Source organism: Vicugna pacos, unplaced genomic scaffold, assembly GCF_048564905.1.
Source record: "Vicugna pacos unplaced genomic scaffold, VicPac4 scaffold_215, whole genome shotgun sequence".
Taxonomy (NCBI): domain Eukaryota; kingdom Metazoa; phylum Chordata; class Mammalia; order Artiodactyla; family Camelidae; genus Vicugna; species Vicugna pacos.
Genome location: NW_027328894.1, coordinates 63,002 through 134,843, shown reverse-complemented (window position 1 = coordinate 134,843; position 71,842 = coordinate 63,002). Strand labels below are relative to the sequence as shown.

The window sequence follows — 71,842 nt, the reverse complement described above, 5'->3', positions numbered from 1 at the left end:
GGCATTAACTAAAGCTTAGAGATTCATAACTTGCTTAGGATGGCATTTCTCCAACAGGCAGTTCCATTGTATATACCTGGATTTTCAGGGAAAATATTCACTCTACAGAAAACAAGTTTTTCCATTCAGTGTTCATTGTCTATGAGCTCAGACCTTGCGAAGTGACAAAGAATGGTGCTAGAGATTTACAGAATTTGCAGCCTGGTTGGGGAGGTGAGAGAGACCTGAGCCAATATGGCGCATTCGTACAAATAATGGAATGTCATGCAACTGTAAAGGGGAGTGAGGTAAACTTGCATGAACTGTTATGGAAAGATGGCCATGATATAGCAGTGGAAGAAAACTGCTGATTGCAGTGGCGTTTGGTGATATATATAGTATGATCTCTTCTGTCTTTAAAAAACAAAGTGCATTCACACACATATTTTTGTATGCATAGAACACATCTAGACAAGTACACACAAACTTAACAGTGGCTGCTCAATAGAGTGGAATTTTAAGACGGGGAAATAACTTTTAAAAAAAATTTATTGAAGGGTAGTTTTTTTTTCCTTTTTTCACTCACCTACTTCTAGTTTTAAAATACAATCATATATAACTGGTTTCCCCATCATACATTTTGAATAATTATAGTATCCACCAGAGAGGAATTGTGGCAATTAAATGAGTTGCTATGAATAAAATGCTTAGAATGCTCTGCCAGGCACATACTCAGAGCTCAATAAACATTAGCTGTTATGATGCTGCTGCTGCTGCTGCTGATGGTGGTGGTGATGATGTTGACGATGTGGATGATGAGTGTTCACATGATGCTGCTGGGCATGTACATTTGTACAAGTTATTTACAAATCAATTTGACCAGATATGGATATATACATATATACATATATATATATATACACATATATGCCAAAAGGCCTTTAAAATTTGAAAACATTTTGACCCAGTAGTTCCAATTTCAGAAATGTCTTCTATGGAAAAAATTGAATGAGTATATAAGAAATATGCACAAAGATGAATAAAGAGCAAAATGTTGGCAACAAGCTAAATGTTCAAAAACAGGAGTAGTTTAATAACTTATGGTACATCTTTACAATGGAATAGTATACATTCATGGTACAAGTGAATTCATTAATGTGGTAGTATGTTAATGATATAATATTAAGTGAAAAAAGGCAAATTTCCAAGTAGCATCTACAATATGATTCCATTATGGTACAAAAAGTATAATGTACATATGTCTGTTTAAAAGAACATGCACTTGAATTTCTTTTTTTTAGTTTTTCCTTTAATTTTGTTTTTGGTTTTTTGTTTCATTTTTCACTTTTATTAGGTAGAATTGTTATAATTTGACTGCACATATACAATGTATTGCATGTAAATCTATATACACAATATACTGCACATTTAAAAAAATTTACATATATGTACTGTTCATTGTTTCTAGGACCATTTAGAGCTTTAGCTTTTTAAACTTACATAGTTATCAAAGGAATAAAGCCAAGCACAAAATAAAAATTAATTCAAAAAGATACATACACCCCACTTTTAACAGCAACATCCTTTATAATTGCCAAGATATGGAAGCATCCTAAGCGCACATCAGTAGATGAATGGATAAAGAAGATGCAGCACATATATGTAATGCAATAAAATTCACCCATAAGAAAGAAGGATATTTTGCTATTTGTGGCCCTTCATTCACTTTTTTTTTCACTTCAAAACCCAGAGTTTTATAACTGGCATAAACATTTCTATACATGCACTTGAATATTAACAGTATTGAACCCTGGGCAATTGCAAAAACTTTCTTCTTTTTCACTTAGATACAGTCTTCAATTGTTTCTACAATGACTATCTATTACCTTTACAAGTATTTAAAAGAAAGGCAAAAGGCCTTTGGGAGAGCATTTCACCTGCAGCCTCCACGCCAACAGACTGGCGCGGGGCTACCTCTGGCTGGGAGCCCGAGGAGATGCAATGCTTCCAGGTTCCAAGGATCCAGTGGGCAAGTTTTTTCAGTGTCTACTGCAGACTCAGCAGACAAAGGACTAGTGTCTGGCCTGACTCAGGAGACGGATTTTGAATGTTGACTAAATGCCAAGAAGAAGGAAATAGGTGAGCAAAATCAGGTCAAGCTACTGCAATCAGCAAACTCAGATTCTTATGATAAGCATTCTTCTCATTTTGCGTGGTGCAGTCCCAGTGGGCCTCTGGTCTCAGCACAATTATGAATAACAAACACCCCTTTCATTCTTATTCTCCCTACCCACTTGGAGTTCGCTCACTTGTTTCATTGTTCGCTTGTTTCAAATTTGTTCTTCCAGCTGCTGCATTTCCTATATGTTGAAGTTGGTTAAAGGCTTGATTCACGTTCAACTTCTTTTTTGGCAAGAATCCTTCATAGATGGTTCTGGGTGCTGTATGTTGCCTCGTGTAGGGAGGTACACAGTGTCTGGGTGCCCTGCTTTCAGTAATACACACATTGACAAGTGGATTCATGTGGTGTCCACATGACTGAGTCATTGTAAAGTTTCTCATCCATTCATTCAACCATTTCATGGTTTCATCCATGAATGAATGGTTGCATTAGAAGCTAGAAAATAGGTCTAATTACACTATTCCTTCCAAATTTATTGACTGGAATCCTTTTGTAGAGAAAAATGATCCTTATCAATTAGGACTTACTCTCTAGGATAGTAAGGGCTGAATAAACACTTGTCTCTTTCCCTTTAATGGTCAATTTTCAGAGTAAGGAGTTGAAACCCTAGTTGTTTCCAGTGAGGTCTACAGTTTCTATTTTGTTTTTTTGTTTTGGCTTTTTGAAGTTTTTTGTTTGCTGTTTTTCGGTGGGAAGATTTCTACTTCCTTTTTGAAAGTCTGGTACCATGCTGAATTCATTGGGTCTTCCTTTAATTTAAATGCATTTATAAAACAAATTATCCTCACAAATTAGGAATTGTCCACAGTAGTCAGGGTTCTCCAGAGAAACAGAACCAGAACCAGTAGGATGTGTGTGGATAGAGAGAGAGAGAGAAAGAGAGAGATTTATTCTAAGAAGTTTGCTCATACCACTGTGGGCCCAGCAAGTTTAAAATCTGCAGGGCAGGCAGGCTGACTGGAGACCCAGAGAACAGCTGACGCTGAAGCTCAAGGCCAAGGCTTCTGGAGTCAAGACCTCCTCTTCTTCGGGGAACCTCTGTCTTCTTTTCTTATGGCCTTCAATTGACTGGGTAAATCCCACGCACGTTAAGAAAGGTAATATACGCTTTACCCAAGGCCAACTGATTTAAATGTTAATCTCATCTAAAAAATACATACCGTGACAGCAATATGTAGACTGATGTTTGACTAAACATCTGGGTACCATGGCCTAGCCAAGTTGACATATCATATTAACCATCACATTATCTCCATATTTAAAAACAAAACAAAACAAAACAAAAAACTGGCAATACAAGTTAGGAAACGTAAAATGGGTGATAAGGTCAGGGCTTACTGGAGGTATTCAAAGACGCAAAAGGACGCTGGGACTGAACCAAACAAGAAAGGTCTGAATTCGTTATTTCTGTGTGTTCTACTGGCTTGAGCACCAGACCGAGAGGGGGCAAAAATGGCCCTCGTTCTGACACTTCTCACATGGAATTTATACTGGGTCACTGAGTTTCAGAATCTTCACCTGAAAATCCAGGCTACTAACTACTGTCCTACCTGCCATCATACTTTGTTATGACAGCCAAGAGCAATTGCATATATTAAAGTATTTTGAAAACTCCAAATTTGTTATGCAAGAATCAGGTGTCATTAGACTGCTTTTGTCAGACAACCAACGAACCACAGAGTGTCAAGCAAATGTGCTTTGAAGATACAGTAAGTGCAAAGCCACATCATGATGTTCAATGACTTTCTCTTCATTTGAGAGAAGCCACCAGTCTTCAGACCCACTTTTTAAGAAGAGGGACTGTTGTTACTCTCCTAAGGGGAAAGGAATCAGAGCACACATTTTCTATATTAATGCCTTTCTCTATAAATTCGTGTTTCCCTTAGAATTCCTATTTCTGTGTGTCAACCAGGGAGCATTGACAAGTGCAAAGGATAGATTTCTGACTGGCTTGATTCATTCATTTACTTATTCAATAGGTTTTTATCAAACACCTATTATACGTGAGACAGCACGACAGGTGCTGTTGAAGACACAGATATGAATCAAGTCTAGATTCTGTCCTTGAGCAATTTACAGATTCTTTAGAGGAAGATGCCATAATTAAAAAAAAAAAAACCCTGTAATGTAATGTAGAGATTGAAATGTACCATGAGAGAGAGCAGTAACATCCCACGGAAATTCAGGGAAGGCGAGATCAGTTTCAGCTGAAGGCTCCAGACAGCTTCCTGGAGGAGGTGGCGCTGCTAGACTGAAGAATAGAGAGAGATTTGGGCCGGTGAGGCGGGACAGGGTGGAGCAGATAGAATCCGGACAGGATGCTGTCAATGCGGTGGAGAATACCAGGTACTTACAGGGAAGAAATAAGAAGGCTGTTTGAACATGTGCTATTGTGTTGCAATTTATAAATTCTCTCCTTTACCTCTAACTTCCTTCTCTATGCTTTTGGAGAAGATCCTAAGATTTATCTAACACTGAGATGGCAAAAAGACTTCCTCTGTCTGGGTGACCAGCTTCAATGCATGAGTAGCAGAAGGTCACATCAGGTCGGTCAGCTCAACGGAGCAGGTCATTGTCTGAGAGCTACTTAATCTGTTATAATTTTATTGTACTTGGGGTGCCTTTCAATTCTAAAACTACGATTCTAATGATTCTCAGAAATCAATGCTCGTCTGAAGGTTCTTTGTCATTTTAGATATAAACCTTTCTTAGCTAGAGGACCCAATGTCCATAGTTCATAAACAGAAAACACAGAACTTAATTTAGCCTCCTTGATGATGCGGGGTCACCCTCAAAACAGAAGGGATCAGACTGTGCTGTAGCACAGTATTGCTGGGGTCCACAGAGGCACAAAGGGTAATATGTCCCCAGACTCAGTGGCTCTGGATTGCTCTGTGATAATCATTTTCTTTCTTCTTTTTCTGCTTGCTGTTGAACTGTTGAACATTCAATGCTCAGATTTTGATGCTGTCAGCATATCTACCCATTTTATCTCATTTTTGTTCTGTTTGCTGCTTTTATTCTCCATGAGTCTTGGGAGTCAGATCCCCAAGTTCTGTTAGAATTACATGTAAAGTAAGAGCAAATCAGCTCTGAATAAGGATCTAAGATTACTGCCATGGCCTGTTTCTTGAGACTTAGTGCAATGTGGTCTGCTGTTTAATTAAAGGTGTGTATGTCAGAGAGAGAGAAACACACACACACACAGAGTGTATGTTTGCATGTGTGTGGATATATAAATGTGCTTTTCCTTTCTGGTGTTTTAACTGTGATTGTGTGAAGTCAAGCTCAGGATAAGTAAAACGTGACAGCCTATAATTTGCCTAAAGAAATTGAGAAGCATAGAAAAATCTAAGATTAGAAGAAATTCTGTAACATTGCATACAAGAGATAATCCTGGTTGCCCCTGAGATTACACAAACACTTTGTGAGGATTATAAAGTAGGATAAGGAGCAATCGTTATCTCTGAGAAACAGCAGTTACATGATTAGTCCAAATTCCCATGGGAAATTGAAAGAAATTGATGATCAGACTTGAGGTCTCAGACTCCCAAACTGGAGTTCCTTCAGTTACTACGAAATGCTGCCCACATGATAATCATTATTCAAAATCAAAAGAAATCCTGTGCCTCTGAACTTCTACACCACATTGGGAGGGCACATAACCAAGCATGCGGGTTTGGAGTAGGTACCATGGGTCCCCCTAATCAACCACCGAGTGTGCTAAACAGAATCACCTGAAGGGGTTGTGAAAAACGTGGATGCTCAGGTCCCATTATTAAGAGTCTATTTTAGCAGATCTGGGATTGGGACCAGAAGTCTGGGAGAGATTTTCACCCTTAACTACTTAAGCATCCAACTCCATTGTAACTATAATACCGTTATCCCTCCAGGTTTGGATTTTATGAGAAACGTAAATTGCCTTTGTGTCCCCAGTCATTTAGTGTTCAGGCTGGGGCTTTAGATAGCCAGAAGGTCATTGTTTTACTTTGTTTTGTTTTGTTTTTTCACAGCACATCCTTCTTCCTGCTGTGGCCTTTCCTGTCCGTCTCACTGTGTACTTCTCAGCTGCTTTGCCCACGCCTGTGCCAAGATAACAGAGTACCTAGGCATGCATGAGATCCCACCCAGTTTCTTTCTGTTCTCCCTCGACTTGTGATACTCAGCTGGAAGTGGTGACGAGGTTACTACAGGACGTTCTAACTGGCCGGGCCCTGCCTCACGGGATGGTTGAGGCTTTTTCAGCAATGATCATGTTTTTGAAAGAAGGGTCAAGTGGTTGAAGGTAATGTTAATAGTAAAAATGGTGACAGTGATTCAGCTGGGAACTCAAAGTATCTGACGGGGTTGAAGGCACACCTGCCAGATGCTACCCCAGCAGCAATAGGGGAGCTTAGTGAGAGTAGACACCAGAACAGGTGTTTTTAAACACATTACCTCATTTGAAACTCATGACAGTCCTAAGATGGGAATACGATTGTTCCTTTTTTATATATAATGAAACTAAAGTAGAGAAGCAATTGATCCAAGTTTGTACAGCTAGAAAGATGCAAAGACAGGTTGAAAATCAGTGTGGCAGGTGTAGGGTTTTACTTTTGGCCACTGGCCTACATTGGCACACAACCAGATTTGTGCCAGACTATGATCTGAATACACATTCAGATGTTGCAAGGATCTGAATGCTTGCCTGTGATCCTAAGCAATGCTATGGAGAAGGCTGGTTCCCTCTGTATACCTTGGGGGCATTGTAGGAAAACTGAACCATGTAGGTTCTAGAAGCTTTGTACCAAAAGGCCAAGAAATCTTCTGTACCCTGAAGTCAGTATCAGGGTCTGCGACTGATTCAATGCCTGGGGGAAACATGGCGGTCTCACTGAACACAGGGAGCCCTCTCCATCAGGGAGCCCTGTAGAATTCCGAAGAATTCACAGAGAAGGAGGCTGCCCACAGGTCTGCAGGACCTTGAGAGCTGGCCTGTGGGCTCCCTGCTGCTTTAGAGAGGTTCCAGTCTCCTTCCTCATACTTAAAATCAGATGTCAACATGATGGAGCTGGGTTGGAAATAGCATTGTCACCAATGAACGCTGAACCCGGTGGTCTCTGAACACCTGGGTGGCTGAGTCGCTAAGGACCCTGCAAACGAATAGGGTAAACACATGAGGCCTGGGTCTCCCAGCCAACCCTGTTCCAACCAGAATAGCTCAGCTGAAATATATTTTATATATTGAGCTTCTCTGTAAACTTCTATTTGAAGAAGGTATTCCATGTTAAGAAACATGCTTGAAAATAACTGTTTCTATCCTCCTGAATTCATCTATTATTTTTCCTAAACCCTCCTGGGCAGTTGGGGATCTGAAGTCTAGTCTCTGAGGCTGAACAAAGTCTGAGGAATAACCTCTCCCTGCCGTAAGCTCCCAACTTATCTGGTTGGTCTCTGTCTTAGCCCTTTATTGAGATGGAAAAGGGACCAATGTATCAAGTGCCCTTGATGGCAAAATTGTATCCTTGTCTGAGGAAAGGACAACTCTTCAATTAAACCTGATACTTCAGGTCACAAAGGGATGAAGGGACTACCACTCAGGTCCCTGTATATCACTGTGGAAAGAACATCACTTCTACCACTGTCCACCCTTAGTCAACTCATACCTGAGTGTCTATTGTACAAAATATCCAGAGAAAGCCTGAGTTCCCTTGGGCAGGGAAGAGTGTCTGGCTATCTAGCTCCAGCAGACGCCATTGATTGCCTGCTTGGTGATTATTTCCCACCCATACCCACCTCTTCTCTGCTGTGTTGACCTAAAACAAATAGATGGCGAGATATTTCTCCAGTAAAGATGGGTTTACTCAGGATCAGCAGAGGACTGCAATTTGGGGTCTGGAACCATGTGAGCCATGTGCAGGTCCCCGCAGGGCAAGGGAAAGAGAAGGCTTTTGCAGAGAAGAAAAGGAAGTGGGGAAGGCTACAGTAAACAGTGTCCATGGCTTTTCACTGGCTGAGTCCTGTCCTCACCAGGAAAGAAGAGGGGTCCTCCTTCTTCCTGTTGGGCTCTGATGTTCTGATGTCATCACAGGGCATGAGAATATCCTTTTCTGGTCTCCCAGCCCTAATATTTAATTGAGGTTTCAGGGTATTAATTTTTTTTTTTTTTTTACAGCTGGCAGGGCCCATCTCCCATTGTTGAGACTGACAATATCAGATGTTCACTTTCAGCCTCTCGTATTGTGGACATGGGAACAGAACCCAGCTCTTTAGCGGGCTTCTGGAAAGGATTTTCTCTGTCTCAAAAGCAGTGATATATCAAGGGGGCCGGAAGGGAGGGTGTAAGCTCAGGGGTAGAGCATGTGTTTAGCATGCACACTGTCCTGGGTTCAGTCCCCAGATAACAGCCCAGTTTGGTGACTGGGGACTGTCAGGAGGAGGTGAGGACCATCATGCTTATGAAGACACTTCCTCATCAGGACAGTCCTGTGGCAGGAGTAGTGGGGCAGAAATAGGGAAGAATGAACCGCACCCCCGTGCCCAAAGCAGGCTGCTGGGCATGACAGCTCGGAGAGAGGCATTCCTTTAATCTGTGGCCAGAAAGTGACTAAGGTTGAACTCATGGGACTCCCCTTGGTTTCCCTCCCTCCTCCTCTTCCTCCCTTCCCGTTTTCTTCCTATAAAATTCTTTTCAAAAATCCTTTCCGGGCAAGTAGTAGTGTTTGTACTTTGATGACACGGTAGAGGGCCCTGGAGTTGAGAGCACCTTATTAGCACTTGCTGTCGCTGTGCTGAGACCTTGCTCGGCTGGCACCCCCTCAGCTGGCAGGTCATAGGATGCTTGACTGCAGTGCTTGACCAAATTCAGTAGCTTAGACCCATATGTTGTTATTTTAAAAATCAAACTCAAATGTTTCATTTATAGATATTGTCTGAAATAACTATTCCAAACACTGTAATTTAGGGAGTCAATCAGATTATATATGGATTCGAAACGAATGGATGACTTCAGGTCTGTTTTAAACAAGGAGTGGGGAGGTATTCAGGGGAGACTTCTGTGTGTGCTGAGAGATGTGTTCCTTCTAATTTTCTCTCTCTCAATAATAATAATAACAACAACAGCAACAACATGGTAGCAAATTCCTCAGGAGAGCCTGGGGCTCCGGCTGCAGCGGCCCCTCCCCCCCCTCCGGGTCACCCGTCAGGGTCCCGCTGAGACTCAGGTGCTGGGCGCGGGCTGCTGCCCTCGGGTCTCGGCCTGTGTCTGGGGCAGCGCCGTTCGCGGGCGGCCCGAGGGGCAGGCCTGCTGGCCGTGGCCGGAGCGCCCGTCACTGCGCCGCGGTGACGGCGATGCCCCCGGACACACGAGCCACGCGGGGAGCAGGCTGAACCGCTGCTGCTGCGCCCCGAGCGCGCCCCGGCCTGCCCCGTGTGCCGCGTGGTGCGCGTGTCCTGCAGTGGGGAGCGGTGGGCCCCGCCCCGGACCTGCGCCCCGAGTCCGGGCGGGGTCACCCAGGCCGAGAACCGCTGACTCGCAAGGTGCTCTCAGGGCTCACTTTGTTCAGGGGGACGTGTTAGGAAAGAACTCCTTCTTGGGTCTGAACAGCTGTTCGCTGTGGGAGAAGCGTGCTGGGGCGCAGAGAGGAGGTGACGGCGGCGCGCCGCTTCGCGCTGCCCCTCCGCCTGCGGCCGGCGCTGGGCGGGCGGTTTCTTGTTGGGTTTCCGAACTAGGGAAGGAGTGCAAGTGAGGAAAAAGACAAGCAGAACAGCAGCTCACTGTCGCATTTCTTTTTCTTATGAAACACTGGGGAAAAAAGTTTACTGTGGGGAACACGAAGCAGTGCCGCTTCTAGGAAGAAGCAAGTGCCGCCCCGCCGCGCGCCCCTTTGCGCTGGCGTCGGGCGGAGAGGGGCGGTGTGGCGGTGTGAGGGCCTAGGAAGGGACATGTGTTACTATCTTAGTTTTCAAGTGTAGAATTTTCGGCTTGCTACAACAAACCAGAAAATTACCCCCCGTAATATTTTTAAAGACATCCGCTTTTTGGCACTTTTGAGTTCTAATAACATGGCTTTTGCAGTTTAAGTTAAAAAAACGTAACTTTAGTCTCAGAGTTAAATAATAATACAGAATGAGAACCTTAGATCACAGACAGTTTGTATTAATTGATTCCCTGGGAAGCGAGTTACAGTGAAGCCACAGCACCGATTTCGGGAAGTGATCAGTTGGCTGACATGTGCTCATTTAGTATTTGCATCGTTGGTCCCTTCATGTGCTACAACCTTTGGTGTCTAAGATGCTTACATCTTACAGGTCGATGTATGTTAAGGAGGAAGGTAAAACTGAGCCAGCAGATGTCAGCAAGAGCCATAATAAAAACATTGGTCCTGATTATATCAACCTTTATTTTGTTACTTTTCAGTGATGATGCTGTAACATTGAGCAACCTTAGAATGGTGTTTCCGTGGACACTTGCCTGTGTTCTTGCAGACGTTTTAGGGAACATGTCTGAAGTACAGCAACGGCTCTAAAAAGGTTTAGTTCAAAGAAAGATCTTTGCCAAGTGCTGTGAACTTTTCCTCACTCCAGTCTCTTGCAAAAATTCCACATAAATTATTTTTTATCAAAAAGTTTATATTTAACAGTTTAAATATTTCTCTGGTCATCTGTATTCTACTTCCTTCGCTTTTCCACCCCTGTTGCCTAGTCAGGAACTATATGCATCTTATAGGAATCGGAGTAGGGATTCCTAAACAGCTGTCCTCATGGAGGACTTAACTGTCCAGGGAAAATATGGCACTTGCATTTTTTTCAGCATCTGGTTATCTGTTTTGTTTCAGACAATTCTAGTTCATTGAGCAGCCAGAGGATGGTAATGTCTGTCTTTCCACAAAATTGAAAGGTTCACTAATTTCTGGACTAGGGGCTTAACAAAAATTCAAATCCTGTAGGCATACATGATACCCATTCCTTTGTGATGACCTTATTAGAGTAAACAGAGTGAGGGCGGAGAACCTGAGACCACAAGGAGCAAGTATGAGAAGTGGGATGGCTTGAGGTGCTTTTCGCTTTCTCATTTCTTATCGTAGCAAACGAAGACCTTCTATTTTAAATGCATCCTTCACTTATTAAAATCTAACATGACCCGAGCAGTCCCATTCCTACATACCCATGCGAGGTGAAACTGAGGTGTGAGCCTGTGTGCAGGTGTTTGTAGTGGCCTTATTTGTAGTAGTCCTAAGTGGAAGCAACGCAGATGTCCCTCAGCTGGAGGATGGCGCGTCAGTGAACACGCTGCACGCGGCAACATGGGTGAGTCTCAGGTGCGCCCTGATGCGTGAAGGAGGCCACGCTTAGAAGGCTGCAGTCTGTGCGGCTCCGTTTGTATCATCTCCTGGAGAGGGAACTAACGGGACAAAGGGCAGAGCGGGATTGCCAGGCATTGGGGGAGGACTTGACTATAATGGGACACGGGGCATGGTATGGGCCGATGGAACTGGTGGTAGTTACAAGGCTAAATTTGTCAAAATGTATAGAAATTGCACAGGAATAATGGCAATTTTTCTGTATATAAAATTTACCATAAGAAGTGCTGAATGAATTTTATAAAAGATAACGTAGACTAGAAAAACAAAGAGCGCGCTAGTTTGTACTTTTTCTTTTCCCAGACGTTCAATAGGAGCCTTAAACGGCTTTAATTCCATTTACCCTTCTCCTTGTATATTGGTTTTCGTGTGTTCAACTGTAGATTCATTTTTAATTTTACAATCAGTTTTATCTCTTATATATTTGAATGGCCCTGTTGCCTTTTTTTATGATTCCTTCCTGCGTCTTTAGCCTTCTGTCTGAGAGCATTTTTATTCTGTCTGTTCCCTCTGCTGATTTTTGTTCATGTGTCCTTATTTGCTAGAGTGTCTAGTTTTTTATTATGTGCTGGAGATGATATGTGCAGAATTGCATGTAGAAATAATTTGAAGCCGAAGCTGTTCTCTTTCTTCAGAATGTATTTTTACTTGTTTTTGCCAGGAGCTTGGGATGTTAGCTATCAGAGATGACCTCAATCCAGTTTCAAGATTTCAAATGATTTAATGCTGAGATTTGTCAACCAGGGCTGAGGCTTTCAAGGTCTTAACGGAAATTGTGAGGGTGTTCACCACAACCCTTTGTGGAGCTGTGGACTGTAGTTTGTGTCTCTCGCCCCAAGCAGGTGACAGTACTGTATAGCCTCTCAGCATCGTGGCTGTGCCCTCGCAGCCAGTGCCACACTTCGTGGAAAAAGAGGCCTGGACGTTAGAGCCACTTCTCCTAGGCTTCCCTCCTTCCTCAGATACTGGTGCCTTAAGTCTTTGATATTTCCATATCTCTGTGTTGCATTAAAGCAGAGTGAAAAATATTTCTTTTGTGTTATTAATTGTCCTTGGAGGAGAGGATTGGTCTGAATTATTCTTTGCCATTATGGAAGCAGAGGCTGCCCATACTATTTTTAATTCCCATACATGTATACAAATGTGCTTTTCTTAAAAACTGATGTGTTAAGACATTTTTATTCTATTATGCAACTTGCTGTTTTTGATTTAGTATATGATGAATTCATATTACAATCATAGGTGACTATGTGTTTGTTGTATGTTTAACTCTGTGCCAGGCACTGTGGGAGTGCAGTGATGTATAAAACAGATAATTTCCTACCCTTATTTGGCTGATACTTTGGCAAGATAGTTACCTTAAACAAACAACGACACAATTATCTAACCGACAGGGATAAGATAAGAGCAGTGTCCTTTGAGTACAAATAACATGGAAGTTTGTCTCTGCATCTTGCCTTTTTCACTTCACATTATACTGGGTACATCTTTAAATATCATTAAAATTTTTAATAAACATTGGGTCAGTCTAGTGTTCCATTTTGTGTACTTACTGTAATTTATTTAGACATTTTTATATTGTTGGACCTTTATGTTGTTTCTAGTTTTCCTTTATGATAAATGGTTTTTAATATACATTCTTGTATGTAATCCAACATTCAGTCACTGATTTATTTCTATAGGATGGAGTTGTGGGATTAAGAGTCGTGAGTAAAAGTGTATGAATAATTATTAATGTTCATTGTCACATTGCTTTCTAGAAAGGTTATTAATACATATCATAAGCGTTGCATATAATTTAAAAGTATGTGTCATTTTGAAAGGCTATCAGTTATGTAATATTTCTTTGTTGCTTAGATTTGTGTTTCTTAATCAGTGATACTCAACATGTTTTGTATTTATTCCTGATGTCCATTTCTTTGTGCCTTTAAGACTGTTTATAAAATTAAGACAGAACCCTCTGCTTTATGAATGAAACTGCAGGACTAGTTTTAAACTAGAATTAGATCTTCTACTACTTCTTTTTCAGTGCTGCAGTTTTATTATTTTATACTTGGATTTCCATTTTTAACTTGTTCCTTTGCTGAGAATACTTTAAAAAAGTTATTGTAATGAGTAGCAGGAAATAGCTTGCTGTTAAAGTAAATTGCTGTTATTTGTAAGTGAATTAGTATGTGTTTCTCAGTTTTAATTTCTAATATGGGAAATATTGATAGCCAGGACCCACTGAACAAAAGGGCTTTGGGGTTCTCAGATAAAGAGATCCTGAGACCCCAAAATGGGAATTTTGGGCTGGACCAACTGAGTAGATGGAGATACATGTAATGAGATAAAAATGATTAGAGGAGAAGTTGTTTTTTTTTTTTTTAATTTTTTTGGAGGAATGGGAGATGGAGTCTTCTATTGAAGAATTCTGAAGACATCAGGTGGTCATTTGGATATTGGTGTTTGTGGCTCAGAGCTCAGAACAGGTGCCTCTAGTGGAGTGGTAAGTTTGAGAGGAATCATATATGGCTAGTGATCAAAGTCCTGGGACCAAATGGGATAATTTAAGAGAACGAAGGTTTTTAAAAAAAAGTGAAGAAACATGTCTTAGAGCACTCCAGCTTACACGTTCAATAGAAAAAGTGGCTGCAGTGTGGGAGAAAGGCCAGGGGAACTTCTAGAAGGGGAGACGGTTGTGCTGAAAGCTGGTTGAGGTCAAGTAGAGGCCCGGGGAGGGTGGGGGAGGATTGTCATCTCTTGTCTGGACTGTTGCAGTAGCTTCTTGACTGGTCTTGCTTGTGGCTGTGAGCACCTCTCCTCTGTCACATGGCAGGAAAGGTTGTATTTGAAAAATAGTGAACTTCTGTCTTAGCTGCTTGAAACCCAACATAAGCTCTTTGATACCAACTGCATAAGTAAATATCATAAAAGTTTTTTCATGAGCTGACACCTGCCTGTGTTGTTAGCCTAACCTTCTCATATTAACTCCCCACGTCCTCTCTCTCACCGCATGCCAGCTTCAATTTTAAATTACTTATAAGATGTTGAGCTCCGCTTTTGAGTATTTCAGTGTGTTCCTTCCTTTTCCCAGATTCCCTCTCCTCCTTGCCTCTTCTGGACCTTGTGAGTGTGTCTTTCTTATTTAAAAGCCAATTCGGGCAGCTCCATCTTTGGGAAGCCTTTATGGATTGAAGATTGGGTGCCAAATTTATTTAATTTGATCATAATTGTACTCATGATTGACTTTAGGCTTACTAAACTGTAGCAGTAATTATTTGATGCTTTTATGACAGAGATACATGCATTCGTTCATTAAATAAATATTCGCTCAGCACCCATTTTGTGCCAAGCATTGACCTAAGCCCTGGGGGTGCAGCTGTGGATGACACAGGTAGGTCCCTGCAACGTGGAGTTTATGATCTGGAAGACTGAATGCATAGTTAACATATTTATATATTAAAATGTGTTTTAATTTTATTTATGAGGTGATTAGTGGGAAAATATTACATATAAATATCTTTGACCTTTAGAAATATGATAAATAATGGTTTTAAATCAGTATACAAACATTCTGTAAAAGCATTAAGACTCCGGTGACACAAGGAGTCATGTTAGATATTATGTAAAGACAAATTTCTTTTTGTTCATTGTGTTACTAAGCTTACATGCACAGTGAGGGAGTCGCACAGACCTGTGTCTTCTGAGCAGGGGGCCTTTGACCTCTGTCTGGGACACTGTAGAAGGGGCTTTCCTGTCAGGCGGATCGTTAGATTAAATCACTTCTAAGATTTCTTTGATTTTTATGTTTCCTTTTCTTTTTTCTTAAACTTTGGCTTCTTTTCTTCATTGTTTTATCTGCTTAGACGTTATCTCATATCAGCAGGCATGGTGGAGCCCTCCTTGCTGTAACCCAGCACACGGCTTCTCATAGTCGCTTCTTAGGGTAGTCAGGCTGGGGGATATTAAAATCTGTTATACAAAGAAAGCATTTTGTGATTAAATGAGTTAGATGTAAGTAAAGTTTTTTTTAAAAAAACTGCTGGGCTGCTTCAGTGCTTTAGTTTGTTGATGTTGACCATGACTTTCTGAGAGAGACTGATACAGCAAGTAGTACTCCACAGAGGTCTTTGACCAGGAAGCCCTTTTTTTCATGGAGTGTCTTGTGAAAACTGTCTGAGGGACACTAGAGGTGAAGTGTTGATGCTAATGATTTATATTTCACACTGAAAGGTATTCTAATTCATTACTGGGATTCTCTTTCTCCTTGCCTCTCCTCCCTCTCCAAATCCAACACTATATAAATAAAATGGAAATAAAAGCAAAAATTAAAAAATAAGACATAATTAAATTTATAAGCTTTTGCATAGCAAAGGAAACTATAAACAAAACAAAAAGGCAACGTATGGAATGGGAGAAAAACATTTGCAAACGATGCAACTGAGAAGGACTTCATTTCCAGAATATACAAACAGCTCATACAACTCAGTAACAAAAAGGCAAACACCCCAATGGAAAAATGCAAACATTTCTCCAGTGAAGACATACAAATGGCTAATAGCAGATGAAAATGCGCAATATCACTAATTACCAGAACAGTGCAAATCAAAACTACAATGAGGTATCACCTCACACCAGTCAGAATGGCCATCATTAAAAAGTCCATAAACGATAAATGCTGGAGATTGTCGTACTAAGTGGAATAAGCCAGAAAGAGAAAGAAAAATACCATATGATATCACTCATATGTGGAATCTAAAAAAAAAAAAAGACGAATGAGTTTATTTACAAAATAGAAATAGACTCACAGACATAGAAAACAAACTTATGGTTACTGGGGGGAAAAGAAGTGGGGAGGGGTAAATTGGGAGGTTGGGATTAGCAGATACACACTACTATATATAAAATAGATAAACAACAAGGTCCTACTGGGAATTATATTCAATACCTTATACTAACCCATAAAGAAAAAAATATGAAAAGGAATACATATATATATATGTACAACAGAATCACTGTGCTGTGCACCAGCAATTAACATTGTAAATCAACTATACTTCAATTAAAACAAAATGAATCCAACAATGTACAAATATGATTATGTATCATGACTAAGTGGGGTTCATCCCAGAAATGAATACTGGCTTAACATTCACCAAAGTGAATGTTCAAAATTCAACATTTTAACAAAGTAAAAAATATATGGTCAGCTCATATACAGAAGCAGCATTTGACAAAAATCTAACATCTTTATAAAATCTTTCAGCAAAGTAAGAATCTAACATCTTTATAAAATCTTTCAGCCTGATAAATTAGGGCATATGGGGAAAACGTGCATCTTACATTAAATGTAATAGTAAATGACTGAATACTCTTCTCCTGAGGTAAGAACAAAAAGAGGGTGTCTCTACTTCTGTTCATTGTGCTGGAGGTTCTAGCCATTGCAGTAAGGCAAGAATCTGTAAGAAATCTGCTTGACCTAATAAGTGAGTTTAGCACACTTGCAAGATAAAGGGCCAATATATAGAAATTAGTTGTGTTTCTGTACACTATAATAAAATGGAAATAAAAAGCACCCACTATTTATAATAGTATAAAAAATGTAATATACTTAGGAAATAACTTGGAAACAAATGTGAAAGATGAGTACTGAAACTGAAAACCATTATTGAAAGAAGTTAAACCTGAAATAAATGAGATATCCTGTGTCCTGGATTTGAAAACCCAGTATTAAAATGTCAGTTCTTCCCATATTGATCTATAGAGTTGATGTAATCCTAATCAGGATCCCAATAGGCTTTTAAAAAAAAGTAGAAACAGGATGGTTCTAAAATTTATATTAATATCAGATATGATTAAATGTATGTCCATAGCAAAGCTGCGCTATACACCAGTTAATTTAGTGTATGTCTGTGCAGTTGTTTGATGTATATGACAAGGATGATAGAGCAGTGCTGCAGTGGGGTGTGGGGTAAAGGGTCATCTTTTCATCATGTGATCTGAAGGCTACTGGATAGGCATATATGGAAAAAGAAACTAAATATTGACTTCACCATAAAGACAAACATTTAATTCCAGGTCAATTGCAGATCTAAATATGAAAGGCAAAAACAGTAAAGCTTACATTAGAAGATAACACGAGAATTTAGGGTAAAGGAAATAATTCTTAAAGAGTACCCCAAATCATTAATCATAAAGAGAAAGATTGATTAAGTAGGCCATTTATGAATCTCTGTTCATAAGTTAATTAAAAGACGGCATTGGGAAGATTTTTTAAAGAAAGACAAGTCATAGGATAGAAGAAAATATTTGTAATACACATGACCCATGTCTAGAGTATTTTTACTGCTTTTTAAAGAGTATGATGAAGTGAAGATGTGTTTTAGTTTCTCCATCTGTTGATCCTGTTTAAGTGGACCCTAACTTTTTAACCCACAAGATTTTAGTTATAAAATTACTCTTAGGAAGAGCCTAGAGATACTTGGCATTTGTTTCCTTTGTAGTTCGGTCTGTGAGCTTTGTGCAGTACTTGGCACATGACTGGCTTCAGCCTACTGTGTTTGCTGAATTAATGGATGGTGTTTTATAATTACAAACAAAGTGTGCAAAAAAGAGTAAACACTCATATGAGGACCGACCTTTTAAGTTTAAACCTAAGAAATCACAGGAAGCATTGTAGTTGGACATAAAGAACAGAAGTACTAACACTTTCAGAATATAAAGAAGAGGTGCATTTTAGGAATGTGAAGCACGGGCCGTGATTACATGAAGCTGACCACAGCGATGCTCATCTTGTACTGAGGAGGGTGAGGGGAAGCTTTTGTGCTCTGTAAGACATAACGGAGAAGGGAGAATTTCATCTCATGAAGCAGGATTTTCTAAGCGTAAAATGCTACTATTGAGAAGGATTAGTTGGGACAGTGAATATTTGTATTAGCCAAACAGAGCTTGGATTTAGCAGATGGCAGATAAAAGTATGGGATGTCTTACTGGGCACTTTTGAAAGATTAGGTGAAATTAACATTCACAAATATCAGGTGTATGATGAGCAACTCAGATTGTTAATGATTGCATTATTTACATTTCAACTTTACATTTTTTGCAGAGTTCTGAAGTTCCTGTTGCATTAGACACTGGATGAGCAATCACAAGGAATGCAGGGGCCACCTGTACCTCAGTTCCAGCCACAGGTAATTGGTTCTGATGCTGCCGCCATGAGAGAGAGAGAAAGTGTGTGTGTGTGCACGCGTGTGTGTGCGCAGAGAAACAGAGATACAGTGAAGGAGGAAGTAGTGCATTCACAGTTCCTTTAGGAAATGAGGTAGCTGGAAGTGCTAATTATGCACTTACAAGTTTAAATCTGCGTTGTTTATATTTTCAAATACTGTTTTAGAAATGTGGACAGACATGGAAAAAAGGGCAGCTGTAGCTGTAACTTGAAGTGGATGACCTGTAGACTGAGAGTTGACATCAGGCTTAGGGAGGAAAACAGAAACGGGGGCAGTGCCTGCGTGTTTCGTGCCCGCCTCCGCTTTTGCCGGGACGCCTTCCGGTACTGCCCCTTTGCTCGCTCCCTCTGACTAGGGGTGTGTTTCTCCTGTTCTGGAGTTGCTTGTTTTCTGCAACATAAAACGCAGTTAAAGGAATGTGTACACGCACTGTTGAAATTGATTGTTTGGCCTCCAGTGCGCACCGTGGATGCTTGCCACGGAGTCCAGACACGTGGCGTGTCCGAAATGCCGTCCCCGCCACGTGCGGGGCGGCACCTCGGTCTCGTGGTTCCTCATGCCCGCGGCTGTGCGGCCTCCGCGGTGTCTCAGAGTTGCTCTGCGAGCCTTGGCCCAGATTTGCTTGGTAGTGATTCTGGCAATGAGGAATCCATAGGTGTTCTTTCACATGAGCTCTGGAGCAGAGAAGTGTGGGGCCTCGGGTCGAACAGCTGCCCTGTTGCAGCGGCCCTCAGAGCCTCCGCTGTATTACTGTGCGCTGGGAGGTTCCGGGGGCCCTTGCAGGGTGTGGTGTTTTCCAAACTAATTTGACTACAGCACCCTTTTTTAGAGCACATCTGTTGGCTTCTCTCGAATCAGTGTCTGTGAAGCGCAGCTCGGGAAATACTGCCTACAGAGTAAACTATCTTTTCTGCCTCTGTACTTTATTCGTTTTTCACCCTTCACCTCCCTCTCCAATGTTTGAAATCCTGCCCATCCTTCAAGGAGCATCTAAAATGCCACCTCCACTCTGAAGGTTTTTCCGATTTTGTGGACGTAGTATTTTTTTCTTGGAAACTTGATGATACATTCTTCGTATGTCTCTTCTGCTGTTTCTGAGGTCTTGGGGTCATTTCATATGGACATTGTCCTTATCTTTCCTGTTGGGTCAAACTCTCCGTAAGGATTCGGGCTGTGCCCTACCGCGGCTGCCCCGTGGTCCCGCAGCTCTGCGCGTGGAGCCGGGGCTCAGCACGGTTGTGCGATTGAAACCAACCAGCGCTTCTTCACGTGAACGTGTTTAAATTATCCCTTTACTTAATTGCACTTTCAGTTGCTTTGTTATGCCTTTCTGAATTCTCTGTACTGTGTTTGGAAGAGACACCTGTTAGCTTAGAGTAAGGCCAGTATTTTAATTTCAAGATGATTTTTTTTTAAATCTACCATTTATATTTTGTGCTACAATCATAAATTTGTCAAGGTTATAGTAGGCAGCTTCTTTCTGTTAGATACAAACATTATCTTAGTGCTATTTTTACAGACATGCATGGATACTCTTGTTTCATATTCGTTGTCTCCAGTGAAGACAGTGAAAGAAGCAGCTCTCAGATTAGGGAGTTTGTCTTATGATTTTGAAATGTTTGGTTTTGAACAGCCCTAAATTTCAAAGGAAAAAAAGAATGAGCACTGTAATTTCTGCCTCCTACTGACTCACCGATCAGGGAAGGTCAGAGTGGCATTAGGAGGCGAAAATGAGAGTCCTGGTTCCCTGGGACCCACGGGCTACCACGCGGCATAAATGTCAAAATCACACACGTGGTTCTGCGTCTCTTTCACGTGGTTCCATTCCTCTCTTCCTCCTGCCGCTGCTCCCACGTGGAAATCAGCAAGTGTCACCCCAGGTTCTCACTGCCTGTGGCAAGTGTTGGGGGGAGGGAGGGTCTTCTGCCTCTGCATCCAGACTGATGGTGTGAGGTTACCCGACAAGAGTTTACAGGCGTTACTGCCTATTAAGTCTCTGAAAAATGTTCCTGCTCTCAGTAGCATTATTTTAAAAGGCTGGCAAAGGACAGCCTCTGCTCGGGGTTGGCAGCCTGCTTTTGTTTTGTTCCACACCACTGGCCTGAATAATGGGGTGATGCAGCAACATATGGTTAGCTGAGTGACTGCTTCTGCTTTTGAGATGCTAGTGCGTGTCTGGACAGAAGCAGCAAACGGAGGAAGTCAGCTTTCTAGGTGTCAGAGACCAATTCCCTGTGTTATGACAAGTGATGTGTATTCTTGGCATATCTGTCTTTTCCTTGTTCTGAGATGAATACTCTGACCCCATAATGCATAATATGTGGTTTCATTTTTAGTACAGTGTGAGTTCCTTTTTTTTAAGCCTTAGAATGTGAGATTTATGTATCTATTTTTTTGTATTATTGTCATTCTTTTGAACTTAGTTTTTTTTTTTTCCTATCAGCTTCCCTTTCCTTCCCTTTTTCTTTCTTTGATTCCTTTCATTGAAGCCTGGAAAGTACTGAAAGGATTTATTTGACTGGATTTGTGTCCTATATATTCACATTGCTTTTGGACTCTAGTTTGTAGGACAGTGGATTTGGCTAAATTTTTTAAAATGCAAACTGTATAAAAGATGGTGACAGAAATAGTAAAATGTCTGCTTTTTAGTATAAGACAAATTTTAAACAATGGATATTTACAGCTAACAATTTGTGAGTTTTTAATTTCTGGTCATTGAGTGAAGAGAGCTATGATACATTCAATTTTTATCATAAAGATAAATATAAAATGATTACAATCAGCGTGCAGCGTAAAGACTTTGTGGGAGCGACTCAAGGGAGAATTAGTTTTAGTTGGAATAGTCGTCAGGACCTAGGGTATAATTATTATCTGTAGTTTGAAGATGCCCAGTGTGACACTGGCTCCCTGCGAAGGAGGGAAAGCAGCCCAGATCTACAGGCAGGAGAGTTGGTGCTCCTCCTTTTAACGGCTTGGAAGGGATGAGAGTCTCATCTGGGAGTCTTCCAACCCGAGCCTCCCCTCAGGCTGGCCGGCGGCCCGGCCTGCCGCCCCGAGCTCGCGCGCCTCTGGGAGCGAGCGGGGCGGACAGGGGGCCGGCTGGGTTGAGTGGATCACCTCCCCCTCTCTTTAGCCCGTCTTACAGAACTACTTTCTTTGTGAAATAAAGGTCATTGTGTCGTTTGCTTCTTTTGCTAAGTTGAGTTTGCCAAGGTTTTGTCCTATGGCATTGAGCACAGCCTCCGTTTTCAGAAGCCTCTGCAGAAGTTGAGGTGACGTTCTCCGCCTAACAGCCTCATCCAGCCGCTTTATTGCTGCAGGTCTGGGGGATGGAGTGGCGGCTGCTCCGAGGGAAGAGACCTGCTGTAGTTAGAGCTGATGCCCTTGAACCTCCAGTGAGGCTCAGTGCTGCCAGCAGTCCTGTCCTTGGTCCCCGCGCTGCCCACTCCCCAGCGGCGTCTCCTGTCCCCTCTCCTCAGAACCCCCACTCCCTGTCCTCTCTCTCAGCTGCTGTGCCCTTGCTTCCTGTTTCACCGACAGACGGAAGCAGTCAGACGAGGACTTCCCCGGGACCTGCAGCGCGCGGTCGGCCTCATCTGCCCTGTCAGCTGCGCCAGCCCTGCCCGGGCCACCAGAGCCGTGTGCAGCCCCACGCCCGCTGGGCTCTGCGTGGCGCTGTGTGCTGCGAGGTCTCCCATCTAAACGGCGAACCAGAACAAACCCCAACCAGAAAACGGCTTTCAAAGTCCTTCTTTTCTCCAGCCGTTCACCTCTCTCTCTGTTGCCTTTTGCTGCTGAGTCCTTAGCTGTGTAGGTCTGTGTCCTGTTCCCCCTTCGCTCTCTTAGGTGTGCTCGGGGGGGGGGCTTTCTCCCCTCCGTGCCGCCGCGGCTGCTCTCGCCCCGGTCCCCGGGGCCTCCTGTGCTCAGTCCCTGCGCCACCCTTAGACCTTGTCTTCCTTGGTCATCAGCTACACTTGAGAGAGTCGGCCGCATTCTGTTCTTTGAAACCTGTTCATTGCTCTGCTTCCGAGAGCCTTGTTTCCTTCTCGGCTTACTGGTCTGTCCTTTGCTGACTTCCCTCCCCTCCTGGACTCTTCGCAGCGGAGCGCTCTGCGGCCCAGAGCGTCTTGCCCTATGTGCGCTGCTTGGAGATCCCTTCCAGGTTCATGATCCTGAGTATGGTCCGCGTGCTGGTGGCCTCTCTACTTTAGACTGGATCTACCTCCTGATCCCAGACGCGAGCAGCCGGTCACCTACTTGTCATCAAATTTGCGTGTCTCAAACTGGGCACATGTGAAACTGAACTGTGAATGTTCCCACAAACTGTCTGTGTGCAGGCCTCTCTGTCACAGTTGGCGGCATGTCCCTCCTTTGATCTGCCCAGGCCAAAGCTCCTGGAGACCTCCCCGACCCCCCATCTCTCGCATGTCCTGTCTCACCGCTGACAGGTCCCGCAGCGCCCCCTTCTGCATACACTTCGGGTGGGAGTACTTCTTGCCTCATTTGCTGCTGTCACTCTGCTCAGTTATTTTCATTTTCCCTGTAACTTACTGCGGTCACTCCCCAGTTGGTCTCTGTTTCTGTCCTGTCCTCACTTCAGTCTACTGTCAGCATGTAAGTCAGGGCAAAATTATTTAACATTTAAATATAAAATATACAATTTCAGTCAAATCATCTCTCTTTAAAATCTAGTAGTTTCTCATCCTTCCTCATCGTGGCTCCCCCCACTCATCTTCTTCCAGTGTGTGTGCAGACGCCACCTTCCTCGGCCGTCCCATGAAAGCCGACCCTTCACACCCACCCATTAAGCCACTTATCCCTTCTATTTTGCTCACTGTCTTTCCTCTTTCTCCAGAGTATAAACTTCATTCCCAGTCTCCAGAACAGTACCTGGAGCACATGGTAGGCATTCAGTAAACACTTGCTGAAGACAAACGTGGTGTCAAGTCAACCCATTCTCTTTCTTCTCAAGCACCACTTTTTAAATGAATATTAAAATATATCAGTATCTCTAGAATTTTTAGGCACAAGTTCAAGCAGTGGCCCATACCTCGGTGCCCCCATCAGAGGGATGGTAGGAAGCCATTCTTGGCATCGCTTTGTCAGACTAGACGTGAGGAACGAGCCTGCATCGCAGCAAGGAAGAAAGCTGAGAGAGAGAGAGAGAGAGAGAGAGGGAACTTCCTCCAGGAAGAGCTTCCACAGCTCTCTGCGCCCAGGACTCACGTACGTTGTCTGAGATGTCTGAGCTCTTAATGTACCGTTTTACTCTTTTTTTTGGTAAAGCCTGTGTACAAATGTAAATATATATATATAGTAAATGGTTTATTAGAGAAAACCACGTACAGCCTGCACTTCTTACTGACTTTCTTTCCACCTCCTTGCTGTACCCGGAGCGAGCCTCCTCCCCCCGTGGTCGCTGTCCCCCGTCACCTGGCACGTGGGGCGGCTCGCTCTCTGGTCCCCGCGCCGGGAGGGTCAGCGGCAGAGGCTCACCCTCCGCATCCGCAGAGCCTCTTCCAGACCCCACCCGCTCCTTCTTGGGAGGGGGGCTGGTGAGCCCCGCCGCGTGGAGGCTCCGTCTCGGCCTCCCGGTGGCCCCAGGCTCCCTGCCTCGCCGTCACCTGCGTCTCGCCTTCGTCCCGGGCGCAGTGCCGCTGCTGCTTGGTTCTCACAGCGCGGCCGCCCCGCGCCGAGCGGTTTGCATGTCCGTCACCCCCGACACCAGGCCGCCGCGCACACCTCGCACACGGGGAGGCCCGGGCTCGCCCGGCCCAGGTCGCACGCGGCCCTGGGGTGGGGCTGTCGGCGGCTCGCTCGCTTCCCGGCAGGCGCTCCTCACACACTTCCTGGCCAGTCTCACCGCCCCAGTCCTCGTGACCCTTCGTGTTTCCGGGCACCTCCGGCTCCTCGTCTTCGAGGCGTGTTCCGGCCCGGCCTGTCCTCCCTGTGTCGGGTAGCCCTGCCCGCCTGGTTGTCCGGACCGCAGGCAGGCGGGCCTCATGCTTTGCGTTTAGCCAGTTTTCCTGCCCCCTTGATTGGACTCCCTCACTAGCTAGTGAACCTGCTGAGTCTTCACATCCTGACGGTGACCGCTCCCCTTTAGATTACTGCCACCTCTTGTCTAGCTTGTTGCAGAAGCTTCGGATCTGGTCTCTTTACCTCTCGTGTTGCCGTTTCTAGTTCATTCTTTACATTGTAGCAAGAGTCATGTTTCCAAAGTGTACCTTTTGATGCGTTACTTTCTTTGACTTTTGGGATGGATTCTGCATTTTCACGTGTGCCGGGAAGGGTCTTGCATCCCCTGGTCTCCTTTCTCCTCTCCAGCTGCACCTCGTGTCGCTCCCTGCTTTGGACTCGGGTTCAGCCTTGTCTTGCTTACATTGCACTCTCTTTGGGCTCCAGGATCTCGGGTGCCAGGGTGATGGTGTCAGGAGCTGTTCGGGGAGATTTAGTCTCCAGCAGAAGGTAATAAGCATAAGGGCTCATTATAATGTATGTGAACTACATGAAGAGACCCTGAGGAAAGTTCTCTGAGAGGAAATGTGAAATCAAGAAGACAACAAAAAGATGACTCGTTTTTGGGTCATTTCATACACGGGTGTGCTTCTAGTAAATGAGAATACATTCCACCAGGAGTGCAGTGCTCACGAGGTCTGTAGGTCGTGTTTTGTATCAGTGAATAGTAGGTAACGGGTGCTCCATAAATCCATGCTGAATGAATGGATTGATCTCTAAATGAAAGCAAAACAGTAATCAGTCTAACTGTACTATGTTAATATCGTACAGATTTTAGTTACTTTAGAGTTATTTTAGGAAGTGACTATGGGGCCATATAGTATAAGAGATCTGTCAGATGAGAAGTGGTATCAGAATGTTTAGAGCCTGGCTGAGCTCTGGATTTAGATTGATTGTTCATATTTACATATTTAGGGATAAGTGTTTCTCAAATTTTAGAGGAAGTACCTTGAGGGATTTAGATGATTGAAAAAATGGGGCTACAGAAAGGATTCTCTCATCTTCTCTCTTGGAAATTTATTTTTGAATAGTCCATTGAGAGTGGAGTGGGCAAAGATGAGGTCGACATGAATCGAATAGTTTCCAAACTCCACCTGGAACTGCATTCAGAGCCTGACATATAGTTTTAAGAAATACAGTGATGAAAGTAGTTCCATTTTTGAGGGTGAATTTGATATTTGGAGATAATTTAAAAATCCTTTGGAGCCAAACACGTACTTGGTGAAAAAAGTATAATCTTGGTATTCATTCTTCCTTTGAGCAAAATGAGCTGTCTTCTTAAAGGAGGCCAGTGATTTTCATATGGTTCACAAGCTGATGACAGTTCCACAGGAGGGGTTATGAATACATGTTCGGCGTTGGAAGCCTTCCTGGAGTAAGTGCATGTCCACCTCCTCCTCCTCCTCCTCCTCCACCTCCTCCTCCTCCACCTCCTCCTCCACCTCCTCCTCCTCCACCTCCTCCTCCTCCACATCCTCCTCCTCCTCCACCTCCTCCTCCTCCACCTTCACCTCCACCTCCTCTTCCTCCTCCTCCACCTCCTCCTTCTCCTCCTCCTCCACCTCCTCCTCCTCCACCTCCTCCTCCTCATCCACCACCTCCTTCTCCACCTCCACCTCCTCCACATCCTCCTCCTCCTCCACATCCAACTCTTCCTCCTCCACCACCTCCTCCTCATCCACCACCTCTTCCTCCACCTCCACCTCCTCCACCTCCTCCTCCTCCTCCTCCACCTCCTCCACCTCCTCCTCCTCCACCTCCTCCACCTCCTCCTCCTCCGCCTCCTCCTACTCCACCTCTTCCTACTCCACCTCCTCCTACTCCACCTCCTCCTACTCCTCCACATTCCTTTTTAGGTAGAGAAAGGTAGTACTGCTCTTTCTGATCCTAGAAACCAGGAAAGAACTGAGCGTACTTTGAGATTCCATCAAAAGACTGCTTCTGGCTCTTTCATTAGAAGCTAAACGCTGCACCAGTGGTAAATCTACTTCCAGCTTGATTTATCCAGTTAATTCTCCATAATTCAACTCTTGAACTCATTGCAGGCTATCTGGAAGACTGGCAGCAATTACTTTCTTTGTTAACAGTTGCGTATGAAGTAGCTTTAATTAAATATTACTTTGGAAATTAGACAGAATCTTGAGGATTATTTTAATAATCCTCCTCCACCTCCTCCTCCTCCTCCACCTCCTCCTCCTCCTCCTCCACCTCCTCCTCCTCCTCCTCCACCTCCTCCTCCTCCACCTCCTCCTCCACCTCCTCCTCCTCCACCTCCTCCTCCACCTCCTCCTCCACCTCCTCCACATCCTCCTCCTCCTCCACATCCTCCTCCTCCTCCTCCACATTCTCCTCCTCCTCCACATCCTCCTCCTCCTCCACATCCTCCTCCTCCTCCTCCACATCCTCCTCCTCCACATCCTCCTCCTCCACATCCTCCTCCTCCTCCACCACCTCCTCCTCCTCCACCACCTCCTCCTCATCCACCAGCTCCTCCTCATCCACCACCTCCTCCTCCACCTCCTCCACCACCTCCTCCTCATCCACCACCTCCTTCTCCACCTCCACCTCCTCCACCTCCTCCTCCTCCACATCCTCCTCCTCCTCCAAATGCTCCTCCTCCTACTCCACCACCTCCTCCTCATCCACCACCTCCTTCTCCACCTCCACCTCCTCCACCTCCTCCACATCCTCCTCCTCCTCCACATCCTCCTTTTCCTCCTCCACCACCTCCTCCTCATCCACCACCTCTTCCTCCACCTCCACCTCCTCCACCTCCTCCTTCTCCACCTCCTCCTCCTCCACCTCCTCCTCCACCTCCTCCTCCTCCTCCACCTCCTCCTCCACCTCCTCCTCCTCCACCTCCAACTCCTCCACCTCCACCTCCAACTCCTCCACCTCCACATCCTCCTCCTCCTCCTCATCCTCCTCCTCCTCCACCTCATCCTCCTCCTCCTCCACATCCTCCTCCTCAACATCCTCCTCCTCCTCCTCCACATCCTCCTCCTCCTCCAAATCCTCCTCCTCCTCCTCCACCACCTCCTCCTCATCCACCACCTCCTTCTCCACCTCCACCTCCTCCACCTCCTCCTCCTCCACCTCCTCCTCCTCCACATCCTCCTCCTCCTCCACATCCTCCTCCTCCTCCTCCACCACCTCCTCCTCATCCACCACCTCCTTCTCCACCTCCACCTCCTCCTCCTCCACATCCTCCTCCTCCTCCACATCCTACTCTTCCTCCTCCACCACCTCCTCCTCATCCACCACCTCTTCCTCCACCTCCACCTCCTCCACCTCCATTCTGCCTCAGTAATCATTTAGCCTGGCATTTGCAGAAAGGATCTGACTTTACATATTCTGCCCAATGTCCTGATAACTCACTAAAACAACCTGAATATCTCAAGACTTTAGACACAGAAACATGTTTCGAGATTGTTTCTCCAGCCCCGGAAGGGGCATAGCATATTTCTTGTTAGGTTACAACCCCTAATGTGGAGTTGGGGAAGCTTCATACCAAGAAAGTGTGTGGTCATCAAAATATAACGACAGCCTCAAAGATTTTTCTGTTGGCAGTTTGAACATCCAGGGCTACAGATCAACTGGGGAAGGAAATGGATTGAGGAGTAAAATCACCTGAGTTACTGCTGTCACGGCCAGTGACCACCATTTGCTCTGTTCCCGGGCTGGTCCCCTACTGAAAACTGGTCCTGGTTCCACACTGCCTGTCACTGTTCTCCAAGTGCAGGCCCCAGGCAAGCAGCACTGGTATCACCTGGGAACTTGTTAGAAATGTAAATTCTAACTGAATCCCTGGGGGAGAGCCCCAGCCCTCGTAACCCTGACGCCTGCTGACACTTGACAAGCAGCTGCCTATGGAAGTTCCGCATTCTTTACCCTGGACGCCATCTGGCTGCCTCTCTGCTCCATCCCCGGCTGCTCTCCCACTCCAAGCCTAGGTGCTAGCCCGACTCTCTCACTGACTGGATGTTGCCTAGAATGCCAGCTCCACCCTTTCTTTTGGGCCATCATCATCCACTGTACTCACCTGCCTAGGATCTGCCGCCTTCCTCATCCCGCTCTCCCAGTGCCACTCAAGTCCTCCGTTTTCTTGGAAAGGGAACCCAGACTGAGCTCCCCCAGGGCTTCTCTCAGGGCTTCTCCACCAGCCCGGGAGCCGCGGGGCTCTCCTGCTTGGCTGGGAGTGCCCTCCCACTGCAACAGAGCTGGCAGTCTTTCCCCAGGGCAAGGCAAGCCACCTGAGATGACTCAATTAAGGCAACTTGGGCAGAGTAAGTAGCTGCAAAGTAATTTTCTCAACTTTATGCTTTCAATACGTAATACTTTCTCCTAAACCTTTGTTGCCTGCTCCTTACTATTCCACTTGGACGCTGGCTAGCTAACGACAGAACAGGCGAACAACCTGGTGTTCTGCAAAGAGCACTGTGACATCCTACACTGTCTGCGGCACACGTCCCAAAGCCCACTGCTGGTACCATGCACCTGGCAGTTAACACAGTGTGGGCGAAGCACGTCGCCTGTCGTATCAGTAAACAAAGGATGTTGTGGCCATCAGCCACTGCGGCCGACCTGGAGGAAAGCAGGACGCTGGCCCTAGATAGTTAAGCTGCATGCCAAAGGAGTGATTTCAGTGAGCCCAGACGCATGCATTTTCCCATACACAGAAGAGTGCTACATTCACTAACTTGAGATGTCTGTTTTTTCTTTAATTTGCAGTATCTTTTGATATTTCAAGTACTTGGGGTTTTTTTTTCTTTTCTTTTTGCAAAAACTCCTATATATCCCGGCTCCTTCCTTACCTCTTTGGAACAGTCCCTCAGAGCTATCTGAGAGGCTGCCTCCCGGACTTAGGTCCTCAGTATGCTGAATAAAATATAATTCTCAACTTTTAGGTTGTGCTTTTTTTTTTCAGTTGACAACATCTTCTGTACTAAAATAGAGTTTTTCCTTATATATCCTACCCTAATCATAACTGCTAGTATTTTATATAAGTATGCACACAGACGTTTACACACACGCTCTCTGACTGCAGCATGTCCAGTTTCCTCTGACCAATGTCATTCTGCCACCCTGCCACTCCCCTCCCAGGCCCTCAGTGCTCAGAGACACGATCACTCAGCTGTATGTGGCTCTGGTGGCTTGGACTTACCCTTGGGGGTCTTCCCACCTGCATGAATCTTTTTTTTTTTCAATTGAGGTGAAATTCACAGAATATACAATGAGCCATTTAAAGTCCACAATTCAGTGGCATTCAGTACATTCACAATGTTGCACACCATCACCTCTGTCTAGCTCTAAAACAGCCCATCATCCCCAAAGGAGACCCCACACCCAGCAAGCACCCAATTTCTGTTTTCCCCTCCCTCTCTCCCTCCCTCTAGCCCCTGGCCACCACTAATCTGCCTTCTGTCTCTACAGATATTTCACATAAATGTAATCATATAATATGTAACCTTTTGTGTCTGGTTTCTTTCACTCAGCAGAATGTTTTTGTGGTTCATCCACATTGTAGCATGTGTCAAGACTTCATTCTTTTTTTGTGGCTGAATAATTTTCCATTGTATACACAGACCACACTGTTCATCCATTTATCCATTAATGGACATCTGGGTTGTTTCCTCCTCTCTGGCTCTTATGTGAATCATGTTATAAACTTTGGTTTTTAAGATTCTGTTTGATTTCCTGCTTTCAATTCTTTGGGGAACATACCCAGTAGTGGAATTGCTGGGTTGTAAGGTAATGCTGTTTATTGTTTTGAGATACCTGCATGAGTTTCTTAATCTAGATCTGCTCTGTTTCCCCCCACGGGTATGTGTGGACAGGAACAACACTTTAGACTCCTTCATGTTCTACCCAGGCCTGTCACATAGTAGGTAGGCATTACCACATAGTAGGTAAGCATTACAATGAATGATAACACGGAGGGCTTACTATGTGCCAAGCGTTTTGCTAACTTTACGTGCATTAACTAATTTCATGCTTAAAGTGACCCTGTGGGGTAGGTACTATTACTATCCCCACTTTTCAGATGAATCAACTGAGATGCAGGGAAATTAGGAAACTTGCTCAAAGCCGCATGGCCAGGAAGCGGCAGAGCCAGGATTAGAACTCAGGCAGTCTGACTTCAAAGCATGGGCTCTTAAACCACTACGCCATCAGCCTCCCTCCTGCTTACGTTCCCTCAACTTCTTAAAGACAGACACTAGTTGGGGGTGGGGGGTGAGGTTCCTCATACCTGGGGCTCAAAACACAAAGTCAGATCCAACACAGTACAGTGGAAAACCAGCAGAATGGTTTGCAGAATGGAAAACATCTAGCCTCCTTAGCAACTATTATCATATTATATTCTTCCATTTTTTTTTGAATGGCTACTATGGGTCGAGTATCCCACAGGAGCCCTGATCCCCACAAAAATCCTGTACGACAGGTATAATTACCCCATTTTATGGATTGGAAAAGTGAGGCTTTTTAGCCATCCAATGCCAACTCCTCAGACTTGTCCATCGGGGCCATCTGGGCCAGGACACCTCCTCCACACCTCGTCTGCTACATTCAACATAAAGTAATAAATGACATCCGTGCAGATGACCTGAGTCATGAAGAAAAAGCTAGATTATGTTTGGAGAGCTCTGTTTGAGAAGGCAGATGAGTATAAAATGCATTCCAGAAAGACTGTTATTCAAGATGATTAAGATGAAATGGAAAGCATTGCCCTTAAAAGGGCCGTGTGTAACTTTCTGGAAAATGTTCTTATGCGGGGCCTCTTAAGCCCGATCGTGGCAGGCTGGCCCCCAGCCTACACTGCTGGTCAACAACTCCGCCTACCCGCCTGCTTGATGGCTTTGTGGAGATGTTTTGTAAACTGCAGTCAGCAGATGAACTATAAAAATAAGGAAGGAACAGCAAGCCAAGCATTATGGAATGGAAAATACCCAAGAAATCAATACAGGCAGGGAGGTGAAGGAAGGGGCTTAGTTAAGCAGAGTGAGAACGGGGCACCCAGAGAGAGGCGGGCAGGTCACACAACTGCCCCTGGAAAGCAGACAGAAGGAGGAGCAAAAAGCAAGCAAGACTGTGATAACCCTGGGACAGCAAAAGGAAGCAGACTCGAGGGTCGCCAGGGATCTGTGTACAATCAGCCAGCCACGTCAAACTGAGGACTCAGTGATAAAATTATTCAAGCCAACATACTCAAGCGCCTGTTGTTTACACGGGAAATTCGGTGAGGTCAAAAATAAATGGTTGTGTAAATCGGCCCCAGGCCTGTCTTTACAAACGGCATCCCCCAGGGCCCCTGGCGTCCCTTAGTCCTTTGGGAGCTGGGGGATGACAAGGCTGACGGGGCAGGAATGAGGACGGTGCACTCCCACCCCGCCTTCATAACACCTCCTTCAACCAGAGCAGCTCAACTTTTACAAGGTTTCCCCACAAGATTTTGTATAAAGAAAGAATCCTGAGGCTAAAAAACATTTGCTCAGCAGGAGGGACAAGAAGCCGAAGCCTATAATGTCACAGAAGGGCTTGGCCTCGCCCCCAGTGGGTGGACACAGCAAGCTCACTCCACAGGGAAGTGCTCTGAGTCCAGTTACTCCATCCTTGATCCTGGACTGGCCCCAAATCTGAGCAGTTCTTCCTCAAAAGACCGACATGTCTTCTTTCCCATCCCCTCCGCTGCTAACCCAGGCAAGGCTGCCCCCTCCCAGATCCCACAACAGCCTTCCTGCTGCCAGCTCTCTGGGTGGCCCGTCCACCCTCTGCACAGCTCACCTGCCTGGAGCATGTTTTCCTCATGTCACAAGTGACCCAAAGGGCCTAAGTGTCATCACTGACCTCAGAGAGGGTCTCAGGGCACTTGGACTAAGCTAGTTCATGAGCGTGGTCCAGCCGAGAAGAGGGGCGTTCCGAGAATTCCCACATCTCAGAGAGCAGAGCATCTTCTCCCTCTCCGGTGCCCCATCACTGAAACTGATAAAGGCCAGTGAAGAGAACATGTCCAAGTTACATCTTGGGGCTCCACAAAGTGACCTAAGCCCCTTCCAAGTGGCCAGTGCGGGTGCACCGCGGGGACAGGGGGTGGCTGATAGAAACAGGAGCTGAGGTATGAACAGACAGATGGATGGAGAGGAAGGCTGGCCTCCTCCGTGGGTGGGATCATCCTGCTCCTCACTTTTAGCAAAAGAATTCTCCATCAAAGCTTGATGACTGGAGCCCCAAGTTCAAGCCCTGGAGGCTCTGGCCCCAAGAAGCTGCTTCTCATGGGTAGAAATCCTATTTCTGGACTCTGAGCAGAGCCTTGGCATGCTGGGTTAAACGCTCGGCCGTTTCAAACTCCATGACCACAGGCAGGTTCCCAGCGAGCTGGCCTCACGCATCCTCTGGACGGTGTCCCAAGCCACGAGAATGCCCTTCCTTGGCCCCAGGCATCACTCGCCACCCAACACTCTTCACCTCAAGCTGAGATGCCCCTGGCTCAGAGCCATCAATTGTCCAGTCAAAGTCCCTTTCCTGTTTCTCCTTTGCCCCCATCTCTACCAGCAGCCAGACGGGTCAGCCACGCATTCATGCACAGCCTAACTGAAACCCACCAAGAGCTTCCCTTGGTCCTCAGAATAAAATTCACACTTCTGACCACAAAGCCCATCCTGATGGCGGCCCTCCTGCCTGCCTCTCCACTGCCTCTCCACCCCCCCAACCCACCTTCCCCGCTTCCTACCCACTGGCCTTTTCTCTGTTCCTCACACGTAGCAAGTTCCTTCCTGTATCTTGTTCTCTTGACCTGGAATAGTCTGACCTCCCATCTCTGCAAGGCTGCCTCCTTCTTTCACTCAGGTCTCAGCTCAAATGCATGCTCAGGGAGACCTTCCCTGGCTCCCTGTCTAACGCCGCCCTCCACGCATTTCCCGCCATGATCCCCCAACACTGACTTCTTTACCGTCTGCCTCCCCCACAGAACATCTGCTTCATGAGAGCGGAGATCCTGCTTGTCCACGGTGGTGTCTGCAGCAGTGAGGACTGCCTGGACGTGGCGCATGTCCTGCAACTAACTCTCAGCCGAATGAAGGAATGGATGAGAAAATGAGTAAGTGAATGAACCTGTGCATGAATGCGTGGCTGGTGGCATGTACACAGCGAGGTAGGGACCAGGGCCTCAGATCAGACGGCACCCACCTGATGGTCCTCTGCCCCAACGGGCTGCCCTTTGCCGGCAGGGGGCTGACTCCAACCCAGCAAACTGGGGTCCAGCCTCTGCCGAGGTGCTTTGGTACTCACTTAACCCAGCCAAGATGCTGCCAAGAAGACATGTGCGATGGATGCTGCTTTTGCAGAACCCAGATCAAACTTTTACACTGTCCATTTAAGCCCCCATTGTTTGGTCCTCCCCGAAGGAAACTTCAAAACTAAAATTTCTTTCTCTCCTCATTTTGCCCCTTTGTGGAGGCCGAAATGCTCCATTTAGCATTCCTAAAGGGTCATTAGCATCCCAAAGCTCTTGTTGTGTTTCCCGGCTGGAGGCTGATCCCGGTGGAGGGGCTGTGACCGGCCGCTTCGGGGCCAGGCCAGCGGCTTGGGCTGAAACGCCACTCCCCAGCCCCCTGCCACTCCCCAGCCCGCTGCCGCTTGGCAGAATCCCCCTCCTCCCTCGCCGACTCCGCCCGTCCTATCATTTCAGGTATTTAGCGTGCACGCTCGTCCTGAAGAGTTTCTCTCTCTCTCTCTCCCCCTTTCTTTCTGCCTGACGAGGGCACCTTTTGATAAACTTGTTCATTCCAGTGAAAGACCCTCCTCACGAGGGGAGACGAACATCCCCACTACAGAACAAACAGGGTGGGGCTTAATCCTTTTCTCGCCGCCCCCCCCCACGCCCACCAATCCAGTTCAGAGAGAAAGCAGAAGCCATCTCCCCGCGGGCAGGCTGGACAAACCTGGGCGGGCACACCCTGCAGCATCTCCAGGCTTCCCACAGGCCTGAGTAAGTGATTGCTCCCAAAGCGGACACATCCGCTTGTCAGGGACGTCCCTCAGGCACACTGTTCTAGATAACCACCCTGCTGCTGAAAGTAGCCTAGGAATCAGACAAAAACCCTTCCAAACGCTAGCCCAGTTGTTAGGTTCTCCTGGTCGCTCTCGGCCCCTTAGTTACCACCCGATGGGATTCCCTTTTCTCACCCATTTCCTATACCCGGCCTAAAAAATCGTCTGTCAGGTACCCGACCGGGATCCCTGCCAAAGCAAGAAGGTGGCCACCACTCCCAGGGACAAGCGCCACGGCGGCCGTGAAGAACACGATGGTACATGTGTCCTGGACCTGGGGGGCAGGCGGTGCGCAGCTTCAAAGCAGGCCGGGCCTGCTTCTGCCTTCATCCGCTCCCGGGGAAGGGAAGCGAAACACTTTTTATTCACCCAGGAAGCGCACGAGCCCCGTGTCCTTGCCCTTCATACAGCTGGTCATTTCACTTAGGTGAACAGATCTCCTTAATTTCTGGCAAATGTGCTCTCGACAGGCTGCCCCAGGGGCAAGACACTGAAGAGGACTCTATTTTTTTTCAGTACTTTTCACTGATGTATTTATCCATTGGGTATTTATTAAGTACCTGCTACCTGCCAGCATCCTGCAGGGCACTGAGGACACAAGATAACGGCCAAAGGACTGTCCTTGGGAGAGTCAAAGTCAGCTTGTGGTGGGGAGGGCGGCACTACTTAGGAAGCAGTGCATTTCACTGCCCGCCCAGGCTGATGCCGGACGGGGTGGTGCTGCAGGGCTGTGTGTGCTGGAGAGGCGAGGGGGTGCGATGACGTTCGCAATGATTAATTTATAATAAAGCATCCATTAGTCCAGACTTTTACAAACAGCTCTTCCAAATCCCACTGAGTTACATCGCCAGTTCCTTTCACTATCCCCCAGGTCCTGGAAGACATGGGGCTGGTCTGGGAGAAGGGTTTAGGATAAGGGTCAACAAACTTTTTTTCTGAGAAAGGGCCAGATAATGACTGTTTGAGGCTTGGCGGGCCACAGGGGCTCTGTTGTTGTACCAAAAGCAGCCACAGATAACCATAAACAACTGGCGTGGCTGTGTTCCAACAGGAGTTTATTTACAAAACAGGCCATAGGCAGAATTTGGCTCACAGGCTGTTCCTTGCCAACTGCATTGTCCAGTTCAGCACTGAGAAAGAATCAAATCCGGGCCTGGTCCTTCAGGCATTTAATAAGTTAAATTAATAGTCCACATAACAACAACAATCTCAGCTAAGTCACAAACTTCCTGAAGCCAATGTTATTCCAGAAGCAGTCACTGAGGCTTACAGCGCATCAGAGCTATGACAGGGCTAGAGAGGAGAGAAGTGGTACCTCTGCTCAGGGGAGCATCAGTGACGGATGAGGCTGGATCTTGCTGTGATGCAGTACCATACTGCGCATCCTGGAGCCCCATCCCTGGGCACACACACACATTTATGATTTCACCTGCAGCATTATATTCTAGGGTGTGAACAGATCAGTTCATTTAGCCATTTCCTTACTGGCAGACATTTAGGCTGTGTTCTCTCTGTCTCTCCTTTTGTGTGTATGTAGATATAGACACAGATATATACATAAAGATACATAAACGCGGATATATTATATGGAGAATAGATCCATGCAATAGATATACAGAGAGATTAAATAATGAAGTTAGTAGAGATAGATAGATAGATTTAGATCTAGATAAACCTGAGGCAAACACTTGCAAGCATCTTTTCGTGCATCTGTGTGTTTCTCTAGAGGGGACGCAGAGAGGCAGAAATGCCAGGTCACAGGAAAGACACACTTAAAATGCACTCAGTTCTTCCAATGTTCTACGATTGTGCCTTTAACTCTGGCTCATCCTCTTGTGTCCCTCCGGTCATGTGGGGGAACCAGGTGGCAGAAAACAGAGGGGCCTATGTAAAAACAGGCCCAGAAAAACCACCTAAAGTACCTGACCCGACGGGAAGCTAACACGACCTGCTTCATGTCATTTAAAAATCACCCGTTAGGGAAGCCCCGCCAGCATACCCTCCCACGAGCCGCAGAGTGGGGAGAGACCACAGTGGCGGCAGCGGAGGGAGCGCTACCTTGGGCCTGTGGCCTGGTCTCAGCTGTCAGCCGAATAAGTGCCTGGAGGGAACTGGCTCTTAACTCTAATTAATTTGGACCCGGGGTCAAGGATGGGATCAGCCCAGGAGGAGAGCTCTCCGGAAAGTTCTTGGCATTCCTGGAGAAGGGGCAGAGTGACCAGGATGGTCTGGCCTGTCTGTGAGCTCCGAGGACTTGGATTTCTGAATTCAAATGCCAAGCCAGGCCTGGCACCGGCCAGGTTGAGCCTTCCTTTGTGTCTGAAAACCCTTTTTGTTTGAAGTTGGTGCAACTTTAAGCAGCCTGCCAAGGAGAGCCTGTGAGAAAGCTCCCCAGGCCAGACACTCCCCAGCCCAACCTCGGTCAAACCCCCGCCTTCTCCCGTGATGCACCTTTTCTCAGCTGCTCCGCCAGGGTGCTCAGACGGCTCCCTGCCGGGTCCAAACAGCCCAGCCCAGAGGAACAAGTCTCTCCCTCCAAGGCCAGAGAGGGACTTGTGGGAGAGTAACTCCAAACCTTGATGGGATGGGCTGGTACTTCCTGAGCACTTGATAAAAGCAGGCCCTGTACTTAGCATTCTGTAGATATCCTTTCATTTAACCCTCCAACAATCCTAGGACACAGAGTGATTAATCCCATTTCTCAGGTGATGAACTGAGGCTGTGCGGCCCAAGATGTAGATGGCAGGCGATGGAGCCAGGTGTTCAGCTGGGGCCTGTCTGATTCCAAAGCCAGAATTCTTCCTGCTGCACCAACGGCTTTCAAACAGGGAATCATGATTCTCTAGGATGGCAACTCCTTGTTAATTTTCAATTTGAAATAACTTTAGACTTACAAAAAAGTTGCAAAACAGCGCAAAAGGTTCCTGTGTCCCCTCTACCCGGCTTCCCCAAACGTTAAGGTCTTACACACCCAACCCACAATGATCAAAACCAGGAAACTGAAATCTAATCTGAAGACCTTATTCAAACTTCACCAGTGATCCCACTAATGCCCTTTTCTGGTCCAGGATGGATCCGATCAAGAATCTGACATTGCATTGTCTCATTTTCCCTCTCCAGGCCATGAAAGTCCCTTGGTGTTTCTTTGTCCTTAATGACCTTGGTACTGTTGAAGAGTACCGGCCAGTTATTTTGTAGACTGTCTCCCGTTGGGGGTCATCTGACATTTCTTCGTGATGAAATTCAGGTCATTATTTTTAGCGAGATCCCACGGAAGCAACATGGTCCCCCTCTCAGTGCCTCTCCCATCACACATGATGTCTGGATGTCCCATTACTGCTTCTCTTAGTTCTGAGCACTTGGTTAAGGGGACATCTACCTGGTGTCCACACTGTAAAGGTACTATTTTTTCTTTCAAAATTGTGCAGAGATGTTTTGGCCCTATGTAAAACTTCCATTTCTCATCATACTTTCATTTACTAACTTTAGCAGACATGGTGATTCTTTACAACAACTATTACTGGGATTTCTTTTCCAAATAGTGATTTTCTATTTCCATCACTCTTTTCACATGTATTACTGGGAATTCTACTAAAAGAACAAGTGGGCAGTAAGTCTTAAACCTCTCTGCACTGGTTTCATCTAAAGTATTGCAGATTTCTCAGTCATGTCCCCAGAGACGTGACTTCATTAAGCCAGGGGAATGCTGAGAAATACACATTTGAATAGTATTGAAGTATTTCCCACTCCCTGTAAGTTTTTTAATAATTAAAGTATAATTTCTATACCAATTTAACCTTTGAAAGTGTACAATTCCACGATTTTTAGTACATTCACAAGGTCCATCACCACTAATTCTAGAACATTTTCATCACTCCAACAAGAACCTCACATCCATTTAATAGTCACTCCCCATTCACCTCTCCCCTCAATCTCTGGAAACTACTAGTCTGCTTCCTATATGGATTTGCTTGTTCTAAACATTTCATATAAGTAGAATCGTACAGTACGTGGTCTTCTACGACTGGCTTTCAATTATCATGACGTTTTCAAGGTACACCCATGTTCAAGTATGTATCCTTTCCTTTATATGGCTGAATAATATTCCATTGTATGGATATACCAAACTTTATTTACCCATTCATCAATTGATGGATATTAGGGTGGTTTCTACTTTGGGGCTATTACGAACAATGCTGCTATGAACATTTGTGCATAGGTTTTTGTGTGGATGAAAGTTTTCATTTCTCTTGTGTATATATCTAGCAGTGGAATTGCTGGGTCATATGGTAACTCTATGTTTAACATTTTCGGGAACTATTTTCTATAGTGGCTACATCACTTTATGTTCCCACCAGCAGTGTACACACGAGAGTTCCAATTCCTCCACATTCTTTTCAACACGTTATCATTGTTTTGATTCTAGCCATCCTAGTGGGTGTGCAGTGGTACTGACTTACATCCCTCCCACGGCTAATGATGTTGACATCTTTTCATGTGCTTATGGCCACGTGTATACCTTCTTTGGAGAAACACCTTTTCAAGTCCTTTGCCTGTGTATCCATTTATTTTGCCTTTCTGTTGTTGTGTTGAAAAGATTTCTTTGTATATTATATTCTTCTTATATTCTGGACCCTTTTCAGAGAGTTGATTTGCAAATATTTTTCTCCCACTCTATGGGTTGTCTTTTCATTTTCTTGATTGTGTCCTTGGAAGCACAAGTTTTAAATTCTGATGAGGTCCATTCTGTCTGTTTCCTTCTCTGGTTCCGTGGAAGATTGAGATGTAGATCGTCTATGGACAAGGCCATGAGAGATACTCCAAGGGTATGATCATGATGCTAGAGGCTACACTTTTACAATTTATTAGCATAAAGGTATTCATAGTATTATCTTATTTTTGTCTCTACCAGATCTCTAGTTATGTCTTTTCCATTCTTAATGCTGTTTATTTGTGTGCCTTCCCTTTTTTTTTCCTTGACCAATCTTCCCAGATATTTGTTTACTCTATTAGTCTTTCCAAACAACCCATTTCTGGCCTTGGTTGATCCCCTCTGTTGAATATTTGTTTTCTAGTTCATTGGCTTCTGCTCTTATTTTTATCTCCGTCCCACTCCCATCTTGTTCTGGTTTATTCTGTTAATCTTTTTTCTAACTTCTTAAATTAGATACTTAGCTCATTAATTTGCAGCCTTTCTCATGATTCTGGTATCCTGTGAAACCCAGGCACCCCCTTTTCCTCTGGTGAATTTATCACCCCTTGGCAAGAGAATGAGGAGACACCAAGGCAGGCATGGGGCTGAGGCACCTGCCTGTTCCTGTAGGAAGCTGCCTATGGAAATGCTCTTTTGGAGCTGGGAGCCCTGAGGGTGGGCATGAGGGGTGTATTCCAGAGCCAGACCCAGCCGTCAGGGTCATATTTCACTACAGGAGGTGGCACCCCATGTCAGGGACTTCTCGTGGCCTCACCATCTTGTCCTTGCAGACTGACTTCTATTTCAGCACATCTCCTTTGCCAGGCCAAGAGGCAGTGAGGCAGACGCTCCTGTAAAGACAGGAATGAGCCAAAGCAATAAACCCAGCCCCAGCTGTCAGCGCAAACTGCTCCAGTCTCAACTCGGAATCATCCTGTCCTTTTCTTTGCTTCTAATCCTTATTCACAGTTGATTTCCTTCCTGGCACCACTTTGTAGGGAACCCCAAAACCATCATCTCAGAATGGGAGTGCTGGAAGGGACTAGGAATCATCTGCCAACTCCTTTTCGCCAGCGGGGAGACCAAGGCCCAGAGGACTTCCATTCAAGTTTACAACACGGTGCATTTTTTCTGGTATCAGTATAAAACCACCAGCGTAGCCCTATTTAATGCATTCTGCTCTGAACTTTACATTTCAGATACTATTTTGTGACCCCTACTTTTACTTTGTGTTCATTTTCCTTGTATGGTTTTGCACATCTCTTAATTTTTCACAGGTTGGATGACTTTGTCACTTAGTTTGTTAGACACTGAAAGAGGTATGTTAAGAGCCTCCCACGAATATTGTCCTTTTGCTCCAAAGAAGAAAAAATACAGAGTATCTGAAGAATATAATCAATAAGATTGATTTTGATTAATCTATTGAACTCTATATCCTAAAAACAGAGTTCTCTTTCAGTTCCCATGGAATAGAAACAGAAGTAATCTTACACACACACAAGATTATTTAAAAACAAAACAAAAACAAAACAAAACAAAACTGTACTAGTTGCAATAAAGTTGGACATCAATAACAAAATACATATTTTAAGGACTGAATACCCTGGAAATGACAATCCAATTCATAAATAACTCAAGAGGCAAAAAAATAAATAAATAAAAACTGTCAAAACTACAACGACAGTGACATTGAGAGCAGTACAAATCAAAACTAAGAGGAAGTGGTCAAACCTGCTCTAGAAAGGAAAAGTCATTGCCTTCAAATGGTTGTACTGCTACATAGGAGTAAGAAAATAATGGTATTAGTTGAACTGAGCATTCAACTAAAAATATTAGTAGGAGGTCACAAAAGCCTAAATAAGAAATTTTTTAAAATAAAACAGAAATTAGGAAATTAGGAACAATTTTAAAACATTAAAAAATCAGCAGCAGACTAAAACAGCAGACGGGAATTCTGGCTCTGAGAGCAGCCATCCTGCCTTAACTGTAACTCTGGGCTTCGTAGCTGCGTGACATCAGACAATTTAAACGTCTGAACTTCTGAACCACCTGTAAATGGGAATAATAGTACTTAACTCATCGAGTTGTAAAGATTCTAAAAATTAGACAGTGGTACAAAGTACTTAGCACACACAGAGCCAGGCACAACGTGAGTGTTCAATGAATATTATTAGGTGTTATTATCATCACTTCCAAAAATTTCAAACAAAGAAACAAATCTAGGCAAAGAGAGAGTGAGAATAAATACTCACTATCAGAAATCAGAAAGGTGATACAGATACATATGAAATTTTTTAAAAATACTTTTAGTGATTACTATATACAACTATGCTTAAGAAATGAAAATCTGGGTAAATCATTATTTTCTTGGAAAATAAACTACCAAATCTGACTCAGAAAGCAGTTGAAAAATTCCTGAATAAACATATAAGCATGGAAGGAATTGAAATGGTTATCAAATAACTCCTTTCAAAAATGGCACAAGGCCCAGATGGGCTAATTCTAGCAAATCTTCAAGGAACAGTTATTTCTCATGCTACTTAAATTATTCCACAGCATAGAAAGGAACAGAAACTTCTCACTTCATTTTATAAGGTTAGAACAACCTGGATACAAAAGGCAATATGAAGAGAAAAAAATTCAGACAAATTACACTTTTGAACAGATACAAAAATCAAAAATAAAATATGAGCAAAGAATAATATATAACCAAATAAACTTTATTCCAGGAATGCTGGGAGAGTTCAAATTTAGAAAATTACAAAACCACAATGAGATACCACTTCACAGTCACCAGGGTGGCTATAATCAAAAAGACAGAGTATAAGTATTGATGAGGATGTGGGAAAATTGGAACCCTCACACACCACAGGCAGGAATGTAAAATGGAACAGCTGCTTTGGTAAACAGTCGGGCAGTTCCTCAAAAAGTTAAATACAGAGTTGCCACATGACCTAGCATTTCCACTCCTAGGTTATATACCCAAGAGAAACGAAAACACATACATACAAAAATTTGTACATCAGTGTTCACAGGAGCACTATTTCTCATAACCATAAGTGGGAACAATCCAAATTGTTTCCTATCCAAAACACCACCTGAAGAATGAATAAATAAAATGTGACCTATCGATACAATGAAATATTACTCAACCAAAAACAAAAAAGGAATGAAGTAGTCACACATTATAACACGGATAAACCATGAGGACATTATGCTAACTGAAATAGTCGCAAAAGGCCACATATTATATGGTTCTATTTAAATAAAATGTCCAGAAGAGGCAAATCTATAGAGATCAAAAGTAGATTAGTTGTTGTCGAAGGCTGATTTGGTGGTAGGAGGGAGGGAATGGGAAGTGACTACTAATGGGTATGAGGTTTCTTTGGGGGGGTGGCAAAAATTAATTTTAATGATGGTTGCACCACTCTATAAACATACTAAAAACCATTGAATTGTATGCTTTAAATTGATGAATTGTATGGTACATGAATTATATTTCAATTAAGCTATTAAAAAATCTTATAAAATCAATCAATGTAATTCATTATATTATAATCAAAGCAGAAATATTGTATCCTCATTTTGACTGTTGGATTAACATTCCACATATTCTTGATTTAAAACAACAAAAAGGAGCAAACCTCCCAGTAAACCAAGAACAGAGGTCATCCCTTTGAGCACAACAAAGAATATCTATCTGAAACTAGTAACAGGCAACACACTTAATGATGAAACTCTAGAAGCATTCTCACTCAAGGCAGGAGCAACACAAGGGTGTATCTTACCATTACTACATTCCATTACTTTAAAGTTCTGTCCAATGCAGTAAGACAAGAAAAATAAAAGTACAAGCATTAGAAAAGAATAGCTAAAATATTCATGATTTGTGGATTATAACTGAATATGAAAAAAATTTAAGAGAAGAGAGTTAACTGGAACACTGTAAGTCAAGATGGTGGCTACACAGTGGGATGGTGATACGAAGGGCAGAAGGAGGCCATCTGGAAATCTTATTTCTTGATGACTGAGCTAGTTACACAGGTGAGTGGACTTTGTGAACATTCATCCAGCTGAACATGCATGATTGAAGAGAGAAGACTGGCTAGCCAACATGCTGGAGGGCAGAGAAGGAACAAGGTCCCATGTCTCTCCCTCCGCAAGTGGAAGGACTGGTGGGTGAGAGGTGGGGAAGTTCCCAGGAGTCTTGAAGGGCAGGCCCAAGAGAGGTCACCCCGTCAGAACCTGAGCAGCCTCCTGATGGAACCCCAGTGGAATGCAGGGGGTGGGAAATGACACTGTTCACATTGTAGAGCTGCGTCTGGTTGAGATGGGAATGGAGTGGGCTGGGGGATGCAGATGGGAAAAGTCTTCAGGAAGGAGGTGCATCCACTGAGTCACAGAATATCAGCGCTGAAGATGGTCTTTGTGACCCAACCTCTTATTTGACAGAAGAGAAAACCGAGGCCCAGAGAAGTGAAGGCACTTGCCCAAAGTCACCTCTGCCCCAGTACTAGCAGTTTTCCTTGACAGGGTTTATACAGACTAGAGATGAGACACAGCAAGGTACGGTGGTGGAAAGGAAGACTCCAGAGCCACACTACCTAGATTCTAACCACAACACCATCATTGCTAATGGTGAGGACTTGGGCAAGGCACGTATCCTCCACATGCCTCTTTTTTCACCTGTAAAAACGGTAAATAAATGTAAATGTGTACAATTGCTTTCGACAGAGCACACAATCAACGTATAACCAGGATGTACTAAAGCTGAACGGATACCTACCCTAGGACCCGAGATTTCACTTCTAGATACATACCCAACAGAAATGCATTCAAATGTGCATCCAAAGACCTGGACAAGTATGGCCCCCACAGAGTTATTTTTAATGCTAAAATCTGGAAACGACACCATAAATGGAACAGACAAACCAATTTATACATAAATGAGAATGAATAAAACTACTGCTACCCAGGGGTAAATACCACAAATGGACTATAGAGCAAAAGCAACCAGAATCTGATTTCATTTACACAAAATTCAAAAACAGTCAAAACCAGTGCATGGTGGGCAGGGGGTGTGGTGACTGAAGGGGAGCTCAGGGCTGTTTCTGGGGTCCTGGTTATGCAAGTGTATCTAATCATGAAAAGGCTTTGAGCTGTGCACTTGGCATCTGCGTGCCTTTCTGTACTTACACTACACTTCAATAAAGAAACTGACTTAGTCATAATCATAATAGAACCCATCTCATAAGGCTGTTATGAGGATTAAATGAGGTAATATTCGTGAAGTGTTTAGAACAAAGTGTGGCGGTAATGAGGGCCACAGAAACATGTGCTGATAAAAAGCTCCACGTCTAATTTTTCTAAACAGGACATGTGGCTGGCCAACAGGTACCTGAAAAGATGCTCAACATCGCTACTTATCAGGGAAATGCAAATCCAAACCACAATGAGATGTCACCTCGCACCTGTCAGAATGACCATCATCAAAGAGAACACAAGTAACAAATGTTGGTGAGAAGGTGGAGAAAAGGAAAGCACCATACCCCATAGGCAGGAATGTAAATTGGTGCAGCCACTGTGGAAAACAGCATGGAGGTTTCTCAAAAAACTAAAAATAGAACTCCATGTGACCCAGCAATTCCACTCCTGGGTATACATCCAAAAAAACACAAAAACACTAATTCAAAAAGATCCATGCACCCCCAATGTTTACAGCAGCACTATTCACAAGAGCCAAGACATGGAAGCCAGCTAAATATCCATCAAGAGATGGATGGATAAAGAAGATGCGGTGTATGTATACAATGGAATACTACTCGGCCATAAAAAAGAATGAAATTTTGCCATTTGCAGCGACATGGATGGACTTGGAGAGCATTATGCTAAGTAAAGCAAGCCAGACAGAGAAAGACAAATACTGTATGATATCACTTACATGCGGAATCTAAAAAATAGAACCAACTAGTGAATATAACAAAAAAGAAGCAGACTACATATACAGAGAACAAACTAGTGATTACCAGTGGGGAGAAGGAGGGGGAAGGGGCAACATAGGGATAGAGGATGAAGAGGTACAAACTCTTAGGTATAAAATAAGCTACAAGGATGTGCTGTACAATACGGGGAATATAGCCCATCTTTTATAATAACTATGAGTGGGGTATAACCTTTACAAATCATGAATCACTATATTATACACCTGTAACTTATGTAATATACAGCAACTATTCTTCAATTTTAAAAAACTTTTTTAAGAAAAAAGAAACAGCCCCAAATCTAGGCAGAGCACTAGCACTCTGCCTTGGGGTCTCCTTCCTGTGCCCCTCCTCTGAGCCCCCTCCTTGGCACAGTGCAAGAGCCCCTCTCACTCCCCACCCTACCCCATAGACCAGCATAGTCTTGAGCGAAGCCCCCAAGACACGGAGGCACTGAAGGCACAGAGAGCTTAAATCACACGCCCCAGGTCACACATGCCCAGCACTTTCTCCCAGGCAGTCTGAAGCTGGAGATAGGTTCTCTCAACCATAACCCCTACTACACACATCTTGGTATTTCATACGTTATCAAAGAGAACCCTGTCCTCCCTGATCTTGATTTTAGAACTAAATCACTTCTATGCACCAGGAAAATCAGAACTTGCTTTTCACTTAAATGTGGGTCACGGTTCGGCAGACACCTTTGATTTAAAACAACAAACAGCTCTCTCACCTTGGCTCCAACAACAAACCGGGGTGAGAAGAAGAGAGGACGCCCAGTCCCGTTCCTCCCTGGCACGTCAGGGCATCGTGATGGCCAATCTGCCCCAAACCGGGTTTAAGCCCGATCGGTTTCCGTGGGTTGGAGGGAGACACAGCCTCCTTCCTCATGGCAGCTGGGAAGGCCAAGCACTTCCTCACCGCGATTCTCCCCGGGGCTGAGCCAGGAGCGAGACAGGGGTGGGTCTGGGAATAAAGAGTTGGCTGAGATCAATCTGCCCACCTCTGCGGTCTGGCTGCGGGGAGAGGAAACAAGCTGGCCGCAGGACGCAGAGCAGGGGGGCCGGTGTCCAACAGCCCTGCCCTGGGGCGCCCAACCCAAAGGTACTTTCATGTTTTGGAGGCCAAATTCTGTATCTGTAAACACAATGTGTTTCCTTTTTCATGCTGGGGTTGGAGCTGTTATTGTTCAGCCCTTTCTGCGACGGCCCAAATGTAAGCAGAGCACTAGCCCGTGCAGAGTCCTGGGCCTCGGATGCCCCGCAGACAAGGTTTGGGGTTGAGAGCCTGGCTTCTAGGGTGGGAAGAGCCCAAGGTCATTTCCTTCTCATTCTGGGGCAGCTCTGGGCTTCTCCCAGTCCAGGGGACCCTGCACGGGAACTTCAGAGCTGACTGCCCCGGGGAGACCACTTTTTTCAGGGAACTGTGGTCTCTCACACTCTTGACATGGAAGAAAACAAAAGCTACGACAGAGCAGATGCAGGAGGCAAACGTGAAGTGGACCCCAAAGCAATCCTTTCCTGGTACCAGAGCCAGATCCAGAACCTGCTTCCTCTCAAGACCCTCAGCACCTTCCCTGTGTCCTGGGCGCTGAGCAAAAAGCTCCTCACTTTGGGGGCTCCCCATGTTTACAGTTCAGAACAAGTATCCACCTCTCACAAGCACACCCTCCCTGACGAATGTATCCCACCTGCGGGGAGGGCATCACTTCATACCTCTTTACCCCGCCAGACCCAACAGAGCCACCTGACCACTGACTGCTCCAGAAACATCCACTTACAGGGTACTTCTTTGTCTGTAGGCTAGGGGAGCCGGGGAAGGTCTTCTAGGACCCATGTCATATAGTTTCCATCTCCCAGGCTAATTCTGATGAAGTAGTAATGGCTGCCTAGAGAATTATATTGAAAAGGAGTCTAATACACTAAGACCATTTCTGGACGTTGGATAAAAGAGTGCTGTGATTGATTAGCAATGCCTGCCCTGGTTTCAGAATTGGGAAGCAGTGGTGCCTTTGCTAAGTATTCCACAGCCACTCCAAGAAGCCACGAAGACCGGAATCAGGCAGCAGAAACTGTCCATCACTTTGGGCCATTCCATCAAACATGGAATGTAATACAACATAGGTGTTCAGGAAACTAAAAGAGATCAATCTCATTTCCTTGTTACCTAAGACTCATTTATTCAAATCCAGCCCATTTAAAGGTGCCTGTGGTCCTATGGATTGTCTAATTTAGGTGTGGAGCCTCTAGAATACGTGAAAAAATTGGACATGACAACCAATAATCTCTCTTACCGATAGGCAGAAAAGGACTGGGGAAAATCTAGCAATAGCATCAGCCAAGAGGGGACACGAATGGGTCCCCAGATGAAACTGGATCACTTGCACCAAGGGCTGATACCTCGCACACCTTACCTAGGCTGGGCCTGAATCCTCCAGAGACAGACTTCTAGCCCCTCCTTTCAGACCGAGTTGGGAGGATTCATTGGTTATCAGTTGATGGGGTGAACTTTCTGTTCTCTTAGTGTTACTTTCTGCCTTTCAAGGTTTTCACCCAACAAATTTACTCTGACCTCTGAAAAGCCACTCATCCCTTTAAATAACCTGGAATCCTGCTACAGCTACAGAGAAGTCTTTCTTCTGGATCTTCTTTATATGCATAAGTGCACTGCAAAACGATTAGAGCCTTAGCTCCAGCTAATACACGAACCCCGACAGCAGAAGGCTCAGAGGTCTCCGGGAAGGACCCCGACACAGGCAAAGGCAGAGCACATTCCTCCATTCCTCAGCAGTGCTCCTGAACCACTGGTGCACCTGTCCCCTGGATAACACCATCCCTTGTTCTCTGAGCGCCAGCAGATGCCTCTGATAGAAACATCCCCCGCAGAGGAGGCTTGGGGCAGGCGCTTAAGTGTTGGAAGAGAATGGCTTGGACGAGAGGCATTTCACTTCTCATCCATCCCATGACCACCGTCCCTTCTCTTGGTTGGAGGGCAGACCTGGCACAAAATGCTACAGGCAGGGTTGAACACACACCTCGCCCAGTCCTCTCAGGAGCTAGGGAAGGAAGCATTATCTCCGGAGGCAAAGAACTGACAATTGGAATGGGTCTCTGCCTTCTGACGTGGGGGAAATTCACGTAAATTACATGGCATTTCAAAGGCAAATTAAAATCTAATTCTAAGTATACAATAGGGATACATTTGGGGTACACAGGGATACAGAAATGCAATTCTGAACTTCCCATGTTGTGCTGCACCCATGACAGCAGGCAGCATGGAGGCGAACAGCCCTGGGTCTGAGGATGTCCCAGGCAGCTCACTTATCTCAGTGCTGTTTAGAATCGTCCCTCAGAGCTGCTGACAACAGGACACAGCTTTCACGTGATCAGCCTTGCACAAGCGCCGCCGACACCTCCTGCTCTCCGCGTATGCAACAGCATCACCGAGCAAGCCAAGATGTGCCCTGTCCCCACTGAGCTTGGTTTGTGTAAAAGCTGCCCTTTGGTGGCAGGGACATCTGGTTTCAAAAGGCTTCCGTTCCTTGTGCCAATCTGATTAACTGAAACAAAGCACGTGTAAAGCACCTGCTACAGTGCCTGGCACTTAGTAGGGGTTTGTGGTCTGTCTTCAAGATGTAACCTGACAACCCCCTTGCACTGACATTCTAAACTCCCAGGCCACCCAAACCGACGCCGCGTCCTCTGAGCCTGCGGAATGGCTGACGTGTGTCTTCCCAAACGACAGGCAAAGTGCGGCGGGCCACTCTGCAAGTGTTAGGCTTAAATCCTGAGCATTTCAAAAGCCCCCAGAGACCTCGGGTCTCCCTCTAATGAAAGGCACTGCAGAAACCCAAGGTATGATTATCACTTCTGAAAGGAAGAAAAAAGATACTGGCTCACAAAATACCCATACTAGTGCATCAGCAGATAAGACTGTTTTATAATCCAGTTCCCTAGAGAGCCATTTATTTTGGTCGGGCCAGTGTGCACAGCAGACACCGTAGAAGCCATCAAGATAACACGAATAACAACCCAGTGGACTTTTGAAGTGTAAACATAAAAGTCTATTAAGAATACAATGTTGGTTTAATCCCAAGACAAAAAATTTACTTAATGAAAAGCACAACTCATCTCAAGAAGGAAATATCGATACCAGCTGTGAGCAGAAAATGAGGGGGGATTCCTTCCAGGGAACATCTGACTTTCAACCCACTGCCTTTCCATTATTTACTCTGGACATAAAGTCTCAAATACTTTTCCAAGGATCTCATTTTTCAGGAGGAGGAGGTCAGAGAGAAGTCTGGGCAGGGCCAAAGGAGAGCTTGGCAAAACCTGAAAATGTACAGACACACCCCAGAAGGTTTGCCCTGAGACAGCTCTGTCTGGCTTCTCTGGGTAGAGTGGGGGGCAGCTTCCTGGCCCACCAGGTGCTAATGAGGACCCCAGCAGAGACCCTCACTCCAGCTGCCAAAAGGCCAACAGAGATAAATGATGGCCCTGTGCTAATGACGCACGCACTGCACCTACAGGATATGCCACTAAACGCCTCTCTTTAACAACCACACTTCTGAGCCACTTCCTAGAATTTTTCAATATGTTCTGGAGAAGCAACAGGATACTGAGCACTAGGGAGAAAGGAGAAGGCCTAATTTAAAAGGGTTTTCTGATCACAAGTTCTGTTCCACCAGCTTTGAGAGATTATGGGCCCTGAAATCAAGGAAGACCTGGCCATCGGCAACACCTGTGCACGCGGAGACGCTTAAACCCTCTTCACTTACATTCCTAAAAACTCCCAGCCTCCACCAGGCCTGATGGCTAAAAGAGAGGACAACTTCTTACAGACAATTTCATACTTCAGTATGTCTGAATATAATGAATATGTTATATGACATGATGTGACATTATAGAACGGAGTGGAATACAACACAACTAGGGAACCACCTCTAATTCTAGCAAGAGGTTAACGGGCTGGTCCAACTATTCTCCTATCCAGGCAGACCTCATTTTATGGTACTTCACTTACCTGAGTTTCGTAGATGCTGCATTTTTTTTTTAATTGAAGGTCTGGGGCAACCCTGCCCCAAGCAAGTCTATCGGAGCCATTTTCCAACAGCATTTGCTCACTTCATGCCTCTGTGTCACATGTTGGAATTCTTCGCAAGATTTCAAACTTTTTCATCATTACACACGTGTTATGGTGATTTGCGAGTGGTGATCTTTGATGCTACTACTACAACTTGCTGAAGGTTCGGACGATGGTGAGCATTTTTTAGCAATAAAGTACTTTTAAATTAAGGTAAGTACATTTTTTTAGACAAAACCCTATTGCACGCTTACTAGACAACAGTATAATGTAAACAACTTTTACAGGTACTGGGAAGCCGAGAAAGTCATGTGACTTGCTTTCCTGTGTATTTGTTTTATTGCAGGTGGTCTGGAATGAACCTGCAGTATCTCTGAGGTCTGCCTATACACGGAAATGTAAGTGTCATTCATTCACCCATCCAGCCATTCCACGGGGAGGCACACAGAGGATGCAATAAAACAAAGCATACTGTCGGGCTGGAATCCCAGCTCCACCACCTACGAGCTATATGGCTTTGGGCAAACCATTTAATGTCTCTAAGTTATGATTTCCTCATCTGTAAAATAAGGACAATAATAGGGCCTATTATAACCATAGTCGTGATGATTAAATGACTAATGAGTTTGGCAAAAAATGAGTCCTCAAGGGTTAATCATGTAATGACAATAATTATAATAATTACCATGACGATAAAAACACGCACCCATCTACAGCAACGTACCAGACTCTGGACTAAGGAGCAAATCATGTTAGCCTTCTGATTTTGCAAGCGTCTTTAGTGGGGCGTTCGATTTCTCATGGCAACACCTTCCATATAACCTCCCTCTGCCACTGGGGATGATGGTGGGCCCGAGCACCAGAGCCATTTACAGCATGAGGAACCCCCCTCCAAACCATGTTTAAACAGTTATGAGCATTACCTTGCAGGTACCCATAACCACAGGAGGCCAGCCCAGCACAGTGCGCTCATCTTGCAGAGTCGTCTTTTGTGTGGGTTTTGGGTTTCAGCTGGGCCACGCAAAGCCTTCAGAGTGAGTGGCAAAACAAGTTTTCATAAGCTCACCCTGTCACAAACCAGGCAGGGGTTCATGCTGACATCCCCACAGTAAGATTAAACAGCATGCTTCGTCAGAAACTAAATACTAACACAGCTCTGACGTCAGGGGGACATTGATTAAAACTGATGTCAATAATTTATGAAACACAATATGGTCTTCAGATGCTCTTTTTACAAAAAAAAAAAGGAAGGGGTTGGAGTTGGGGAGAGAAAAGGGCCTAGCAACCCAGGTGGTTTAAAACTGTTCATGCATTTTCTCTTGAATGTCCACCCCCCCACCATGCACGGATGCTTCTTTACACGATGAATATAAATGCACATGTGCATAGGAACATGTGAACATGGCTGGTACATATGGGCGGAAGAAAGTATTCAGTTATTCCACGGAGAGCTGTCGAGGCTGTAACGTTATACGTGGTCTTGTCTTTCATATTGTTTTGGGTTCCCCCCACCCCCGGAAGAAACCCAAAATTGCGTTTAAAATAAAGTTGGGCCTTACAAAAGTTCACATTTATTCCACAGAGAACTCAACCTTGAAAGAACACTGAAAAGAAAGCTGGACCAAAGAAAACCTATAGGATACAGGCATTTCTTAGTCAGCTGAAAGTACCTGGGCCCTGCCTAGAATCATTCAGTCAAATAATAATACCGATTTTTTTTTAAGTTTTAGGATTTGGGGGGCGAGGGGGCTGGTGAGAGGGTTAAAGGAAGGATGCCAATTTAGTCTATTATAAATCATGTCTCATTTTAGAAAGGCAAAGAGAAGAGCACAGTGATAATGACAACCCTTTTTTTTTTTAAATCAAGACTCTTTTTTAAAAGAAAAATACATGCTTTACTTTGCCTTAGCTGTAAATAATCTGGGTAGCCCGGCTTTATGTCAACAGTGTGAAATTCACAAGATGGGATTATGTTGGGGGAAAAAATCTGAGCCGCTGATAGTACAAAAGTTAGTGTTTGAAGGATTTATTAATGCTTTTTTCCCAGCACAGTGCCCTGTAGTGTCTCAGAACACCTGTCAAATACTAATTCATTCACATACCTCCACTTCAGGGCCTTTTCATAAAAAGCTCGACCTTTACTTGTAAATCACTTCTAAATTGTCTTTGCTGACTTTCTCTTTTGCGGAATGATGGCAAAATCACTAAGACTTCAATTAAGACTTTATGGGAACTTCAACCTGACATTCCCGGGGCTATATCTACAAGGTATCAGAACATCTATTCTAAAAGGAAACTATAAATAACTTCTAACATTGTTGACTTGGCTTGGCTTTTATGAGATGACTGAATAATTGGCAAGATTTAAAGATACTTTGACTACTGAGAATTAAAATAACTTCAGTAAAAACCAGAAAATATTGTCAGCCGATTATTTGTCATGTAGATTATGTACTTATTAGGCCTAATTAAACTTTTTGAACAAAAAGGCCTTCTAATTACGTTAGTTAATATGTTGATTGCTCAATTTGGCTTAAAAATAAACCGGTCAATCCAGTTTGTGCACAGAGTTAGTGCTTTGGTCAAAAGACAAAATCCTCAACTATAGAGATCATTTCAAGTGCGTGGCCATTGTTATAACAATTGCGGGTTGCGTCTCCACATCCAAAGTGACAGGGAGAGATGGGGGTGGTTGGTATCTGAACAATACCAACGCTGCTAAGACGAATTTTCAAGCCAGTAAAATGTTACCATAATATCCAGTTTATTTGCCTCAATGTATTCCCTTGTATTTCTTCCAATCAGGCCCTGCCAGTGACAATGAGAAGTTATCCTTCACGTGCACAGACAAACTAAAATTGATAGCAAAACCCTGGGAAGCCTTTTAAATGTCAACGAAGGATTTTTACGCACAAAAGGAAGAAAAGAGGAAAGGGGGAGAAGAAAGACAAGAGATGGGAAAAACCAACATTTCTGAAGGAACTGAGCAGATCAAAGGAGTTTTATTCTCAAAGACCACTAAGTCTGGGTATAACCACTATCTTGCCGCCGAATCCTGAAAAGTCTCTTCAAACTGGCAACCAGTTCTGTCCCTTAAAGGAGGGGGGATGAACAGAAGTGGGACACTCGGAGGGTAAAAATGGAGGCCCAGCCAGGCAACAGGAGGGATGGGCCTCTGCAGACCAAGATGCCTGACCAGGCCTCAGTGCCGATCCGGCTCTCCAAAACATGTTTTCCATTCCAAAAGTCTGCATCCACAGTCATGAGGCACAAACTATTCGACAACAACATGACACAATTAATCAGAACCAGACCTCAAAACGTGTGTTTGTGGGGACCCAGCGAACTTTGTAATGTGCCTCAGAGGCTGAAGCAACTGAAGAGACTCACACTGGCTGCCTGGGGTGGGGGCAGGGGGAGGGAGTATCTGTATTTCACAAAAAATGAACACCAAACGGTATGGTGACAAACCAAATAATTTTCAGTAAAATGAAATGTGGGGTTTGGAAATGTACACCTTATCGTGGAAAAAGGGAGTGGGGTCTTACTACTTTTCCCTTCCTTTTTTGTTCTTTCCTCCTGGGGAGAAACCGATGCCTCAGAGTTTCTACAGCAGCAAAGTCCTAAAATTCAAAAACAGAATGGATCCCATTTTTAAGTCTCATTTCTGACCCAGCAGTATCCACCAGGGCTGATTTTGTCAGATTTCTCTTCCAGGCACCGAGATCCCATTAAAATAAGAATCTGCGCCCTTAGTTAATTCGGAACTGTTTAATTTCACCAAATCTTGACGCTAACCAAAAAAAAAATCTGGTATTCTTTTTTGGATAGAGCTTGAATTAGTTTAAAATAATTAGTGAACTCCCTTTGTAATCTGTAGGTAGTAATTGATTTAAATCACATCATTCTTTTGTTAACTTAAACACGCTGTGCAAAAGGAAAATACATACTGTTTTTTCCAAACCATAAAAGACAAATGGAGGACGCAGAAATGATATTCGTCGGGTACCGAACTGGCCTCAAACTGCAAAGCCCTTTGCCATCTCCCAAGGGACTTGTGGTCGCGGAGCTGGAACTTCCCGGGAACCGGGCCGGGGTCCCCAGCAGGGCGATCAGCTGCAGATTAGGAAATGGGGGTGGGGAGGGGCGGAGGTGGATCCCAGGGTCCCGCCAAACTGAGCGGAAGGCAATGAGCTTTTGCCTTTGAATCCGGGGTTAGGAGGACCCGTCAGCAAATTTTCTGCAAAGCCTTCTCCCGCATCATTTCTCGTGCTTCTTCTTGGCTTCGCACCGTGCCCTAGACCCAAACCCGAGAGTCCACGGCCAGTGCCAGGCGCACGAGTGGACCGGCTCTCTGCCCTCCTCGGTCCAGGACATCCCGGAACGCGCCTCCCACCATTCCCACATCCACGCAGCTGGCGACCCTCAGCGGCGGAGTCCACCGGCGCTCCGGAGAACCCGCGGTCGCGAGACTCAGGAGCCGCCGCCCCGGTCCCCGCCCGCCGCCCGCCGCCCGCGTCCCCGCGGCGCCCCACTCACCCACGCACTCGTTGGCCTCGCGGGCGGTGGCGCGCTGCCAGGGCCGGTCATAGTGGAAAGGCTTGCAGCGGTCGCACTCCGGACCGGCCGTGTTGTGCCTGCAGTCGCACACCAGGCTGTCGTCGCGGTCGCGCACGCAGCGGGCCGCGTGGCCGTTGCACTTGCAGCTACCGCCTACCTGCAGGTCCGACACGGCGTAGAAGTACGAGTCGCGCGCCACCTCCGAGTCGTCCTCGTTCTCGTCTCCGAACGTGTGCAGGCGGCTGAAGGCCACGCGGATGTCGGTGGCCGTGACCCAGTCTTGCAGCACGGGCGAGTTGTCGAAGTCGTGCGCCGAGGGCCGCCCGGCCAGAGTGCTGAAGGCGATGAGGCCTCCCGAGAGCGGGCGCATGTCGGTGTGAGAGTCAGTGCACACGGCCTCCTGCTCGTTCTGCTTGGTGATGGGCGCGCGGTGCGGCCGGTTGTACATCTTGTGGCACTGCGTGGAATAGAACTGAAAGGGCACCCACGTGCGCCCGTAGTCCATGGACTTATAGATGGCCATAGACTCCGGCCGTGGCGAGCAGAACTGCAGGCTCACGTAGGTCACTTCGAACTTCTTGCCTAGAGACAGCGTAAGCGTGACGTTGTGCGGGAACTGCAGGTAGTTCTCCGACTGCCAGCACGTCAGGTTGTGGGGGTTGTTGAGATCGGTGAGGAAGGCGGGCGGGTGCGCCTTCTTGGGGTCCGACGCGTTGCAGAGGTGGCAGGAGCGCAGCCGCTCCTCGCCGCGCTCGCTCACCACGCAGTAGCGCGCCGGGGGCCGGCCGCAGGTGCTGGACACGCGCACGTCCTTGCCGAAGGCTGCGTTGACAAAGTCGGGGATGCAGCGGCGCGGGTGGCCGTTCTCGTCCGAGCAGGGGTCGGGCTGCGCCGCCTGGCCGGCGAACATGCTGAGCCCGGGCCCGCCGCGCACCGCGCCCACCAGGCACGCCACTGCCGCCAGCGCCGCCAGCGCCTCCCACACTGCGCGCATCATGCTGCGTCCAGCCTGCCCCGGCCCCGCCGCGCCGAAAAGTCGTTCTGCCCGCCGCAGAAGGCGCCTGCGGAGAGAGGGGAGCCGCGCTCAGCCAGCCCGCCCCGCTCCCTCCACCCGCCGGGGGCGCGGCGAGCGGGGGCGCGGGCAAACGCCCCGCTTCCCCGGCACCAAGCCCGCGGCCGAACGCCCGCCTCGCTTCCCCGCGTCCCGGGGGCAGGCAAATCCGGGGACCCCCCCCAAGCCCGTACGGCCCGCGCCTCTTCTTCCCTGCCGGCGGCGAGTCGGGACCGCGGGCGATCACTCGGCTTCCCCGCCACCACCGCCTCCACGCCGCCCGAGGGTCATGCCCGCGCCCGTCTGCCTGTCCGCGGCCGGCCCGCCAGTATCCCAAATCTCGGACACAGGAGAGCTCGTGCCTCCCCCCCCCCGAGCCCGCACGGCGCGCGCCCCCTCCTCCCCGCAGCCCGGGGTCCCGTTCCGCTGTGTCGAATCGCAACCCCGCCGGCGAGTCCGCATTCGGGACTTTACCTCTGGAGACGGCAAAAGAGAAAGAAAAGTTTGCCCGGCCCCGGCCGGGGAGCCCGCGCGCCGGACGGCGGAGAGCCTCTCGCTGGCTGCTAGCAGGCGAGTCCGGCCTCAGCGCGGGCTTGCCAGCTCCATGCCTGGCGCGGCCGCCGCTGCCCCAGCCCCGGCCCGGCCCGGCCCGGCCCGGCCGCCGCCGCCGCCTCTCTCTCTCGAGTGACGACGCGACCGCCCGGCTCCCGCCGCTTCAGCCGCCGTGCGAGTGCCGCCCAGCCCGCGCCCGGGGCGCACACACACTCCCGCTGGCTGACGCGCACTCACACACGCACGCACGCCCCCAAAGGCTCCGCCGCCGCCGCCGCCGCCGCCGCCACTCGCGCTGGGAGTGGGGGGCGGAGGGGAGCGCGGGGGCGGGGGGCGGGGCCGCCGGGCGGGGCGCCGGCCAATAACGTCGGCGAGCTGCCGCCCGCTCGCGAGCAAAGTTTTAACCCCGGGAAAGAAGAAAGTTAAAGGGAAGCGGCCCGGGACCTGGAGAGAGCGGGAGCGCGATCGGGTGGGAACCCGGGCGCCCGAGAAAGAGAAGCAGAGACAAAGAGAAAGCGAGGAAAGCGCCCGGGGAAACCCCGGAGAGGGGGGCTGGGCCCGGCGCGCACCCCGCCGAGGGAGGAGGGGCCGGCCGGGGACCGTCCGCGTCGCCCCGGCCCTGCGCTGCCGCTGCCGGGAGAGCCCCGCAGGTTTCCGCCGGCCCCACGCCCAGGGGAGCGCTCAGGCGGCGGGGGAGTGGGAGATTTTTCTCCCTCCTGGTCCCGGGCAAACACATCTGTGTTTGTTTTCTTTGCCGCGTTGGGGTCGGGCCTTCCTCTAACCCAGCCTGATGGCCGCGGTGGCACCGCGTACAGGGCCGTGCCCCGTGGGCAGACAGCCCGGGATCTGGAGGAAGAGGAGGATGGAACCTCTGCTGGCTTACTCCTCCTGCCCCAAGCCCCTGGAGTCCGGCGAGAAAGAGCTCTGACTCCCCACCCCAAGCCCCCCAACCCCCGCACAGTTGTCACTATGCTGTGGGCCTCTGTTGGGAACACGGCCCCTTTCCTGCCGGAGGAGCTGTAGTGGGCTGGAGGGTGAAGTGGGGAAAAAGCCAGACAGCATCTGGGCACTGGCCAACGCCCCTCCCGGACGGCTCTGCCAGGCCTCTGTCTAGCTGCCCCCAGATACAGAGGCAGCCTTATAGGTACTTATTGGCTCAGTTTTTAAGGGTGCTGTAGCCCATACTATCTCTTGGGAGCCCACAACAGCTTTGCAAGTAGGTATTAAACTCTTATTTTGCAGATGAGGAAACTCAGGTCTCAGGAGGTAAGAAACTTGACCAAGATCTCCCAGCTAGTAAACATCACATCCAGGAATAGAAAGAAACCTGGCTCCTTCCTGTCCTCCCGTTTGTCAAATGGATAGTCCCACCCAACTGTAGTCTCATAGGGCATCCTCAGGGCCACCCAGATTCTCCTTCCCTTCCTCTCTGCCACACTAACAAAAGGACAGAGGACAGTGACAGCATCCTTTTGACCATCTTGCAGCAGTAGCCAAAGCACTCTGGGGAAAGAATACACTGGGCTGAGAGTTTGGAACTAAACTGCGGTTGTTACTTTTAGATGAGTGATCCTGGATTGAAAGCACAGGGTCCTGGTTCTGGCCCAACAGCTGACTTGCTGCATTATCTCCATTGAGTGCCTCATTTTGTCTTACTGGTATTTTCATAAACTCCGAGAATGTACGAAGGAGCCTTGGGGCTGGTCTGGCCCAGCTCATTCTCTTTGGAAGACAGCCCTCCCCAGCCTCCCTGAGAGACGGCCACCCAAGCCAGCTCTTCCAAGGATGGAAGTTCACCGCAGACCAAAGACATAAATCCTCTCCATTGCAGGGCAGCCTGGATTCATCCCCTCCCCTGGGGGAACACTTTAGCTTTGCCTTCTTGTGCTGTGTACCACTCTCTACACTTGCCTTGTGGCAGAGGGGATTTTGGGTGACTTACAAGGGGACTTAAAACAAAGCAAAATAACATAAATAAGAAAGTGAGGTGGAAGGAGATAAATGTTTCTTTTTTATGTTTAACCAGGTGGACTGTGAAATGTTTAACCATTGTGGACTGTGAAATCCCAATGGCATACGGAAAGCCAGCAGAGCAGTTAGGAGCACGTGCTTTGGAGCCAAAGTATGACCTTGGCAAGTTTTGCATCTTTCTGTGCCTTAGTTTCTTCACTTGTTAAAGGGGGACAATAATTTCTATCTCACAGGATTGTAAGCATTAAATGAGTTAACACATACAGAAATTATAGCTTATAATATGTATGCATACATATTGTATTTAGATCCATCTATGTGAGTATACTTTCATATAAAGGTGAATATACATAAAGCCAGGCACACATTAAGGGGCTGCGGAAATGTTATTTGTTAGTTTTAAATTGCTAGCTCTTCATAGAATTTTAAAATTATTTAAAGAGGGACATTTAATGACATGGAAAGAGGTTCATGACATATAAAACGAAAAAAGCCATTTACAAAATACTGTGCCCCCTCCAAGAAACACTATGCATAGCATACTCTCATTTTTATTTTTTAAAGTATGCCTGAAAAGACAACATTGTTCCTTGTAGGTATCTTGGGAAAGTGAGATTAGATTATAGGTGATTTTTGTTTTTGCTTGTCTGTTCTTGACTGTACACAGTAAAACAAGGAGAACTAAGAGAAGAAAGAGAAACTAAGAGGGAAGACAAAGTAGAGATGGGAATCAAGGTTAAGCGCCCCCTAGAATGCCCTATTCACTTCCTGGGGGTGGGCCACAAATTTGTCTCTCAGCTTTCCCGCAGCCAAAATGAAAAGGAGACCATGTCAGTTACACAATTCCCAGCGTCCATGGGATAAAAACAGACCTATTACTCAAGAGAATTACAACTATTCTTGGTACTAAAATCAGACAAGAATTTCTCCTGGGGGGCCTCATAAAGAGAACACAGTGTGAGGTAACAAGCAAGCATCTTCAACATCCCTAAGCCCCTCAGAGGGTGTCTGTGATGGCCCACAGTGTACACTAATGGCCTCGCACCAAAACACAGGTCAGGAAGACAGTCTGACAAAAATGGGTCTGAAAGAGGCTCATCGGGCTACCCTGCTCACTGCCCACCTGACTTGATTCCTGGAGTATCTGCAAGACCGGATTGCCAGCGCTCTCAAGCCTTCCTGCTGCTATGTTTCTGTCCCAGAGCTTTTGATGGGCCTCACGTGGCAGCAAGTTTGAAGCTGTACTCCCTGGGGTTGCACCTCGCCAGCTGAGCTTAGGCCAGTGGTCTTCAGGAAGGATATGTGGGGCAGGGAGGGCACTTCCCACTTTTATTGTGATCACTGAGGTCTAAGCTTATCTTCTGCGGTAGGTCCTGGTGCCCAGGACTGTCACTTTGCAGCCTGGAGGTCCACAGCATTCTGGGAAAACCCTGTCACTTGTACAGCTGGTTCGATTCCATACAGCAGCCCCGACCAAGGCTCTACCTCTTCAAATTTTTGAAGATCAGCCCCGTGTCACCCCTCGGTTTTATCGCTCCTAGGCAAAATGTTCCCAGTTCTTTGTATGAGTTCTCACAGGACCCTTTTTTTCTGACCACTCTGCAGCCTCTCCCAATGCTCTCTAATCTGTCAGTGTCCCTTCCTCCAGCATACGGCCTTTTGAGGGGGCAAATGAATAAAACAGATGTCCAAGTGTTGTGAGAGCTTCTCAAAGTGGGGGTGATAAATACACACCCGAAAAGGCGTGTCAGGCTCTGAGTGGCAGGATTCACAGGACAAACGCATTCAAAACACAACAGGGAGGCTCTTGGGTGAGAAAGCGCATTCCCAGGTGTTCCAGCAAGGAATGCGTTGGGAGGGGGAGTCGCCCTTCTTGGCACCCAGCCTTACCTGTGAAGTCCCAGGATCCCCCTAGAAAGATAGTGTCAAGAAAACTTAGAAGTGGCCAGAGTAGGAGGAAGAAAACCAAGAGACTCAGGTGTCCTGGAAACCAACAGGCAAGTTTCCAGGAAGGAGGGGCGGTGAGCAAGTATCACATGCCTTCAAGGTCAAGATAAGATCTGAAAGAGTCCTTTGGATTAAACTACAAGGAAGTCATTGGTGACCTTGACTGGTAGTGGCAGAGGAGTGGTGGGGACAGAAGCCAGGCTGCCTCAGGTTATAAAGTGAACGGGAGGTGAGAAAGTGGAGACAGCAAGTGTAGATGGCTTTGGAGAGGTGTGAAAACAAGTGGTAGGAAAGAGATGGGGTGATTGGAAGGTGACACGGGATTGACGGGAGGTTGGCATTTTCTATTGTTGTTTATAAGATAAGGCTATCTGAGCGAGCCTGAATGTTGACAAGAAGGCTCAGAAGGAGGATGCTGAAGACAGATAAAACTAGCCTCGGAAAATGGGTGGTCAGGTGGTCTGAAAGCTGCTCTTGTTTCAATGCACTAGGAAGTGACACCACCCGCTGACAGTAAGGGAGCAGATTTGGAAAGGCAGGAAGTCTTGATTGGGTCCTTAAGGAGAAGGGAACGTGCTGGCTGGACAGAATTCAAGGTCTGATAGAGGTTGGTGACCATCTATGAGAAAGAATGTCTCCCAGCAAAGTCAAGCCCCAGCAGTGCCCAGCAGCCCCTGTGTAGACCTAGAGAAAGCAGAACAGTTGGATTAATCTAAAGTTGATAGTTTTTTCCAGGAAGTGGGACCAAGGGACATGGGCAAGAGGGTGGCTGCTGTGATGGAACGTGGAGACAAAGCTCAAGAGAGAAGGAAGTGAAATCAGGCCACCAATGGAAGAAGGAACAGGCCAGGGTTCTAGAGCCCTGCTGTTCAACCACATGTCGCCATGGCCATTTCAGTGAATGAGTTAAAATTAAATAGAATTTCAAGCTCAGTTCCTCAGCTGCCCCTGACTTGGATAGCTCCAATAAAGAACATCTCCATCATCACGGAAAGTTCTGTTGGACAGAGCTGGTCTAGAGGTTCAGGAAGATAGAAGAAGAGATGAGATGGGAATAACTGAGATGATCATGGTCCAAAACTGGATGCCTGCACCGAGGGTCCCAGAGGTGGAACAGCTCCGGGTGACGACAAGGCCTGCTGAGTCTGGGAAGGTGACTGGAGAGGTCAACGCGCCAGCTGGGCTGTCCATCTCAGTACCAGCATCACGGCTTGGAGCCAAGATGAATGCTGACCCAGGTGCTAGTGTCTTCAAAGAAAAAGAAGAGTGACCTCGATGGGGTGGAGATGGCAAGGATGAGATATAGAAGACAGAGCAGTTGTGTGGTTCCGGCCTTAAAGGAGCAGGGCCTTGCTGTTGTTTTAACAAAGATGGGAGGAACAGTGGGAATTGAGGAGGACAGCAGCTCCCCCTGCCTGGGCGCTGGGTATGTGGGGTAAGCTTGAAGGCCAGGAGAGCCACCAGTGAACAGGGTGAGGATGCAGGGAAGGGAACATCCCACCATGGGGGGGTGGGGGGAAGGACCAGAGGACACAGGCTAATGGTTTGCAGGGAAGAGAGTCAGGAATTCGAAGAAATGAGATGACCCGAGGGACCTTCATCCTGGGCATGACTAAGGGTTTTATTTCTTCTTCTTCTTTTTTTTTAACTTTTTAAATCAAACATTGATATAATGCTTGCTGTGTGCCAAGCCCTCTTGTAGGCATTTTATCAGTCATTAACTCATAATTTGGATAAGAATTTTATGAGATAGGTATATTATTAGCTCCATTTTACAGAGGAGGAAGCTGAGACTCGGGAAGGTAACTTGCCGAAGATCGTCTCACTAAGTAGATCTGAACTAAAATGGTCTGGTTGCAGGGTTCAAAGCTCTTACCACCTATGGATAAGATGTTATCTGATGCAAACGGGTCTCAGCCATTTCTAGACAGGAGAGGGATCCAAGTCTACCAGAAATTGGAGCTGTGACCTGGCTGGACTGGCTTCTGAGCACGTCTGGTTCAGTTAAGAGAACACACGTTAGATGAATTGGTTCCCAGGACTTCCAACATAGACTGGAGTTTGTAGCAGCAGAGGAAACTGATGCAGGCATCTGACCTCCCAGAGGGTCAGCGTGGTCCGTGTGACTGTGCTGCTTTCAGAGACAGAGAGAACTTAACTTAGACAAACCTCGAGTCCAACTCCAACTGAATTGTGTGACCTTGGGCAAGCTGCTTCACCCATCAAGTAGAAAACCCATCCATTTTCTCACGGCGACATGGGGTCATCACACTTACCTTGTAGGCTGGTTAGGGTGATTAAAAAGATGTACTGGAAAGGAAAGAAGTTGACAGAGTAGGTGCTCAATACATGGTAGTTTAGGGCTTTTATTGTTTGGGTTTTTTCCTTTTTTTTTTTTTTTTCTATTACTCATAATGCTCAGATCGCTCACCCTGGAAGAATTTGGGACCTCCTCTCATTTCAAGGCTTCGAGACTCAGCTCACTTGATCAGCCTCATGGAGATTGCTCCAGGGATCCCAGGTCCTCTGACAAGTCAAGAGATGTGACTGTTCTGGAAAAGGGTTTAGAGCATGGAAGAGCAGGCGCGTATAGCGTGGGGGTTCCTGGAGGTTTATTCGTCGCTTCTGTGTTGTTTATCTGCGCCTTCAGCTCAGGCCCTCCCTACTGCCGGCTTCTTGGCTGAGGATTCCGGAGTTGGGCAGAGAAGCCCATACAAACCCCAAATCCGCCAAATCCTTTAATCTACCAGAGCTCTTTGAAGGGGTGAAAAACGCCTGTGGATAAGGGGAACCAGCAGATGTAATTTATTTTCATTTGCAAAAAGCTTTTGACAAGGTCCCACCCTGAACGCTATTTAAATAAAGAAAATGGGTCACCATCAGGGGAAGCTTTGTCATGGGTGGAAGGCTGGCCTTGGAGGAAAGACACAAAGGGTGCAAATAAAAGGACGGTTTTCTGGGTGGGAAAAATCATGGGGGGGCCTCTGAGCCCTGAGTTGGGGCTAAGTTCACGGAACACTTACACAGAATCTGAAAGAGGGCATCCCCTCGGTGAAACTACAAAATGTAGAGGTGACACTGGAGTGACACCAAGAGGAAGGGGACACAAATGGTTTGTGGGACATAGGTTTAGCAGAAGGTGATGTATTTGGGGAGAAATCATTTGAAATACTCTTATAGAGTGAAAGGTTGTCGATTACAACTGAAAAATACTATTTTAGGACTCAAATACAAACTGTTTCCTTAAGATAGTTTCTCCCCCAGAGGTGCTGTCGGCATTTGGGGCCAGGCAATTCCTCACTGGGAAGAACGGTCCAGCCCACCTCTGGACAGTCAGCATCTCTGACTCCCGTCCACTAAATGCCACTAAGTCCCACCCCCGACACACTCACCAGTCATTATGACAACTGAAAAATGGCTCCTTACATTTACAGATTCACCCTAGCAGAAGCCTCCCCCACAACCCCACTCTGATCCACTTGAAATTAGGTCAATGTGCTACTCAGGCCAAACAAGGAAGAGAATTGGAAATGAAAACAGGATGCATTTGAGTTTAGGATCTTCTGGAAAGTTCTAGCCATCACATCTCAAAATGCTTGTTTGGAGCATGGTCATGGCCCAGACAAGGGCAACTTGATTGTGATAAGTACTAGGAACACAAAAAAGCAGAGGAGGGGACAGAGCATACCAGGGGTAAAGGTGGATTTTAGACAAGGTACTTGGGCTGGGGGCTCTCTGGTCCAGTAGAGCAGAGTTAAGTGAGGAAGGTTGCTGTGGGGATATGGTGAGGAGACCGGGGCTTCGTGCATTCCAGGGTGAGGAGACAGCAAGTGCAAAGGTCCTGAGGTAGAATTGTCTTGTTTAAGGAATGAGAAGGCAGTCAACTTAGTGGGGGCTTGGTGAGTGAGAAGGGGAGTGGTAAGAAGGGAGGTCAGAGAAGTTGATAAGGCCAGAGTATGCAGCACCTTGCAGACTTTGATAAGGAATTTGAACTCTATGGGATGCATCCTAGGTACTCTAAGGCCTTGAAGTTGCCTTTCCTGTGGCTTTTAATATCATATTGTTGCCCTGATTAATCCATGAGCTTTCTGAGTGAGGAACTGTGTCTTTTCTCTTTGAATCCTAGTGTTTAACAGACTACCTGGCACAGAGTAGGAAAGCCTTTACAAATTCATTAAAAATTAATCAAAGACCACAAAATTATGGATAATTGATGTGACCAGCTGTGGTAGGCTAAAAAATTTAACACCCCCCTGCCCCCGCACAGGAATGATTATGTCTTAATCCCTAGAACCTGTGAATGTTACTGTATATGGCAAATAAAAAGGGATTTTGCATGTGTGATTAAGGATCTTGAGATAGAAATATTATCACGGACTGTCTGGGTGGGCCCTCAATGCCATCATGAGTGTATAAGAGGGAGGCAGAGAGAGATAGGACAAGAAGGAAGATGAGAAGACCATGTGAAGACAGAGGCAGAGATGAGAGTGATGTGGCCACAAGCCAAGGAATATTGGCAGCTACCAGAAGCGGAAAGAGACAAGGAGCTGATTCTCCTTCCAACCTCTGGAGAAAGCACAGCCCTTGAGTTTAGTCCGGTGATCCTGATTTAGAACTTCTGGCCTCCAGAACGATGAAAGAATGGACTTTCGTTGTTTTAAGCCACCAAGTTTGTGGCAATTTGGTACAGAGACCACAGGAACTAAGACATCACCAAATCTTAGAAATGCCAGGATTGAGAGGGACTCTTGCAATTCTTAAAAGGCGAGCTTGGGGTAAGTGAAAGGAACAGAAAGATGGTGTGCTAACACTGGTTTTGAAACGTTCCTGAAGTCTCCCTTTGGGTCTTCTTCACGTGGGCTCTGTGGCTTCATCTCCCTGCTGTTTTACCTCCCACAATGTGGAGTTCAGCACGTCCCCTAGAAGCTTGCCAAGTGCCTGACGTCTGTATTAAGGTAGTGTAAATCCCCTTTTCTGGAGGCCAGGGTTGCAGCATCCTTTACAATTCAGAACACAGTCCAGAAGCAAGTCAGTAGTCTCCTAGGCCTTTGAGAGAAGAATCACCACGATATCTGGGGATTTCAGTCCTCAGGGACGCCAGACTTCTTCACTTAGAAGTGTTTATAAGATGAGGTCAGGCATCTTCTGTTCTCCAGGGTCACAGAGAACCGCAGATTAGCATCCCAGAGGAATGGGTGACTGGGGATCGCTGATACACTGAGAAGGGACAGCTGACAGTAGAATCCGTCCCAGCCACCACCCAGGTCCTGCAACCATCCAGCTTCCTGAGGGCATTACTGTATGAGAACCCAGCCGAGGTAGGAAGGCATGGGGGCCTCCCTGGGAGAACGTCCATCCACTGCTCCCCTGTTCCCAAGTGAGCAAACTGAGGCAGGGAGGCTGAGTGAATTGCTCAGAGGCAGATGTCCCTAAAGATGGCTTCAGAAGGAGCCATTGGACTGGGCTGTGGGTCACCCATTCCACCACATGTAGGTCACACCTGCTATATTTGATTCTGCTAACACAGATTGGGGAAAAATCATGATTTTGATGGAAACACGTTTTTCGTGAAAAACAATTACATAAGAAGTTTCTGTGCTCAAAGGAGTATGCTTCTGTTAACTGCAAAAATCAATTACGTGGAACACCTTATTTTCCGGCAAACGTCAGTAAAAATGAGGTATTACTGGTCTACAGGTCACACAGGGAGAAAACTGAGGGGGCTAATTCCAAGAGGTGGTACAGAGGAAAAGAGACATGGACCATTGATTCCAAACCGATTGTATAAATGCATGGATTATTCAACTATAATAAAGTATTAAAGGAAAGTAGGAATGGGGGGGTGGGGACTCACTGATGCTAACATCAGGCAGGGAGCGCCACCGGGCCAGCCCCCAGAATGATGCCAGAAACTAGACACATGGCTGGATGGACATGACCCAGCCTAGGGAGCTTCCTCCTCGCCTCTGGCTGAGCCTGGCTTATGGGGTCTCCCAGGGGCCCCAGGTTCCTCGCCCTGTTGGCCGGGAGGTGCTTAGGTGAGCAGCGGGGCAGAGCAGGCTCAGACTGTGCTCCAGGCATGTGCCCTTCCTGACCTTCACACCTCTGTGGCCGTGGGTGCTAGGGACTGAATGACTATGTCCCTCCCCCAAATTTATTGGAAGCCCTCATCCCCAGTGTGATAGTATTTGGAGGTGGGGCCTTTGGGAGATGATTAGGTCGTGAAGGTAGAGCGCTTATGATAGGATTAGGGTCCTTACAAGAGAGACATGAAATTAATGCAATGTTGCATGCCAATTACATCTAAATTTTAACAACTAAATTTAATTTAAAAATTTTTTTAAAAAGGAAGAGACATGAGAGACATGATCTCTCTCTCCATCACGTGAGGACACAGCAAGAAGGCAGCTGTCTGCAAACCAGTTAAAGAGCTCCCAGCAGGAACGGAATGGGCTGGCCCCTTAACCTTGGACTTCCCAGCCTCCAGAACTGTGAGAAATAAACACCTGTCGCTCAGGCCGCTAGTCTATGGTCGCCTGTTCTAACAACCCGAACTCAGACAGTGGGGCAAGTCATTTCACTTCTCTGAACATCGATTTCCTCTTCTGAAAAAAAGGGGATAGTAAGATTATCTGTCCCTTTGCTGCTCTTCTTCCTCCCTTCCTTCCCTCCGTCTTGGGGGGGGTATTAGGTTGGTTTGTTTGTTTGTTTGTTTTTTGGAGGAGGTACTGAGCTTGAACCCAGGACCGTGTGTATGCTAAGCATGCGCTCTAACACTTGAGCTAGACACTCCCCCCCTTTCCTTCCTTCTTTATTTCCATCCTTCTTTCCTTCCATCTCTCCCATGGATATCTGGAGTACAGAGTAAAAAAAAAAAGGCCTATACAAAAACCCTGAAGTGTCCAAAGGCTTGAACAAATCTAATTTTAATAAAGTCGTGTGGAACCAGCTACCCCAGTGCCACTACCATCACCATGGTTACCATTATCCTCTTGAGAGGATGACAAACTACCCCAGGCACCAGGAGATCAGGTACAGGACAGTGACAATGAGCACCAGAGAAAGACTGAGCTTCGGTGTTAACAAGCATCAACAATACTTTACTACTTACCAATTAATACTAATGGTAAGTCAACAAGCACGGAAAGTCAGTATCAATACGAAGTATCCAGCTCAGGGTCAGGTAGATCCCTCAGTAGTGGAGTCTCCTAATGGCAACCACAGGCATAATCACCCCCATCATCACCGTCGGAGCCGTCATCACAATCACAACCGTAGTCACAACCACGGTCGAAATCACAATCCCGATGGCAGTTCACACTTACGGAAGCCGGTCCTTGCTGCCAGGCCTGGCCTGGGACCTGACACGCTGGGTCTCAGCCAGGGAGCTTGCTGAGGTGATGGTGGCGGTGGAGAGGCTTCTCTTCTGGGGGAACACAGGGAGGGGGAGGGTCGGGGAGCAACATCTTTCTTGTTCACAACCACATGCCCAACACCTAGCATGGGCCTGGCACATAGAAGGCACTCAGAAACATTTGCCAAATGAACACCGAGGGCCCCAGACCCTATGTGAGGAGCAGGGATTTCTTGGTGTCCAGGAGCACATCTGGGCTTGAGGTTAGTGGATCGAATTCTGCATCCGTGGGCCTTTGATTCTCATTAACTCTTCGCCCACACGAAGAAGATTCACTGCAGGTCAGGTTGGCTCAAGAAAGCAGAGGATCCTTGGCATGAATGATGTCTCATCACCTGTGACACACACACACACAACCCACGTCTCCGGTCTCCGGAGTGGGAGCCAAGGACCCTCCCCGGGGCTGGGTGCCCTCACCTTGGATCCAAAGGGCTCGGGAGACAGCTGCCTCCTCCTGCCTGGGCCCCCTCAGCTAAGATCTGATTTTCTCATCATCTGGATAGTCTCAGCGATTTGCAGCAAAGGGATGAACCAGCCTGACCTTTCTCGAGGTTTGTTTAAAGCAGAGCAATGTTTGTCTTGTCCAAACACTATGAATTACTCCAGAGAATCCTGCCCAGTTTTACAATCCACAGCTACAAACAGCTCACATAAATAGGGATTCGTCCCCTCCCCGGCCCCCCTGTGTTCCTAACAGCTTCTCCTCCCCCCACTCACTTTCTTCCAGCCTCTCAGGCCTGCCCCCTGCCCCCCCTCACACCTTCTCTCCTCTGAGCCCCAGGGTGGGGAAGAGGCAGGTGTTGGGTGTTGTGGGCCACGGCTCGCACCTGGGTTATTGCTGGCACCGATCCCCAGGCGGGCTGCTCTGTCCCTGGCGTGGGCAAGGTTTGCCCAGCTAAGGGGGGCCTCCAGGCACACTTGTACTGTCTGTGTGGGGCCTGAAGTGCACAGTTAGGTCCAGCTGTGAAAGTGTGTTGGTAAGAGGAGGCCCCTAGGTTTGGGGGTGGGGAGTGCAATGTCCAAGCAGCAGCCCACTGAGACCATTCCTCATCTGGCAGGGCGCTCAGCTCCCCTACATCTGCTCCCTCATAGGCTTTACACCCAGGAGACCCCTGGTATCTCCTAGCAGCACACGCCACCCACTACAGGCCTTCAGAGGGGTGGGAGACCGTAAAAACTGTTCTGCTGATCAAGGCCGGTGGTCCTGAGAGGGACAGGGCTGCTAGGGAAAGAGCCCAGTTTGGGCTGGGTTTCCCTAAATATAGTTTCTACCCGACCAGCATCAAAATGCTTTAGGAATTTTGTTTAAAATGCAGATTTCTGGGCCCCTCCTCAGGCCTGGGGAAGCCTGGGGAGGTGGGGACAGGAGCTGCTGCCCAGAGTCACAGAATGACTTCTCTGCATGAAGCCCTCTCCAGTTCAAGTCCCCTAACTAATTAGTTGGATGGCACCCGCAGGCCACTTCCAGGCTCAGTATCACCATCTGTAAAATGGCCTGAGAGTCTCTGAAGGGCTCCCTCCTGCTCTTGAATGTGTGGTTTCAAGGAGAGCCCAGAAGCAGCAAGAATCGGTGGAAGCAGACCGAGAAAAAAAAATCCAAGGAGTCCTTAAACTGGGAGGAGAGGTGTTGATGAAGACTTGGAGAGATGCCGGGGAGCTGCTGCTGGTCGGGGTGTGAGCGGTGCCTGGGATACTTCTACCCAGGGTCCCGCACTTGGAGCCAAGTGTGATCTCATTTCACCCTTGCCTTGCAGACAAGGAAACAGACTCAGAGGGAGGAGTGACTTCCACTCAGAAGTTGGTGAGTGGCATGGGGTTAGATCCCCTCCACACCCTGGGACACCCATCTGGCCATTCCAGAAAGGCCCCTTCCAGCTAGCTTCCCTTGTTCCAGCCTCTCAACCAAGGTGAGGCTGGGCGTTAGGGCCAGAGCTCCTTCTTTTCCCCCATGGGAGGCTCCCCGTGGGCGCAAGGGCCCAGGGCCAAATCTGCCCCGTGCGGTGGACGCGCGGTGAGCCCTCACGGCAGGAGAGTCAAGTGTCTGGAGCTTAACTCTGGAGAGAGCCAAGCCAGCCCTGCCCACCCCGAGGCTCTACGGCCGGGCTGGGGGCGCTGTAGCAGCGCGGCCCTCGAGGTTAGGGCTGCGGCTGCCGCGCACGATCCTCCCTCGCGGAGGGCAGGGGGCGCCGCCGGGGAGAGGCCCCACTCGCAGAGCCCGTAGACGGCTTGTGCCCAACACTCGGGGAGACCCGAGGCCAGAGCATAAAGAGCGGTCACCGATTCAGCTCATGCTCCTGGGCATACCCTAGGGTCCAGGCAGGAGTGGTGAGCTGGAGGCCGCGGAGGGCATGGTGTCACCTCCCGCCCCGCAGGCCAAGAGCTTATGTCTCAGGGAATCCGAAATTAAACGTCTGGTGAGGGTCGGGACTCCACCAGCGCGCCCTGTCTCTGCGATCAATGCTCGGTGCGCTGGCTTCCGGGTACAATTTGGAGATCCTGAAGCTTTCTGTGTGACCTCGGGCAGCTGTGGACGGCTCTGGGCCGTCCTCCTTTTATGCGAACCTCAGGCTTTGGGACGGATGCTCCCCCAGCCCAGCTCCAACGTCCGCGGCTTGAAACAGCTGCGCCTCCTTCTAGTTCAGCATTTGATTTTCTAATCAAGCTCTTTGTCCCCTGCGGCCTTAACCCGAGCCCCTTGCCTCCTGGTTTCCCCTCGGGCCCCGCCTGGGTCTCGCTGTCGCCCGACTTTCCCGTCGAAGGCAGTCGAGTGAGTGATTCCCGGGAGCCGAGGCCGAGGCCGGTGGGTCCGCGGCGCGGGCCGGTCTGTATGGAAATGGCCAGAGGAGCCGGCAGGGGCGGCGGCGATTTATTCTAGGAGTGACAGCCCCTTTGAGCGCTCAGCGAATGGCATTTTCTGTCTGTGAAAGCCTTTCTTCCCACCTCTGTTCAGATTAGCCCGGGGGATGAATGCGCCCATTATCCAGCCCGCTGACCATTCTGAAACGCCAAATTAATTACTAAGCACTGAATCAGGCGCCGGGGCCGGGGCACTGGGAGGTGTGAAAATAGCGAGCGACTGGAGCTGGGGAAGGCGAGGGGCGCAGCGCCGAGAGGCCGGGCGGGGTGGCCCGGGGCGCGGGCGCGGGCGCGGCGGGACTGGGGCGGACTTGGCCGGCCGCCGAGCGCGGCCGGCCGCCGGGGCCCCGGGCGGGGAGCAAGGCGCGGAGCCCAGGTGGCGGCTCCGCCGGGCTGGGCTGGCCGGGGGCGCGGCCGGAGCGCGCCAAGTGCGCGGGGCGCGGGGCGCGGGGCCGAGGCTGGAGCGTGCGCCGCGCGCCGGTGCCTCCCGGGCATCACCGCCGGGGACGCCCGTCCTCAGACGGCCCCGGCCCGCGGCCACCCCGCGGTCCCCGCCCAGGAGCTCACCACTCCAGCTGCCCTCCGAGGCCTTCAAACAACTTGGGCGCCGCCTGGCCACCGCGGCCCTGGCCCGAGCTTCCCGAGCGCGGGGCTGCACGGGGCCGCGCCACCGGGCCCCGACTCCGGCTCGGCGGACCGCACTTACCTCCCGGAGCGCCGTGCGGGAGAGGGAAGCGAGCTCTCGGCGGCTCCCGGTGGAGTGCGCTGGGCGCGGGGCGCGCGCGCCTTTAAGACTCTTCCCCGAGACTCCGCCAGGTGGTGTCAGGCCGGCCGGGCCCTTGCGGCTCCGCACCCCCGCGGCCACCCTGCTTCCCAGCCCGCCCAGGACACAACCCAGCCACTCGCTCCCACTCGGCGCCCCGCCGCGCCCGCTCCAGCGGAGTTGAGCCTGAAGCA

The 71,842-nt window shown here is 47.2% G+C and overlaps 1 protein-coding gene across 2 annotated transcripts; it reads right to left on the bottom strand.

Moving 5' to 3' along the window:
• Nucleotides 1-14,935: 14,935 nt before the first annotated feature.
• On the bottom strand, nt 14,936-56,972 carry LOC140695459 (netrin-1-like). 2 transcript variants are annotated; one of them, XM_072958189.1, is made up of 3 exons: nt 56,620-56,972; nt 55,074-56,155; nt 14,936-15,456 (listed from the first exon to the last, which is right to left on the bottom strand). In XM_072958189.1, exons 2-3 carry the CDS (start codon nt 56,089-56,091, stop codon nt 15,413-15,415), a joined length of 1,062 nt encoding a protein of 353 aa, XP_072814290.1. In that variant the 5' UTR covers nt 56,092-56,155; nt 56,620-56,972; the 3' UTR covers nt 14,936-15,412. The 2 variants fall into 2 exon arrangements, with proteins under 2 accessions (XP_072814290.1, XP_072814289.1); XM_072958188.1 differs by lacking the exon at nt 14,936-15,456 and adding an exon at nt 23,971-25,447.
• Between the last annotated feature and the right edge of the window lie 14,870 nt (nt 56,973-71,842).

Coding starts and splice junctions, on each gene's coding strand:
- LOC140695459 (XM_072958188.1), bottom strand. CDS start 56,091: ATGATGCGCGCAGTGTGGGAGGCGCTGGCGGCGCTGGCGGCAGTGGCG. Junction 25,448..55,073: donor CGAGGCCAACGAGTGCGTGG/GTGAGTGGGGCG, acceptor GCTTTCATTTAG/AGATCAATCCATTCATTCAG.